Source organism: Phaenicophaeus curvirostris, chromosome 8 (genome assembly GCF_032191515.1).
Source record: "Phaenicophaeus curvirostris isolate KB17595 chromosome 8, BPBGC_Pcur_1.0, whole genome shotgun sequence".
In the NCBI taxonomy this organism is placed as follows: Eukaryota; Metazoa; Chordata; class Aves; order Cuculiformes; family Cuculidae; genus Phaenicophaeus; species Phaenicophaeus curvirostris.
Window position 1 is genome coordinate 19,996,202 of NC_091399.1, and position 69,169 is coordinate 20,065,370.

At 47.2% G+C, this 69,169-nt stretch overlaps 4 protein-coding genes across 5 annotated transcripts; 2 read left to right on the top strand and 2 right to left on the bottom strand.

The window, feature by feature from the left end:
* Positions 1-472: 472 nt before the first annotated feature.
* ALDH9A1 (aldehyde dehydrogenase 9 family member A1) lies at positions 473-8,780 on the top strand. The gene is made up of 11 exons (XM_069862717.1): positions 473-635; positions 2,347-2,492; positions 3,502-3,631; positions 3,941-4,075; positions 4,533-4,729; positions 5,520-5,660; positions 6,354-6,542; positions 7,220-7,307; positions 7,688-7,829; positions 8,375-8,487; positions 8,588-8,780. The coding sequence occupies exons 1-11, from the start codon at positions 521-523 to the stop codon at positions 8,680-8,682; spliced, it is 1,491 nt and encodes a 496-aa protein (XP_069718818.1). The 5' UTR covers positions 473-520; the 3' UTR covers positions 8,683-8,780.
* Positions 8,781-9,418: 638 nt separating this feature from the next.
* Positions 9,419-16,572, bottom strand: MGST3 (microsomal glutathione S-transferase 3). Of its 2 annotated transcripts, none has more exons than XM_069862729.1 (6): positions 16,462-16,572; positions 13,383-13,506; positions 12,052-12,125; positions 11,329-11,386; positions 10,285-10,357; positions 9,419-9,664 (listed from the first exon to the last, which is right to left on the bottom strand). In XM_069862729.1, exons 2-6 carry the CDS (start codon positions 13,497-13,499, stop codon positions 9,555-9,557), a joined length of 432 nt encoding a protein of 143 aa, XP_069718830.1. In that variant the 5' UTR covers positions 13,500-13,506; positions 16,462-16,572; the 3' UTR covers positions 9,419-9,554. The 2 variants fall into 2 exon arrangements, with proteins under 2 accessions (XP_069718830.1, XP_069718831.1); XM_069862730.1 differs by lacking the exon at positions 16,462-16,572 and adding an exon at positions 15,593-15,734.
* A 2,855-nt stretch (positions 16,573-19,427) lies between these two features.
* LRRC52 (leucine rich repeat containing 52) lies at positions 19,428-23,610 on the bottom strand. The gene is made up of 2 exons (XM_069862731.1): positions 22,986-23,610; positions 19,428-19,681 (listed from the first exon to the last, which is right to left on the bottom strand). Exons 1-2 carry the CDS (start codon positions 23,608-23,610, stop codon positions 19,428-19,430), a joined length of 879 nt encoding a protein of 292 aa, XP_069718832.1.
* Positions 23,611-25,124: 1,514 nt separating this feature from the next.
* NUF2 (NUF2 component of NDC80 kinetochore complex) lies at positions 25,125-39,866 on the top strand. Its single transcript, XM_069862718.1, has 13 exons — positions 25,125-25,283; positions 26,337-26,411; positions 27,974-28,050; positions 28,701-28,762; positions 29,690-29,787; positions 30,391-30,464; positions 32,552-32,648; positions 33,594-33,656; positions 34,384-34,521; positions 35,434-35,574; positions 36,379-36,554; positions 38,105-38,240; positions 39,177-39,866. Exons 1-13 carry the CDS (start codon positions 25,161-25,163, stop codon positions 39,324-39,326), a joined length of 1,410 nt encoding a protein of 469 aa, XP_069718819.1. The 5' UTR covers positions 25,125-25,160; the 3' UTR covers positions 39,327-39,866.
* Positions 39,867-69,169: the final 29,303 nt, after the last annotated feature.

Below are 69,169 nucleotides of genomic sequence, written 5' to 3' on the forward strand. Positions count from 1 at the left end.
AATCCTGGGGTCAGTTCTAGGATGTTGAGGCTCTGGAGCGAGTCCAGAGAAGAGCCTCAAAGCTGGGGAAGGGGCTGGAGAACAAGAGGAGCGGCTGAGAGAGCTGGGGGTGTTTGTCCTGGAGAAGAGGAGGCTGAGGGGAGACCTCATTGCTCTCTCCAACTCCCTGAAAGGAGGCTGTGGAGAGGAGGGAGCTGGGCTCTTCTCCCAGGTGACAGGACGAGAGGGAACGGCCTGTGGGTCTCTCCCAACCTGGTGGTTCTGTGATTCAATGGGAATGAATGGGCCGTTGGCGGCGTTGCTGGGAGCCCTCCGGGGGCGCAGGGGGCGCTGTGGGGCGCGCGGGGGACGCGGGCTCCGCTCTGGCCCCGCGTGCACGCGGACGCGTGCACGCGGGGCCAGAGCGGAACCCGCGTCAGAGGCCACCCGCCATCTTGCTCCTCCCCTCAGATCGATGCTGTGGCGGCCGCTCTTAGCTCCCGCACTCCCCGGGCTCCGTTCTTGCCTTCCCAGCCTCACCATGAGCAGCGCTACCGGGACTTTCAGCCTGCAGAAGCCGCTCAACTACCGGGCGGGCGCCCGCGTGCAGCCCGCGGACGGCGGGCAGGTCGAGGAGGTCTATGAACCGGCCACAGGTACCCAGCCCTGCTGCCTGGTTTGGGAGGTGGGGGCTTCTCCCACCTTTTGAATCATTCCCTTTGGCGGTCATCATGTCCTTTTTCTGTTTTGTGGATCGGTGGCTGAGGTTCGTAGGATCGGGGAATGGTTTGGGTTGGAAGGAACCTTAAAGATCATCCAGTTCCAATCCCCTGTCATAGGCAGGGATCCCTCCCACAGGATCAGGGGCTCCAAGCCCCATCCAACCTGGCCTTGAACACCTCCAGGGATGGGGCAGCCACAACTTCGCTGGGCAACCCATGCCAGCACCTCCTCGCCCTCACTGTGAAGAATTTCTTCCTAATATCTAATCCAGATCTTCCCCCTCCAATTTAAAGCCGTTACATCTCATCCTGTCACTCCCATGTCCTTGTAAAAAGTCCCTCCCCAGCTTCCCTGGAGCCCCTTCCCCTTCAAGTACCTGAATGTCGCTATAACATTTCCTCGAAGCTTTCCCTTCACCAAGCTGAACAACCCCAACCCTCTCAACCTCTCCTCGTAGCTCTGGGCAACCTGGGCCAGAGCCTCCTCACCTGCACAGGAAAACATTTGTTCCTAATATTGTAGTATTGTGTCCAGTTCTGGAATCCCCAGCATCAGAAGGGTATGGAGCTGTTGGAACGGGTCCAGAGGAGGCTATGAATATGATCTGAGGGCTGGAGCAGCTCTGCTGTGAGGACAGGCTGAAAGAGTTGGGGCTGTTCAGCCTGGAGAAGAGAAGGCTCCAAGGAGACCTTAGAGCAGCTTCTAGTAACTGAAGGGGCCACAGGAAAGCTGGTTGGAACTGGATGGGCTTTGAGGTCCCTTCCAAACCAAACTATTCTATGATTCTAATTCTCACCTCAATCTCCCTTTTTTTAGTTTAAAACCCTTCACCCTTGTCCTATTGCTACAGGTCCTGCTAAAAATCTTTTCCTTATCTTTCTTGAAAGCCCTCTTTAAGTATTGAAAGGCAACAGTAAGGTCTTGCCTTCTCTTCTCTAGGCTGAACAGTCCCAGCTCTCGGGCTTTCTTCAAAGGGGAGGTGTTCCAGGCCTCTGATCATTTTTCTAGCCTCCTCTAGACCCCCTCCAATAGGTCCATGTCTTTGCTGCGCTGACGGCTCTAAAGCTGGATGCAGTATTCCAGAATGCTGGATGCATTTGGCCTCTCCTGGCTGCCCGAGGCTTCTCCCAGCTGCCCGTGTTGATTGCAGCCGTAGCGTTTCAGTGGCTGTGTTTTCCCTCCTGCACCGCAGGTCTGTTATCAGACACTCTAGGAGAAATCAGCTCTGACTCTCAGTCAAACAGAAAAATCAAACGGTGTGTGATTTTTGGCCAAGGATGCGATTTAAGCATTTCTAAAACTACTTTTTTTTTAAAAAATTGGAGATACTTAGTTTTCGGTAGAATCTCTTCAAGAAAGAATGTGTTTAACTATGCTGAGGAATGTGTAACAGTATTCTGAGGCTGGTAGTAGAAGTATAACAAACTTCAATGGGAAAGAGAGGGATTTTGTAATGATTAGAGCTAATTGGTAACTAGAACACAACTGGAGAATGGCAGATCTTTTAATTCAGATCAGTTGAATTCCTTCTGTACAGGTAGCTGGACTGAAGTCTTTGGGGTTTGATGCAAGATAAAACGTATGCTTTTGTGCCTCCTTTCTGAATTTTCCATTTTATTTATTTTCCGTTTAAAATGTGCCCAGGTCGTGTGATAACGAAGCTGCTCTGTTCTGGGGAGAAGGAGGTTGATCTGGCTGTGCAGAGCGCAAAGGCCGCCTTTCAAATATGGAGTCAGATGTCTGGCATGGAGCGGAGCAGGGTGCTGCTGGAGGCTGCCAGAATTATTCGGGTATGTTGTGGGAGCTTGCCTCCCCTTTTGGAGATGGGTGGTTCTGTCTCTGAGTATTCTTGTGGGTTATTGTGACTGTTGGGGGCTTACAGCAGGACTTCCAGAGCTCCGAGAGGAACGCAGGAGTTAAAACACACCTTTGACCAGTAGAGACAGTTGGTTGCCTTGGGCAGGGCCTTGATCTTTTCATAACTCCAAAGATTAAGCTTCACTGCACATGAATTCAAAGCTCAGGTTGTGTAACCCTCTCATTGTTTAACTTCTGGCTGTGGGATGCTGTTGTCATGTGACTGGAGTGTGTCTTGTTTTAGCAATAAAAAAAAATGTGGGAATGCTGTTTTTTATCTTAGGCAACAGACAATAAATACGCTTGGGAGAGGATACCAACAACCTAGCTTTATTGCAAACTGCTTTGAGAGATAACGTGTTCTTAGATAACAAAGTTAATCCCCACCAGGATCCGTGAGAAACCAGACTTTCTTTCCCCACTGTGTGTGTGCGTGCTGAAAAAAACACTTTTCTCTCTGCCAGACTTCTCCTTTTGCCATACTTCTGCAGCAGGGTGATATCTCTGCCTGGGAGCTGGTCTGTTAAAAGATGCTTCCCAGCTGCATTGCTTTGTCTGTCTCCCTAAGTCCTCTGGTTCCATTTTGATCTTGCTGTTTGCTGTTCCTCCTAGTTTAGTTCTCAGAATTCTAATCGCTGTTTACCATCCAGCTTCTCAGTTCAAGTTTGCTCATCTTTTAAATAAATAAGGATGTTAAGCAAGACTGGACTAGCGGTGAACCCCAGTGGCTGGCTGTTTGACCTTCTTCTGGGATCGGTTGCCACTGGGAAATTGATAAATAACAATTTATTAACCTTGTAGAGATGACAGTTTCTCATGTCAGCACCTGGCTTAGTGATTGCAGAGCCTTGTTTGGGGCTTGCGTGCTTGAGAAGCTCTCTCCTTGTGGAGTTTGACTACAGGCTTCTCTAACATGCTGCCAATGTGCTCTGCCTCTCACAGGAGCAGAGGGAAGAAATTGCTACCTTGGAAACCATCAACAATGGGAAATCCATCTTTGAAGCCAGGGTGGACATTGACATATCCTGGCAGTGCCTGGAGTATTATGCAGGACTGGCAGGATCTCTCGCTGGTGAGAACGTTACTGGAGTTTGCTCTCTTGTCCTGCTGCTTCTGTTCCCTGGTAACTTCCACAGCACGAGACGTCTTTGCTGTGAATTTCTCTAAGACATGGACTGTTCCTTTTTCTGGATGGATTTTCAGAGTTCTCTATTTAACGCTGCCATGCTCTGTGGGCACTTGCGCACGTTCTCTGAGCTTGCTGGGGTAAAAGCCATCTGTCTCTGTCTCCAGTCAAAGTGAGATGTGGCTCCTGAGGCTTTGATAAGACAGGACGGGGCTTTGCTCTTTTCTTCCTTCTAAGTGCTTTTCTTCTTTGCAGGTGAACACATCCAGCTTCCTGGGGGATCCTTTGGGTACACTCGGAGAGAGCCCCTTGGAGTGTGCGCTGGGATCGGAGCCTGGAACTACCCTTTCCAAACTGCCTGCTGGAAGTCTGCCCCGGCCTTGGCTTGCGGTAATGGAGTCTCTCTGCCCACAGAAGCTCCTCTTTGAAACCAAATGATCTTGAGGGGAGGAGTGATTTGGAGGATGAAGTCTAGGATTACCTTGAAGGAGGTGTTAAAGGATTAGCAGAACCTTTGGGGTGTTGCTCTGTCAGGAAGGGAAAGGAAATGGAAGTGAGAACACGGCTGATGCTAAGAGAGCAGTGAAAAAGACCGATTGCTTGGCTTCGTACCAGATGAGGAAGGACTCTGGAAACACCTGCAATGCAGGACCAGCAGCCCCATCCTGCATAGCCTTTTCCAGCAGGGAGATGCAGTTCCTCCCTTTCCCTGGTTGCAGCGTTCAGCTGAAGCTATTCTCTCCTCTTGTGGGGGTATCTTTTGGGATCTATTGAGACAAACTCATTGTGTGGGGTGTATATCTTGTTGGGTTTTAACCCCACCTTGCCTCTGTCTGGGTTCCTCTAGGCAATGCGATGGTCTACAAGCCCTCTCCCTTCACCCCCATTTCGGTGGTGAGGTTGGCAGAGATCTTCACTGAGGCCGGTGTGCCGAAGGGGCTCTTCAACGTGGTGCAGGGTGGAGCGGCCACGGGCCAGTTCCTCTGTCATCACCCAGATGTGGCCAAAATCTCCTTCACTGGCAGTGTTCCAACTGGCAGCAAGGTAACGGCGCCCACGCGCTTGGGGACATGGGGTGTCTGCAGGGCCAGCGCTTCTGGGGCGTTGCAGACGTCGATACCTCCTTAAGCTCTTTTTGCATGAAGCTTTGTAGAGACGGGCTGCGAGATGGCATTTCTGGCTTTGAGCAAGGAGCTTGCATGCGCAGGGTTGCTCTGGGGCTCCGTTAGCCTGCTGGGTGTGGGCTCGCGCCCTTGGTCCTGGCGGAGGAGCCCCTTGGTTGTCCACACTCGCTTCGCCCTTGGCTGCAGTGAAGTCTGAGATGCTGAAGTGGGTATCTGTGTGGGAAGGAGGGTGCATAAAACACAACAGCACTGGGAAAATATGTGAGCGTTTGTCAGTAATAGTTCGGTTTAGCTGCATACAACCTACTGTTTTTAAGCAGGAGGTAAGTTTCTGCGTTTCTAAACCTCAAGTTATTCTTCAAAAAGTTAGAAGACTCTAAAAAGACTTGTAAAAATAAATTCTGATTTGTAAGATGTGAGAGATTGCCTCTTGAACTCCCCTTATCTGTGTGCACCAGCATCACAGGTGCAGTTACAGCTGTCCTCTGGGCTAACGCTGAGCACGAGAGTTCCCACAAATGACTTCTCAGGTTTTGTTACTTTTATCTTTAAGAAGACAAACCCCAAACCCTCTGAGATTTGTCTTCAATCTGATGTAAACAATCTAGGAAACCCACCTTGCCCTCCGTGCTGCCTCTGTATGAAGGACCCTGTCTCTTGCCTCCCATTTACCAGTGGGTTTTGTTCTCCTCTGTCCTTGTTTCCCTCAGATCATGGAGATGGCATCAAAAGGGATCAAACCAGTCACCCTGGAGCTGGGGGGCAAATCTCCCCTTATCATCTTTTCAGACTGTGCCTTGGAGAACGCTGTGAAAGGAGCCCTCATGGCCAACTTCCTCACGCAGGGCGAGGTGTGTGTCCCCAGCGTGGTGGGGTGGTTTGAGAACTGGGCAGCAGAGCCAGCTCGTGACCTTGCGTAGTGAGGGACACCCCAAAGCTCCCGTCTTGCCACACATTTCCCTGTGCGGTGTCGCAGGGGATCAGAAGGGATTCTGGTGCGAGGACTCCCGGCAGAATGTGCCTTAGCTGATACCCTGTCCTCGCAGAGGCTGAGCCTCTCAAGCACCCGGTACCCAGTCAGCAGCTGCCCCTGTGCCCTGGGCGCCAGTCTGGCACGCCGAGGTGGGAAGAGGCTGTGCTGGTGTTCTGTGGAGGGGCAGGAGGTTCCAGTCCAGTGTGCTGAGGCACAGCCCCGTGGGCATCTGTTTCTCCCAAATTTGGGATCTCCACACGTGCTGCAGGTTTTGTGTAATCTTGCTGGCAAAGTGGCTCACCAGGGGCATCTCTGGGAACTGAAAAGGCTGCAGAAGTTCTCTCCTGCTGGTGACTTGATGCATTTTTGCCACCTGGTGGCATCAATACCACAATGTCCAGCTTGGCCTGTTCGGTGCAGTCATTAGCAGCAAAGTGACCTCGTCTTCTTTGTCCCTGAGACAAGTTAGCTATGGTGGGGCTTTTCTTAGAGCCTGTGTAGCTGAAACCAGACTGGGTAGGACTGTGGATTGCTGTGTTTCGTCTTCTGAGCAGTCTGTCCTGATCTCCAGGTATGCTGCAACGGCACACGGGTGTTTGTGGAGAGGAAAATATTGGACGTCTTCACAAAGGAGGTGGTGAAACGCACTCAGAAAATAAAAATTGGGGATCCACTTCTGGAAGACACGCGGATGGGAGCCCTTATCAACCGGCCCCACCTGGATCGTGTCCAGGGCTTTATCAAGCAGGCGAAGGAGCAGGTGAGATTGTGATGCTGCCTTGTGACTGCCCTGAAATGTGTGTCTCGTGAGACAAACAGACCGGCAGCTGCTTTCCTGCCCCATGCCTTCCCAATGAAGCTGGTTGGGGTTTTTCCTGTTACAGTTGAATTACTTAATAGGTGTCTTGGACCACTAGATTAAAAGTGACACAGTGCCCATTTCTGAACCAGCATTGAAGGTGACATGGCTTTTCATATCCTGATGTTGCCAAGTTTTAGTGGTTGAGACATCTACCACATCAGTGTGTAAAATCATAGAATCCATACATGTGGGCTATTTTTTCTTCTGTAAGTTGTAGTGACACCTTGCACACTTGGCTGTTACCTCATTTGGGTTCCAGTTTTGGTTGCAGAAAGAGCTTACTAAGGATCAGAGGCCAAATTTACAGGCTCCTGGAAACAGCCTCTGTAAGAGCAATAAGATCTGTCCAGGCTTTTTTTGTTTTTTTTTTTTCTTCAGGTTTTATTGTAAAGATGTTTTAAATGTCAGCACTGGGTGTAGGGATAGCCAATTTGGGCTATACCAGGGTAGGTGCTGGCACGGTTTGTCCAACAGGGCTGTAATCCTAGCAGGAATTATCGGCCGGCTAGAGCTGTGGCAGCTGGGCAGGATGCTCCTGGATGTACCTGCCTACCTTCTGCTTGGCTTTCTTTCAGGGGGCACAGGTGCTGTGTGGTGGGGATCTGTACGTGCCAGATGATCCAAAGCTGAAGAATGGCTACTACATGCGACCCTGTGTGTTAGGTATGCTCCTTCCTATTCGTGATACTCAGTCTCTGCGTGGATGGTGCTGAGTTTCTTCTAGAGAAAGCTGTGTTCTGTGTAACCCGTGTCTGTGTGCATCCAAAGTGTGGACAGGCATTGGTGTGAGTGTACCAGAGAGAGCTAAAGCACCTAGGAACCACATCCAGAGAAACTGGTGCTCTTGGACATTCTGAAAGGGCATATGCAGTTAGTATCTTTGCTGCCTTGAGATGCAGGATGGTGCTTGCTCCTCTGCTGGCGAAGGCTGGGGGGTGCTGTGCAGTGCCAAGTGCTGTCTTGAAGGCTGTGTGGGTTGCTGATGCACAGGCTGTTCTGCTAACTCATCCTCCTGAAGCACATGTGCTCTGCCATGCTTCCAGGGAACTGCACGGATGACATGACATGTGTGAAGGAAGAGATCTTTGGGCCTGTCATGTCCATTCTGCCGTTTGACACAGAGGAGGAGGTGGTGGAGAGAGCCAACGCCACCAAATTTGGCCTGGCAGGTGGTGTCTTCACCAGGTATAGCTGGGTGGCACGGCTGGTATGGGAGGGGAGGAGAAAGAAAATACTGCAGCAACTCGATGTCCCCCTTGTGGTGCCTGGCATGGGCACAGATATCCTCTTCCAGAAAAGCTGGAGCAAGGGATTGCCAAAAGAGAACTTTGTACATGACTGCACATCTCCTCCTATTTTTTTCTGAGGGGTTAGGTGGGCCCAGCTGTCCCTCAGACTCCTTCCAGCCTGCGCTTGGCCTGCTGCCTGCCTTCCTGCATCTCCAGGAGCTGTGCACCCAGGAGCCTGCCACGCTGCTGAAAGCGCACAGACGGCTGTTGGCAGCCTGCCACCGTCTGCTTTGCTGCTGTCCTTGTCCTGTCCTCTCAAATGAAATGCGGGTTTGACTGTCCTTGGGAATAGGTGCTACGCCTTTGAGCAGGCAGACAGAGTAGGGAAGGTCAAGCTCCAAAACTCGCTGACCTGTCGGCCTTTCTCTAGTGAGACGTCAGCTGGCTGGGGACAGGGAACGAATGGGAAAGGGATCCAGCTGAATTGCCCTTTTCCTGCAGGGATATCCAGAAGGCTCACAGGGTAGTGGCTGCTCTCAAGGCTGGGATGTGCTTCATTAACAACTACAATCTCAGTCCTGTGGAGCTGCCTTTCGGAGGATACAAGTCATCAGGTGAGCTCTGTTTGACCTTTCCTGCTATGACTAGGTGCCCCTTCCAGGGAGTGTGAATGGCACCTGGAGCTGTGCTCTCACTTGTACCTTGTCCCTTCAGGATTTGGCAGAGAGAATGGGCGGGCAGCCATCGAGCACTACTCGCAGCTGAAGACTGTCTGTGTGGAGATGGGTGATGTGGAATCTGTGTTCTAGTGGCTCGGGGACCTGCTCAAGGGAGCATCAGCCAGTTCCTGCCTGGCAGCCAGAGATGTGGATCATTTACACAGCAATAAAGCGCACTGAAATTTTAAGTGCCTGGGGGGTGGGGTGGGAAGTGTAGCTGAAGCAGCACTTAAGCCACCGTGGGGGGAATGTTCATGCAGGGCTCAGCCTGTGGGCTTGCTCTGTCCTGTCTGGTGGAAGATGAGAACCACAGAGGAGGTAGCACTATGGCTTTCAGCAGCTGCACAGGACTTACAAGAGCCTTGTCGGTGGCAGAGGCCCAGCCCAGGCTTCTTCACTGCTGTGTGCCTTGCACTCCGTTACCTTCCACCCTCCGTCAGCTTCAGTTTTAGCATCTTAACAAGTATGACCCTACTCAATGCCAGATATAAGCTCTTGGACACATTCGTATCATAAGCTCTCTCTCTTTTCTCACTACATAAAAGCCATAAGGGCTAGGACTGTTTATTCCCTCTAGCGCCTTGTAAACACAATATTTGATTTTTCTATCTGTATCTCACTTCCACGGGGGGACAAAGTATTGTGGGGATGGTGAGCTGATGCTGCATGGGTTAAACAGGTTGCAAGATGTTTTTTCAGTCACTAAAATCATACAGGCTTGGACATTTCTGCCTACTAGGCAGACTTCTGTGGTCCTTACAAAACCAGAGCCATTCTAGCATTCTGCAAAACTTTGTAAGAAAACCCTCTATAACTTTAGAGAAAATAGTTTTGACAACTTCATTTTATTGAATGAGGAGAAAAGGGGAAAAAAAACCCAAAACAAACATAAAATGAAATGTACTCAAAGAAAAGAAAACAAAAATCATTTTAGTCTCCCTGGCAGTCATCGTGGTGATCAGTTAGTTCTGGCAGATCCAGCCGAGGTGCTTGCACGCTGAACACACACCTGTGCCCACCAGCCCAATGAGCGCAAATGAACTGATGGCGCCTCTCATTCGTTTTTTTGGATCTGGGGAAAAAGACAGGGCGTTCATAGAATCACTAGGCTGGAAAAGGCCTTTGAGAGCATCAAGTCCAACTGTGCCTGTCCACTACTAAATCATATCCTTAAGCACTTCCTCCACCCATCTTTTAAATACCTGCAGGGATGGGAACTCAACCTCCTCCCTGGGCAGCCTCTGCCAGTGCCTGAGAAACCTCTCGGTGAAGAAATTGTTCCTAACCTGAACCTCCCCTGGCACAACTTGAGGCCGCTCCCTCTCATCCTGTCACCTGTCACGTGGGAGAAGAGACCCACACGCACCTCTCCACAACCTCCTTTCAGGTAGTTGTGTCACTCCAGCAGCCTGTCACTGAAAGACCAGCCCTTCCTCAAAATTATAGGGAGCAGGAACTAGAGCTGTATCTCGAGGGGAAATGGCAGGCACCAGCTCAGGCCCTGTACCCACCCTCTGTCTGTGCTACTATTGGATTAGTGCTCTTCCTGTCAGGAGAAAAAGCGTTATGCAGAGTTAGCAGCCTCAGGATCTGCAGCTGTCTCCATGATGTGAGCTGGAGGAAAAAGCCCCAGGGCTACTGTAGAAGACCTGAGTTTCCAAGCACTTCCTGTGCTGCAGGGTGTAGACCTACCCCCAGTGTAGTAGCCGTAGGCATAGAGGATTCTCCCAAGGATCCAGGTGATGCCAAGTCCTGTGGCAGCCCGCTAGAGAGAAAGCAGAAGCGTTAAAGGTTTTGGAGACTTGTGCTTGCGTGTGCTTCACTGTTCGAGCAGCTCTGCTTCAAAGAGGCAACCACCAACTGCAGTGTTGGTCCTGACCTTGCTAGGACAACTGGGAACCAGCCTGGGGAGAGTCATCTTCATAAAACCTATGAGGAGGCAGCATGTGATGCGCTGCAGAGCCTTGCTGTTTTGCTGCACAGCTCTGGTTAGGTCATACAGGCAGCAGGTGCTGAATCTCCTTTCACCACTGCCCAGTTACTGAGCCTGACCACGCGCCAGGATCTTGGAGGCAGCTGTTGCCCCCAGCCCTGCTCCCCTGCCTTCTGCAGGTGTCAGAGATTCCCATCTTGCCTCTTAATTTAGAGCTTGCTGCCAGCATGGCTTCGTTTGCCAGATTGGCCCATGCTGCTTCCTTCCCTCTCTGAAAAGGAAGAGAATATTGAACAATGACCCCATTTGTCTGTTGGGTGGCAGAGAAAGAGCTACTCCTTCTGGCCTCTCCCACATGCCTGCCTGTTCACGAGTTGTCTACGTCTTTCAGTTAAAAATAATCCAGGCTTTTTTTGAGCCTTTGTGCACCTACTTTTGGTGGTGGAACTGAGTGGGAAGATCACTGTTTCCCCCATCTATTTCTATCAGATAAACTCTTTGTGAAAGCTTAGAAGAAGGGGAAAAGGTTCCTGTCCTCCACACAACCGGGTGCTCAGTAGCACCTGCAGGGCATGGTAGAACCAGGCAGGTTTGGAGGGACCCTACCCACTCGTGGACTGGAGGCTGTGAATGCTTCAGTTTGTCCAACAAGGGTAAGGAAAGGGGCTGTGAGGTGTGATGGGGCTAGGGACGCAGCCTCCTGCTTCCAGAAGGCTCATTTGGCCTCCTGTCCCCACCTTCTCCAAGTCAGGGAAGCAAGAACAGAGTTCAGTCATGCAGACCTGCACCGTGGAGTCACTTACCGGGTGGTAGATTCCTCCGGTGCCCAGGAAGAACAGGAAGGCAGGGTAGACTTCCAATCTGAAAATAAAACCAAGGAGATGGTGTTTGTGCTCAAGTTGCTTGCGAAGAGGCAGGTCTAGAAAGACAGAAGCTGTGAGTATCCCCTTCCAAGCTCTCTGTTGAGTCTGACTGATCGAAGTCTCCGTGCTCAGGAGAGCTGTGAACAGTGCTGTGCCATGGTAAGGGAAGAGGGAATCGGAACATGCAGAGACTTCTAGATACTTCCCCCCATCTGTGCCTCTCTCCAAGGTCACCCACCCACTCTTTCCATTTCGTGCTCTAAGCCACTGCTAAACACTACTTGCCCCCAACTAACCTAGGAGTTGTTCCTCCCAGCACCTCCCTGAGGTGTGGCAGCCTGGGCCGGACTAGCCTCTCCTCGGGGAGGTCTGGGCAAGCGGCCCCTACACACGCTGTTCTGCAAACAAGACTAACAGCATCTTAAGATCCACCCACGGAGGCAGAAAGCGAGGTACTGGGGAAGAGGAGGCTGCTTCACAGCCCTGTGTCATTGTTTAAGGCAGGGTAAGGAGCCAGCACAGCCTTACTGCTGAGCACGACGTGCTCACGTGTTTTCGTCCGGTGTAGAGCCTTAACCCAAGCGCTTGGCAGCAGCGAGTCTCAAGCTGCAGGCCCTGCTCCACAGCCCTGCGTGGTTTGTGCACTCATACGTCGTTACTCACGTGTTCTGGTGTGCGCGCTGGATACAGTTGAACATATGCCCGTGTTCAGGGTCTGTGCTGTACATGGTCGGGTACTGCCAAAACAATAAACCAGCAGCAAAGCATAAGCTAGCGCAGTCTGGGTTTGAGAGCCTGCTTCTCAGCAGCGAGGAGCGTGCCCTGCAGCCCCGCTCCCAGGGAGCCCAGTGCTGCCCCAGTGGCTGCGAGACTGCCTCGCATTGGCCACTTGGAGCCCGTCTCCTGTCCCACAGCCCACAACCGCTTGGCTGAAACCTGCTGCTTTGCTTCAGCCCACTTCTTAAACTCACCAAGCAACCCGAGTACCACAGAGGTGGCCCTGCTTCAAAGAGAAGAGAGCCAGGTGCTGGCTGACCTCCCCGTTTCAATCTCATTCCTCTGGAGGGGTGAGCAAAGCAGCAGTGCGGACGTGCCCCTGTGTGTCCTCTGGGGAGGTGGCAGCAAGCATCACTGGGAACAGGTTGGGAGGACACTGCCTTCCGCACCGCTGTGGGGCTGAGCAGCCAGCTGAGCTGCAGACGCGGCTCCTGTCATATGCACTGGGCAGGTTTCCTATAATCCTCGCTGCGTGCGCTGTGTTTGATAGGAGTGGTTGGACTCGATGATCCGGTGGGTCTCTTCCAACCTGGTTATTCTGTGATTCTGATTCTATAGGAGTGGGGTCACCCCGACGTGCACCCACAGCCTGCAGCACACGCCTGGGGCTGTCCTTGCTCCCACCCCTCCCTGCCACTTCCCCGAGTGACCTGGGCAAAGGGCAAAGGAGCGTTTGGACTCTGGAGCCGGGTGGCACCACAGCCTCCACGTGCCATCGCCCTGACTCATGGACAGGATCGGCTGCCCCCACCCAGCCCTTCTCCGTGGACACGAGGAGAGGTCACCTTGAAACGCTGCCTGTGAAAGGGCCCATGTGCTCCTTCTGAGCTTGGGAGACGCCCCTGTCACTTGTGTTCCACCACACCCAGTGCTGCCCTGGCCCTTTTTTTGCAGGAAAATAGGCTGCGCGGTTTCTCATTTCTGAGCTCGTTTCTCATTTCTGAGCTCATTTCTCAGTGTTTCTGAGCTCACAGCCTTGTGCTTTCAGCCGTCTCAGCTCAGTGCCAAGCGCCCAGTCTGCCACACCCTAAGCTCTGTCGTGCCGCCTGCTCCAGTCTGGAGAGCCAGAAGAGCCGCTCCATCCCTCCTGCATCCGTGTGGTGGGGCAGAAAATGTCAGCAGGTCACCCCAAAATAAGCAAGGTGTCACCTAGCTTGTCTGCAACATCCCCTGCAGCCCGGCTCTGACCTTCCCCTTCCCTCAGCTTGGCTGCTCACCTCCACTTTGTACTTCTTGCGAGCCTTGCCCACTTTTATTGCGAGGTGCGTGACCAAGAAGAAGCTGGCAGCCCCCGTCAGGATGACGTAGCCGTACTCCTTCGAGAGAACAGCCATCTCGGTGCTGTGACAGACAGAAAGAGCGCGTTATTGTTGCAGGGTGCGACTGGAGGAGCGGTGGCTCTACTTGCTGAGCGTGGACCCAAGCCCTCCCAGCAGCAGCACTGGCTGAAGGAAGCGGCGAATGGTGAGCTGGGGAACTTTCACCTCGTGGTGACTGTGCAAACCAAGGGCTCTCTGCATAGTTCCTGTCAAGCAAGTCTTAAAATACTTCAAGTGTTTGTGGAAGGCATTGCCTGGAGGACCCGAGTCCAGCCTCCAGCTCAGAGCAGGATTGTGGGAATGTATGCTGGTCTAACGATGTCGTTTGGGTTGGAAGGGACTTTAAGTATCATCCAGTCCCACCCCTCTGCCATGGGCAGGGACACCTTCCACTGGATCAGGGGCTCCAAGCCCCATCCAACCTGGCCTTGAACCCCTCCAGGGATGGGGCAGCCACAGCTTCCCTGGGCAACCTGGGCCAGGGCCTCCCCACCCTCATGGTGAAGAAATTCCTCATTACGTCTAGTCTAAATCTGCCCCTCTCCAGTTTATACCTGTTTCCCCTCATCCTATCGCCACAAGCCTTTGCAAACAGCCCCTCCCCAGCTTTCTTGTTGCCCCTTCAGGTACTGGAAGGTCACTAGAAGTTCTCCTTGGAGCCTTCTCCAGGCTGAACAAGCCCAACTCTCAGCCTGTCCTCATATGGGAGGTGCTGCAGCCCTCTGATCATCTTTGTAGCCTCCTCTGGGCCCGTTCCAACAGTTCCATATCCCTCTTATGTTGAGGGTTCCAGAACTGGACACAGCACTCCAGAGGAGGTCTCACAAGAGAGGAACAGAGGGGCAGAATCCCCTCCCTCGCCCTGCTGGCCACGCTGCTTCTGATGCAGCCCAGGACACAGTTGGCTTTCTGGGCTGTGCGCACACTGCTGGCTCGTGTCGAGCTTCTCATCGACCAGCACCCCCAAGCCCTTCTCTGCAGGGCAGCTCTCCATCACATCATCCCCCATCCTCTATTGAAACCGAGGATTGCCCTGACGCAGGCGTAGGACCTTGCACTTGGCCTTGTTGAACCTCATGAAGTTCTCCAGGGAACATCATATAAAATAATAATAAACCCCACCACGACCATTGCAATAGTAACCTTTCCAGCAGAGGCCCTGGCAAGACACATGACGCTCCACCCCCTTGAAAAGGAACCATCTCGGAGCCACAACTTGCTGAGCAGCCCCAGCGACACGTGGCTGCTGGCATTGACCAACGTCTACACAAGCGAGTTTGCGCAACAGGAGACACCAGGGCCTGCGGGGTTTGCATTGAAGGCTTCTGCGCTTCCCCCTGAGATGGAAGCACGGAGCACAAAGTGCACTCAGCAGCCTCTGCCACGCTGCCCCCCAGCAAGGCCACCACGCATGCTTCTCCCTCTTTCCTGCTGCCCACCTGCTTGACCTGCTGGCATCCTGCACGGCCGTGAGGTGCTCAACCCTGGGTGCTCCCTCTCCCTCAGCCTCCCTGGCTGCGAGTGAGCCCGCGAGCGCTTCCCCACCATCATCTGGTGCTGGTTCTCCTGCACAATCCCAAACCTCAGACGCTGTCTGTGTGACCCCAGTCGGTGCCGAGACCAGCACTGAGGGGGTTCTCCCTGCAAACCCAACCCCACCTGGTGCCCACAGGACGTAGCCAGGTTCTGGTGCCTCCTGCTCTGTCCCCCAACACAATCTGTGTTGGGGAAAACAGGCCACGTGAAAGGACCGGTGCAAACCTTCCTGCTCCAGCACCCTTCGCAAGGGATCTTCAGAACCAGAGGCTTTTATTTCTCCTTTGCAAAGGGACTGTTACTGATGGAGCAAGGACAGCTGGCTTGGTCCACATCGAGTCTGGTAAACAATTATCAGTAAGAACATTAAAACCCTCCAGTAACTGCCAGCTGCACGCCCCTGGAATGGAGGTTAGTGCCTGACAGATGACACACTGAGCGCGTTCCCACTCGTCGGAGCAGCCTGAAGGTCCCCTTTCCCCTTCGAATTGCAAGGTTGGTGGAGAACCCTGGCTGCCAGCAAGGGCGAGGCATTTTATCTTTGCCCTGATAAGCGATAAGCTGGGTTTTACCTTAGCAGCAAAGAGCACCAGTTGTTCACACCGAGGCACTGAAGCCAGTGCCGGTGTAAAACTGTCCTGCGAGCCTTTGCTCCAGTAATCCGGATCCGCACAGAGTCCGGCCAAGTCCACCAGCTTCGGGCCTCTCACCCAGCGCGTTGCGGCTGTTCCGGGTCCTGGTGACTCGAGCGTTTCAGCAACCTTTGTCCTGCTGCAAGGACTTCCCTGACAAGCGCTGGCACCGCGCGCCAGCCAGAATTTCTGCCTCCCACGCAGCCAGAGCCGCCCCAGCAGCGGATGCCGGAGCGTGACCCAGCACGGCTGGAGCAGAGAAGCTCCCGGGGCACTTTTACTCAGGAATAAGGCTCCATATGAGTTTGAAGTAGCCGTTATCATAGAATCGTGGAGCAGTTCTGGTCGCAAGTGTGAGAAACTTGATGATCCGGTGGGTCTCTCCCAACCTGGTTATTCTATGATTCTATGATAAACATTCGCTGGTAAAATATTGAAAAGGACGATGTCTTTGCAGCAAAGGAAATAATATTTTTATTTTACAGCTCAGCGCTGAACTGGACGCCCTTCTAAAAAAGGCATCGCACCTTACAAAAGCAGTGGGTATATAGTTTTAGACAAAGAATTATATAAATATTCAAAGAAAGCTCATTATTTTTTGGATTATCCAGACCTGAAGGGAGACTCCGGACACGGTATCTCCTACAACAGCCGCATCATACAGGATAGAATCATAGAATCATAGAATCACCAGGTTGGGAGAGACCCGCCGGATCATCGAGTCCAACCCTTCCCATCAAACTCATCCGTTAATTCCCATCCAAAGGAGCCCAGAGCCCCCCCAGCCCCCGGGGCTCAGCCCCACTCACCGCGGGGAGGCAGCGGGCTCGGCTCGGCTCGGCTCGGCTCGGCTCGGCTCGGCTCGGCTCGGCTCGGCTCGGCTCGGCTCGGCTCGGCTCGGCTCGGCTCGGCTCGGCTCGGCTCTCGGGGCGCTGCGGGCGGAGCCGGGGGGCGGGTAGATGCAGCCTCCCCGCCTCCCCCAGCGCGCAGACAGCCCCGGACACGCGTCCTCAGAGCGTATCTAGCCCTATACAGACAGCCCCAGCACGTATTATCCCTCTATATATGTCCTTACTGCATATATACGCATCCCCAGTGCATATATATCCCTATATATGTCCTTAGTGCATATATATACATCCCCGGTGCATACATAATCCCTATATATATGTCCCTGGTGCATATATCTACATCCCCAGTGCATATATATCCCTATATATGGCTTTAGCGTGTATCTATCCCTATATATGCATCCCCAGCACATATTATCCCTCTATATATGTCCTTAGTGCATATATATATACATCCCTAGTGCATATATATCCCTATATATATATCCCCAGTGCATATATATCCCTATATATATATCCCCAGTGCATATATATCCCTATATATATGTCCCCGGTGCATATATCTACATCCCCAGTGCATATATATCCCTATATATATATCCCCAGTGCATATATATCCCTATATATATGTCCCCGGTGCATATATCTACATCCCCAGTGCATATATATCCCTATATATATATCCCCAGTGCATATATATCCCTATATATATGTCCCCAGTGCATATATCTACATCCCCAGTGCATATATATCCCTATATATGGCTTCAGCATGTATATATTGCTATATATGCATCCCCAGCACATATTATCCCTCTATATATGTCCTTAGTGCATATATCTACATCCCCAGTGCATATATATACCTATCTATATATCCCCATCTATATATCCTCAGTGCATACATATCCCTATATATATGTCCCCAGCGCATATATATCCCTATATATGGCCTCAGCGTGTATATATCCCTATACATGCATCCCCAGCACATATTTTCCCTCTATATATGCCCTTAGTGCATATATTCACATCCCCAGTGCATATATATCCCTATATATATGTCCCCAGTGCATCTATGTCCTCAGTGCACACATGTCCCTATATGTATCTCCCCACTGCATCTACGTCTGAAATGCATATATATATCCCTATATATATGTCCTCAGTGCATCTATGTACGTCCCCAATGCATATATATCCCTATATATGTCCTTAGTGCATATATATACATCCCCGGTGCATGCATATCCCTATATATATGTCCCCAGTGCATATATCTACATCCCCAGTGCATATATATTTAGATATATATGTCCCCGGTGCATATATCTACATCCCCAGTGCGCATATATCCCTATATATGGCTTCAGCGTGTACATATCCCTATATATGCATCCCCAGCACATATTATCCCTCTACACATGTCCTTAGTGCATATATGTACATCCCCAGTGCATATATATCCCTATATATATGTCCCCAGTGCATATATATCCCTATCTATATATATCCCCAGTGCATATATATCCCTATATATAGATCCTCAGTGCATATATATCCCTATATATGGCTTCAGCGTGTATATATCCCTATATATGCATCCCCAGTGCATACATATCCCTATATATATGTCCCCAATGCATATATATCCCTATATATATGTCCCTGGTGCATATATCTACATCCTCAGTGCATATATATCCCTATATATGGCTTCAGCGTGTATATATCCCTATATATGCATCCCCAGCACATATTATCCCTCTATATATGTCCTTAGTGCATATATATATATCCCCAGTGCATATATATCCCTATATATATATCCCCAGTGCACATATATCCCTCTATATATGTCCTTAGTGCATATACATACATCCCCAGTGCATATATATCCCTATATATATATCCCCAGTGCACATATATCCCTCTATATATGTCCTTAGTGCATATACATACATCCCCAGTGCATATATATCCCTATATATAGATCCCCAGTGCATACGTATCCCTATATATATGTCCCCAGTGCATATATATCCCTATATATATGTCCCCAGTGCATATATATCCCTGTACATATGTCCCCAGCACATATATATCCTTACATAAATGTAAGGATCACCAGATCCTGCTAGTGTTGGATGCAGAAGCCCGTGTTCCACACACGGAATTGGTGCCTGTGAGCAGACGCTTGTCAATTACCAGCATTAATGATATAAAGGATCCTATTTACAGCTCCCTTTATCCTGCGCTGTTTATAGAACCCTGAGACTCTGGCATCTAGAACAAGCCATTTCCAAGAATACCTGGAGTGTGTGTAAGTAGTATATTTTACATGTAAAAAATAAAAATAAATCCAGTTTTAGGGATATGTGATACAAACCGGGGCTGGAATTTGCTGCTCTGTAAATGTGTGTAAACTGGTGGAGGCACAGGGGGTCTGGGGGAGGCACAGGGGGTCTGGGGGAGGCACAGGGGGTCTGGCTGCAGTGGGACAGATGGTTTCTAGCATCATGGGGAAGAAAGGAAGACCCAGCAACATCCCAGGCCCCTAAAAGTCCTGGCTTTAATCTCTTTGCTCAGCTACCTCCCTTTCCACAGTGCTACAGCAGTGCTGGGGCCCTTCCCGTATTTCAGATTGCAGCTCTTCAAGCCAGACCCCATCACCCTGCTTTTCTGTGTCTCGTGGTAAAGCAGGAGTGGAAATGCCTGGCACTGAATATTTTGCCAATACCCTGAGTCCTAGTGGAAGAAGACGAGTGGGGGTAGCACAGTGAGTGAAACTGGAGCACAGAGATCTTGTTCTCTTTTGGTTTTATTCCACTTCAAAACAAAGAGCATCTAGAGTCGGACATCATGTAGGAAATCAGGCAGCAAGGGCCCCACAGCGGGAATTCAGAAGGATTTGTCGGGCTGTTCCTAAGTGACTGTGTCTTCCTCTTCTTCCTCCTCCTCTCCCTTTGAAGTGTGGACTTCGTAGATGACGGCGCAGATGCCAGACAGCCAGGCTGCCACGGTGCCAGCGAAGAAGATGCAAAAGCCGACGAGGCACAGGAAGATGTAGTCCTGCTTGTGCAGCTGGGCCAGGCAGCTGAAGCGCAGCTCTGCCTCCACCGCGGGCATCTGCAGGGCACGCAGACCTTCAGGGGTATAGCAGGTGATATTGTCAGCATCTGAGGGAAAAGCAGAAAAACTCTCTCGCCTGTGTCTTAAGCATTAATGGACGAGATTCCCGATAGAAAAATGATGGAAGAATTTTGCTAAACTCTTGAAAAATGTGTACAGGCTTCACACCGCTCTCCCTCCATGGCTGAGGTAAAATCAGGAGGCAAACCCTTGCCAAATCACAGCTACCAGGTTTCCAGAATGTGATGTTGCCTCCGCAGGAAAATGCTGCCCGTCGGATTACGACACTGCGCAAACTGCTGTCCCTGCAGTGTTCATCTCTGCACTTTTATTTTAATATAAGAGAACTTGTCTTTGTTTGTTTCTGTTTTTTTGTTTGTTTTTTAATCTCAAACACCTTCTGAAGCGACACAGCCTAAATTATGCTGGAATAATGAGGCTTGTGCGCAGGGAGTCAAGTTTGATGACTGGAGTGGTTTGTGGTTAGGCACAGCCTCACCCGCTCTGTGAGAGAGGAAGAGGCAACTCATCAATGATTCAGTTGCCTGTACCCTGTCATACTGTAATACACGCGGTGATAAAACGTATGCTGGCTTTTCCCTCTGAAGTTAGTGAAGGCTGAGCGTGTTGAAAAGCACCATCTCCCTTTGGGACCTGCAGAAGCACAGCGAGCCCTCAAACACAGCTCTCTCCTTCCCTGCAGGCTTTGAACTCTCCGGACCAGGCACTGTTCCTGTGCCAGACACAGCCTGGTCACTACCGGAGGCACTGGATGGAGAGGCCTGAGGGAAAGGCAGCAGCAGAGAGGAAGGAGATACAGGGGATTTATGATCTTAGAATCGTGGAATCATTTAGGTTGGAAAAGAACTTTAAGCTCATCCGGTCCAACTGCGAGCCCAACATCACTGTGCCTACGAAACCATGACCCAAAGTGCCACCGCTACACGTTTTTTGAACCCCTCCAGGGATGGAGACTCCACCACCTCCCTGGACACCCTATTCCAATATCTGACCACTCTTCTGGCGAAGGAATTCTTCCTATTATCCAATCTAACCCTCCCCTGGTGCAACTTAAAGCCATTCCCTCTCATCCTATCATTTCCTACTTAGGAGAAGAGACCAGCACCCACCTCACCTCAACCTCCTTTCTGGGAGCTGCAAAGAGCAGTGAGGTCTCCCTTCAGCATCCTTTTCTCCAGCCTAAACAATCGGCCACCTGCGGATTCACCCACAGCGACTCGCCAGCACGCAGCAAAGCCGAGCAGGGAAGTGGAGCGGCCTCTGCGGGCTTTCTGATTTCTTTGGCTTTCCGATTTCTTTGGCTTTCCCAATTTCCACAGCACGGCACAGGAAGCCATATTCACACTCCTAGACTTGGTTGCCACATCCTTTTCTACTCCTGCCCTCTCAAATTGCCCACAGTGAGCCTTACTCTCCCATTCCAGGGTTCAGTGTGTTATCTCCAGTCTCTCTGATAAGAACAGTAATTTTTATACCGTTCCACAACTGCCTGTAACATACATAAGAAACATAAAGAACTTTATTGTCTATAGGCAGCTTACTACACCTAATAAAACACAGAAATGTCCTCAATTCAGCTCCCCCAGGGCTCTTTTGTGCCCCTTATTTGACAGATAGCCTTTCTGAAATGATTCCTCTTTCACAGCTCACTCTCACCGTTGTGTTGTTCATTACTGACAATCAGGCTTTCTGCATTAATACGTGCTGGGCTCCTTTTCAGACTGGAAACTCAAGTCCCGTGGCTGCAGGACAAGGCTTTGCCCTTGGGAGCAGTGTTTTTTAGGGAAAGAGAAGTGATCAACCTGCCTCATGAACACTGTGTGTCCATGGGCCACTTGTAGAACCTCTCCATATAACATCACCTGGGATGCCAAAATCAGCTGTTTCCCATTGGGAAACAGCTGATTTTGGCGTCCCAGATGATGTAAGGAAAGACGTCTTGGAGACCCCGTTTGCAAGAAATGGCTTTTGTTCAGAAGCAAGCTGTGCTGTGGTGCTGCAGCCAGCGGGACTCGACGCTCACCTGCATCGCATGTCATATGTTTTTTTAATTTGGAAAACTTAGAGTAACACAGAACTGATCTGCTGTGGGTTGGGAACACATGGATCCTCCCATCCATACGGACATAGACGCTTTTCTGAGCACAACCTGGGTTCTGTCATTCAGATTTCACCCGGAACCCAATGCAGAATTCCCATGGGAACAGCAGCTTTGCTGAGTTCTGACCATATGATAATCAGCTGGATGAAACCCGCTCTGGGGAATAGGAGCACCGGGACAGCTCAAAGTTGGAGGATTTGTCATTTTTATCTGTCCTAGCACAACAGCTCCCGTGCCCTCTTATGCACAGGGCATTGTGTACACTCTTCACGTACGGCAACGGGTTGTCGGGGAGCAGACTGTGATCACAGCCCTACAGAAGTCAACAGCTAAATTCTTGCTGCTTTCCAGGACTCAAACTTTGCCCAGAAACCTTGTCAGCGAGACAGGAGAGCAGAAGAGGAGCCAATTGGCTTTCAACCTGCTTTTTTTTTCTCAGCATTGAGCAGAATTGCTGCTGCAAAGGTTGCACCAATGAGGTCTGCCTGGCAGGCACATTGTGCAGGAAGAATGGCTGCTCCATCCCTGGAGGGGTTCAAGGCCAGGTTGGATGGGGCTCTGAGCCCCTGATCCAGTGGGAGGTGTCCCTGCCCATGACAGGGAGGTGGAACTGGATGGGCTCTGAGGTCCCTTCCAACACAAACCATGGTTCTATGATTCTATTGAAGAGGCTAGAAGGAGGTGTTCAAAATGAAGGGGATGCTGGCTGAACTGTGGAGAGCTCAGGGCTGGAAAGGCTGCTCTGAGCAGGTCAGAACAGTGGCAGGAGAGTGTTTACACAGAGCATGGGGGGGTTAACTGATCATCATCGACACACTGGTACTGCAGCAGGAAACTGAGAGCAGCATCTTTCCCCATTCGGATCTCCCCAAAGTCACGTTGGGCTCCTCATTCTTGGCACTGCAGCCACAGAGTGCTGTGATTTGCGGGCACAGAGACACCTCCTGAGGCTGGAGGCAGGTGTTTTAGAGCAGCAGCAATGTCCTAGCTACGGGCTACGCTTCCCTGACTGTCCTAGGATGTGAGTGAGTGTGACTCGCTGTGGGTGGAGCGCCTGTAATCCAGTTGCTCCGATTTGTGTTTTGTGCAACACCAGCAGATGGGACGCACGGTCGACATGCAGTGGCACAGCCCCAGGAGCTGAAGGTTTGGGAAAGAGAACAGAGGGCCCTCTCCGTTCCACACAGATCTCCAGGGGTAGGGAGAAGTCCGGCTCACACGGCCCTCACCTGGAAAATAGATGTTGCTCTCTGTCATCCAGGTGATGAAGTCCAAAAAGGAACAGTTGCAGTGCCACAGGTTGTCACTGAGACCCAGAAACCTCAGGTCGGGCAGGTCTCGGACAGTGCTGGTGTCCAGGAAGGTTAAGCCTGTCCGGCTCAAATCCAGGTGCCTCAGCCAGGTGTTGTTGGCAAAAGCATCCTTCTCAATGGACACAAGGTTGGGGTTGTCAGAGATCTTCAGCACCACCAGGCTGAGGAGGTGCGAGAAGGTGCTAAAGGTGACCTGCGTGAGGTTGTTGAAGCTGAGGTCCAGATAGACCAGCTTGGACACACCAATGAAAGTGAAATCCAGGTCATCCCCCAAGAGGTTCTTCCTGCAGTCCAGGTAGACCAAATCGGCCAAGAAGCTCAACTCAACTGCCGGCAGGTACGAGACGTTGTTTGCCGCCAGAATCAGCTGCCTGGTGTCCAGCGGGATGGCCGCAGGGAACTCCTGCAGCTGCTGCCCTGTGCAGTTCACTTCCAGGTACTGACAGCTACACCCGCTTGGGCAGCTGATCCTCTCCGACGCCATCCCCACCCCTAGAAGAAAGACAAGGCTCAGGGGCTGTGGTCTACCTGAAGGAGACATGCTCTAACACCTCCCAGGCCACCGAGCCCTTTGGGAACTGCAAGCAGCCCTATGGAAGCTGCGTTACTGCCACAGCCATGCCGGGGAGACGTCTGGCTGTGAGGCTGCGGGGAAGCACTTTGTGTCCGTGACTGACCTGAGTCCTTGGCAGGGCGCCTGGCTGCAAACCGAGCCCGCTTTCTACCTGCAGAACGGTGGCTGCAGCGTCTCCATGTCACACCTGGTGCCAGATGACACCTCCGTGATGTCAGTGGCCTCGGGGACAGTGTGATGACCTTGCTGGCTGAGGTGCATCGCGTGGCAGCACCAGAAAGGCGCAGGGTGGGTGGGAACAGTGGCATCCGTGAACCAGTGCTTGCAGGACTGATGGGGAGGTGAAGCAAGGAAGCCAATGTAAGAATTAATTGATAAGTTTCGTGGCAGCTGGTTTGTATTTTTAATTATCTCATCATATAAATCTGTCTCGTAAGATGTAGCTGGTTTAGGTCAAGAGATAGCCTGTCTTAGGGCTGCAAGAATTTATTGATATGCTTAGTTGTCTTTTAAGTTATAGCTGGTTTAGGTCAGGAGATAACCTGAAGAAGTCTCCAGACACGGTTGGGTAACCTAAAAAAACCCCAAACCAAACATTCTCTGAGGATTTACACTTTTTTTTTGTCTAAAACTAGAACAGGCTGCCCAGGGAGGGGGTTGAGTCCCCTTCCCTGGAGGGGTTTAAGGGACGGGTGGGCGAGGTGCTGAGGGACATGGGTTAGTGATTGATGGGAATGGTTGGACTCGATGATCCGGTGGGTCTCTTCCAACCTGGTGATTCTGGGATTCTGTGATATACCCACTGCTTTTGTAAGATGTTATGCCTGTTTTAGAAGGGCATCCAATTCAGCGCTAAATTGTAAAATAAAAGTATTATTGCCTTTGCTTTGAGGACTTTGTCCTTTTCAATATTTTACCAGTGAATGAGTGTTTCTCACACCAGGAACCAAGGAAGCCAGGAACCAAGAAAACAGGAAAACAAGGAACCAAGGAAGCAAGGAATCAAGGAAACAGGAAAACGAGGAACCAAGGAAGCCAGGAATCAAGGAAACAGGAAAACGAGGAACCAAGGCAGCCAGGAACCAAGGAAGCCAGAAAGGCAGGAAGCCAGTAAGTCGTGGGCAGCGTGTGGGACTAGCTTTGTCTCCTTAAGGAGACAGGAGAACGGACCTAAGAAGTTTCTCTCAGAGCCATTTTAGGCCCCCTCGGGTGTGGCTCCCCCCCCACCCGCAACTATTGAGGGCGGAAGCCCCGCCCCTCCGCGCGAGCGGGGTCTAACCCTACGGGGTGAGTGGGCGGGGCCCCTTAAAGCCCCGCCCCCTCCTCGGCTGCGAGGGCGCTGATTGGCCGGCGGCGGGAGGGGCGTGCGTTGATTGGTTGCAGCGGAAGCGGGGGCGGGAGCTGATTGGCCGGCGGCGGGAGAGCCGTGCGCTGATTGGCCGGCGTGGCGCGCGGGGGCGGGCGCAGCGCGCGCCCGGCACATTCGAGCTGCGGCCGTTGCCGCCGCCGCCGCCGCGATGGAGACCATGACGTTCCCCCGCTACAGCCCCGACGACATCATCAGCTACCTCCGCAGCCACGTCCTCACCGGCGCCGAGGCGCGCGGCCTCACCAAGGCGGACGTGTTCGGGAACCCCAAGGTATGGGACGCGGAATGGGAACCCCTCTTGCCCCCCTTTCTTGTCCCCCCCCCCCCTTTCCTGTTCCCCCCCTCCTTTCCTGTTCCCCCCCCCCCTTTCTTGGTTCCCCCCCCCCCCCCCTTTTCTTGGCCGCCCCCCCCTTTTCTTGGCCGCCTCCGCCTTCTTGGCCCCCCCCCCCTCCTTCTTGGCCCCCCCTCCTTCTTGCCCCCCCCCGAGCTGCCTCTCCTCCTTCTTGCCCCCACCCCGAGCTGCCTCTCCTCCTTCTTGCCCCCCCCCCGAGCTGCCTCTCCTCCTTCTTGCCCCCCCCCCGAGCTGCCTCTCCTCCTTCTTGCCCCCCCCCCGAGCTGCCTCTCCTCCTTCTTGCCCCCCCCCCGAGCTGCCTCTCCTCCTTCTTGCCCCCCCCCCGAGCTGCCTCTCCTCCTTCTTGCCCCCCCCCAGCTGCCTCTCCTCCTTCTTGCCCCCCCCCCGAGCTGCCTCTCCTCCTTCTTGCCCCCCCCCGAGCTGCTTCTCCTCCTTCTTGCCCCCCCCCGAGCTGCCCCCCCTCCTTCTTGCCCCCCCCGAGCTGCCCCCCCTCCTTCTTGCCCCCCTAAGCTGCCACCCCCCCCCTTCTTGCCCCCCGAGCTGTGCGAGTCCTGGACCCTGCTGAAGCAGGAGGCTGATCGTGGATTTAACATTGTAGATTAATAACTTGTAGTTGTCTTTTCCCCCTCCATTTAAATAACATGGTGAAGGATTCTCTTTGCTGTGGAGTTACAGTTACTGGGACTTGTTTTTTTTAAGATTGTTGGTGTTTGAAGACTGCTCAGCGAGCAGTGATGTGAAAAACAATGTGTTGCGGTCTCGGGGCTGTAGTTGTGTGACGTGGTTGCTGTCTTATAATTGTGTTTTGAGATGGTAATGCTTAAACTGCAAACTATTGGAAAGTAAAACTTGTTAGTCTTGGTGGCGCAGTGAAATCAGCTTTCATATGTTAAAGGCAGAACTACTTTTATGGCCTAAGTCTAGGAATAATCAATCTGATAAAATACCGATTCTCGTCCTTTCTTTTTGCAGCCTGAAGTTTTACACATGATTTACATGAGAATCCTGCAGAAGGTGTATGCGATCCGCCTGGAGCATTTCTACATGGTACGTCTGTGGTGGGAGGTGTGGAAGGTGACAGGAAAAAATATTGTACTTAAATTCAATGTTGAATCATCTCTGCTTCTGATTAGCAAATGGCAGGTAGCTCATCGCTGTGTTTGTTGTAACTGCGCTTATCGGAGTTTAGAAATTCTGCCTCTGTGGCAGAAAACTTGTGTGGGACGTGCTTTATACCCAAGGGCATTTGTGTTCAGGCAGGCAAGTGGTGTGTTCACTCAGACAGCAGTGAGCTCAGGGCTGCAGTGCAGCTGTCAGCGTGGGTTCTTTACCAGAGCTGAATGAACCTGGGAGCATTGTCTGTGTGCTGGGGCTGAGGCCTTGCTGATGGCATCTGAGAAGTTGTTTTGGTCATTGCTCCTAATCTGGAAAGTAGGTTGAGCTCAAGATACTTGTAGAAATAATGGTTTTGTGGGTGCCCTGCCTCTGGGTTTCAACAGGGTTTTTTTTTGTTCCCATGGAGAGGAGAGTCCCTTCCCAAGTACAGGTTGAGGTGCTCGGGGACATGGTTTAGTGGCAGATAGGAATGGTTGGACTCGATGATCTAAGAGGTCTTTTCCAACCTAGTGATTCTATGATTCTCCAGTAACAGTTCACTATAGTGGGCACAAAGAAAAGCTCAGTTACTACTCTAAGCCTCAAGGAAAAGTTCTGTGGAGACTCCTCTCCTTCTGTGGTTAAACTGTGAAGTCTTTTCTTTGCAATGCTGCGGGTGCCAGAAGTGCCTGGATGCTCTAGGAGGGATTGGAGAAGCCTATGACAAGGCACTGGCCTCGAAAATACATAATGCCATACTGGGCATTGGCCTTTGGCTGTGGCTGGAGAGGAGAGTCTCTGCTTAGATGTTAGACTGGTCCAGAAGGAATACAAATGTTGCTCTTAATGTTTGATCACCTCTACTTATCAATTGACTTAGCGGAAAGTAAGGAGAAATGCAGCCAGAGGTTAGCTGATGCCTTGTTGATTAAAGCTTAATTTATCTTCTGTGTCTGTCTCAAGAACTGATTTGTGAAAGTGAGAATAAATAGTATTGTCTCATGCCAATTTTGGATAAACTGAAAGGGAAGATCACACGTGTACAAGCTAACTTTACAGGCAATGATGTTAGCTGGGATACTAGATTATGAGGTTTAAAAGATCAAGAAAGGTGACAGTGTTACCACTACCATCTTCTCCTGACATCCTCATAGAACAGTTGAGTGTGTGAATTTCAGGGTGTTTAAAGAAAGAGCTTCTTTTTGTTAGGTACGTGATGCAGAGACTGTCCTTCTGCACCAGCTTTGGAAAAATTAAAAGCACAGTTTTAGATTGAATTCCAGAGTTCACCGTTAGTATTTTAGTTATTATTGTTTTTTTTATATTTTGACCAGGAACTGACACTGCTGATTAACTTGATGACATTCTTAGGCTTTTAATGTGTGTTCCCTGCAGATGAGGAGACCATTCTCAGTGCATTTAACCTATTTCAGTTATCTAATCCTGTGGAAACAAACCTGTGTACTTTTGTTTAATTATTCTCTACTTATGCATTGACTCTCTTTACTTTTTAGATGCCAGTCAACGCTGACATAATGTATCCACAGATATTTGAAGGCTTTCTACCTGTTTGTAATTTGTACAGTCACATGTAAGTAGAAGCTGCTGCATATATTCAGTTGCTATTCCTTTTAAAGGTCCATTTTACTAGGAGCAGTGGGGCTTTACGCCTTCTTGCTGATGATTGTTCTGCTGCTTTGTTGGTTCTGAGCAAAGTGAAATTTGCAGATGAACAGGGGACAGTAATGTGTAACAGAATAAAAATCTCAGCAGGCAGCTGTCTTGTCAGAGTGCATGTGTCACCTAAATAATGCAGCCTCACCAAGACGGAGCACGAATCTGTACTTCGAATGGCTAGAGGGTCATCATAACACCTAAAAGAGGAATCTGAAGTACCTGTTGTGTAAATTTGCTGTCTAAATCCTATGTAGATATCTTTGTTGGAATGAGGTGAGTGTTAGATTTTAAGCTTCGTTTCAGTTGTAAGGGGAAAACTGACTAACAATTAAGTGTAAGAGTTCCCTAACTAAGCTGAAAAGTTGCTTTACAGGCAAGTATTTTGTCTATAGAAATTTGTATGACACTGTAAGTATTCAGATTTTTAATGCTGATCTACATATGGAGTCCCACTGTGTTATTCTCCTGAGACTTGCTGTACGTATACTGTGGGATGAGGGGACAAGATCTGTTTTTCAGTAAGTGGATATGGCTCAAAAAGTGTTTTTTTGTTTCTCCTTGCAGGGAGCGCTTACTTCCAGCATGCCGGATTAATGATTTTCAAATTGCTGATGTTTTAAACCCAAGTAAGCAAGTGCATTGTAGTTCTTGTGCTTTCTGGGTGGTGGGTGTCACTTGATATCCAGGTGCTTTTTGTCCTTTGGTGTTGCCAGATGGGCATCTAATATAGAGAACTGTCTCTGGCCTCCTGCTGCTCCCCTGACCCTCGCTGCGTTCCTTATGCCAGCGAGCTCTGTGGGGCAGTGCCTTGTTCCTTATGTAGGCTAATCCGGTTAAATAACTCAGGGGAGATTTGAATGCTACGAGTCTGAGCTGCTGCTCTGGAGAGTGGACTGCGACCTGCCTGAATAGTGTAAGAATAGATGGTAATGAAAATTATCCCGGTATCCCTGGAATGCTATAGGATTTCTTATGCTGATGCCTATTGAATTTTTGCGATTGAATTTTTGCCTCATCCTTTTCAATACACAATTTCTGTGATGGTGGTACAACCAAAACAACTTAGAAAAAGCTATTCTGAAAAACGCTTTCACTTCAGGTTCTGTCTTGTTTAAGACAGTTGAGGCCTCTGTAATTGTGTTTCACGAAGTTTGCTTGAAATGGATCCAAAAAGTCCCTGCTGTTCAAACTGCTCTCCCCAGCTAGCCCTGCAGTCCTTGTGAGGCTCTGTCTTCAGAGCTGTAGTTGAAGACTGATAGGCTTTCTCCCTGGCTTCTGTTTTAATAGGAGGCTGTATTTTAATAGCCTTTCTCATAGGTGCCTTTTTCATTTGTTAAATCGCGTAGAATTGCGAAGCCATTGTAGGTACATAGCTTGGTGCTGGTTTGTATAGTCTGTGGAATCTTTGCAAGGTGAGCAGGGGAAAAACTAATTTGGATTCTAGTGTTTTGTAATTTTTGTCTCTTCTCTGAATTATGTTTTGCCCAACTTATCAATGCAATTGCAATGTGAGTGGACATCAGAATAGTGATGGCTTGCAATTCCTATTTCAGAAACAAAGAGGACAGCTCGCTTCTTGAGTGGCCTTCTTAACTTTGTGAATTTCAGAGAAATCCGACGTGAAGTTTACTTGGAGTTACAACTGAACTATGTAAGACTGGATGCCGTGTTACTCCAGATACCTGCTTAATTATACTTTACTCTCCTATTTCTAGGTTAACATTAAGGTTGTGGGTTTTTTTTAACTGCATGCTTAAATGACACATTGGAATCAGAAAAGCAGTGAAGTAATACAGAAAGGTAACACTTTAATATGTAATATAGCTGTATGACTTCTACGTGATGTTATAAGCATGCGCAACTACTGTTAATGGTTTCAGAAAAACCTTCACAAAGTCCTTAAGGAGACATGTCAGTTAAGAAGAGCGGATGAGCTTGTCAATATCGTAAAGATTTCTGTATGACCATGGCCAAGTTATTACTTAGGCTTTTATCTGAAGTGTTTTTCCAGTAATGTATTTGATAGTTCAGCCTGGTAAGCAAAGGGTTGACACCTCATATCATTTTGAGAAAAGTCGCGTAACGCTCAAGCTGAAGCCAGAATTGCAGGTGCCTTCTCTTCTGAGTATCTCAGTCGGTCAGAGCTGGTGTGTTTCCTGTGAAATAATGATAAGTATGGGTTTAACGGAAGACCAGAGAGAAACCATATTTCTCTAAAATAATAACTCTCCCTCTCTGAATATTTAATTTGCAGAAATCTGCTATGGAGAAACACCAACAACTGGAGACTGCAAATCGGGAGGCATCATTGAAGCTGGAGAAACTGAAGTGAGTGTGAGGAGTAAGCGCTGAGAGATGCATTACTTGACTTTTGTGTTCAGTGGACATGGTTTGGACAGGCTGGATCAGTGAGCTGAGGCCAATTGTATGAGGTTCAACAAGGCCAAGTGCCAGGACCTGCACTTCTCTTGTCCACTCATGGGCCTTCCCAAAACAGTGTTTTGTGGTTTTGGTGTTGGAGGCAGAAACCTGGATGAGATGGGCCATTGGCCTAAGGGCATTTCTTATGCCCACTGTATGAATAGACCTGGAGTTGCTGAATACATCTCGGATATTTGGATTGCTTTACATTTTGTTAGTAGTCTATCCAACAGTCTGTGAACAGGATACTGTAGCAATAAACAGAAGATAAATATCATTAGGGGTCTTGGGAAGCAAAGTACAGCCAGGCACAAAAATAACCATTTGAAATACATACTGAGGAAGAGATTACTCTTTCATGGCCCAGCATTTTTGGTATCAAATAATAGAATTTGTGCTAAAGAGAGAATAACCCCATGCAATGCTTCAGGCATAGTAGGAGAGTGACTGTCAAGCTGCACAGCAGAAAAGGAGCTGGGGATGCTGGTTGACAGCTGGCTGAACATGAGCTCACATGGCCACAGGTGGCCAAGAAGGCGGATGGCGTCGTGGCTTGTATCAGCACTGGTGTGGCCAGCAGGAGAAGGGAAGTGATTGTGCCCTGTACTTGGCATTGATGAGGCTGCACCTTGAACCCTGTGTTCAGTTTTGGGCCCCTCTCCCTAGGAAAGTAATTGAGCTGCTGGAGCGTGTTCAGAGAAGGGTAACAAAGTTGGTAAAGGGTCTGGAGCACAGGGGTTACGAGAAGCAGCTGAGGGATCTGGGACGGTTTAGTCCACATAAAAGGAGACTGAGGGGAGACCTTATCCCTGTCTACAGCTCCCTGAAAGGAGGTTGTGGTAAGGTGGGCTTTGGTCTCTTCTCCCAAGTAACGAGTGATAGGAAAGGAGGAAATAGCCTCAAGTTGTGCCATGAGCAATTTAGATTGGATATTAGGAAAAATATCTTCCCCAAACTGTGTGTCAATCATTGGAAGAGGCTGCCGGGGGAGATATTGGACTCACCATCCCTGGAGGGATTTAGAAGATGTGTAGATGTGGTGCTTAGAGAAGGGGTTCAGTTGAGGCTTAGCAGTGTTATGCTGATGGTTGGACTCGATCGTAAGGGTCTTTTCCAACCTAAATAATTCTATGATTCTATGTGGGCTGCCTAAATAGGAGCTGAGTAGTTGAGCTGTGTGATTTGACAGAATTGTTTGATAACTACTGTAGGAACCTTTAATTTGAGCAGGCTTGAATTCTCCTTTGACTTTTGTCTGTCTTTGATGATTAGCCTCCCTGGAAATAAAATAATAAATATAGAGATTTTACTGCTGGGTCGTACTCTGAGTTACAGAAGTAGCTCTACTGGCATTAGGCTAGAAGAGTTGCCATCAGAAAATAAAAATGTGACTTTGGATGTATGTGTTTTACTTTGAGAGGATATTGTATTTTGTACGTTGGAGAGTACGGTGAAACTTTTCGCTGTTTAGTTAGGTTCTAGTGGTATGTCTTTATCTCTTCAATAATTGTAGGAATCCCATCTTTAACTTAATAGATGGGTAATTTTGCCTTCCTTAGTTGACATGTTTGCCCCATTCTCCGTTTTGGGCCGTTTAGTCCTACTGCCTGTGTCTTTGGACCATTAAGTTTTGTTTTTGCTTGCGGATAATAGGATGAAGAGATGGCTAGTTTCCAAGAGAGCTTTCAAAGCAGAGAGTTTTTTCTCTGATAGTTCCACAAAAGTTTTCTTTTGTGCTTTGCTTGATGTGATCTTTAAACTTTGTTCTCTGTAATGCTTCTGCCACTTCTTGCCAAAACAGCTTTTTAGATTATGCTTTTACTACAAGATCTTACAAACACAGGAAAATAAGATGTATTAATTTGAGACTGTCTTGCCCTGATCACTAAAGTTACTGTTTGTAAACTCTTTCGAGAGAGTGATTGTTTTATCTACTATACTCTGACCTGAGTATAATGATGCTGAAACTGTCCAATATCTTTATATTTGCTTAGCACCATTCCAGCTGAACATCAAGAAGAGGTCAAGAAGCTGACTGAGAATATTCGAGAACTGGAGCAACTACTAAGGCAAGAGTATCGTCGGAAACAGGTGTGATCTTGTTATATATTTCTTGGAAATGCTGCTATGGCTTCTGATCATGAGTGTTTCTTATTTCTGTCGGTTTAGTTCCCTACTTCTACAAAGGATAAGGGGGTTGCTCTGATTTAAAACAAAGGTCATTGCAACACAATATCTTGTGTAACCCCTAGCACCAACCCTTCATTCCACTGTAAGGAATGTAAAATGTACTTGAAATCAGACTTAGGGAATGAAAAAGTGTATTCAGCCCTTTCCTTTTGAAATGCACTCCTGTAACGATTTGGGAGATACCTGTGTTATTGTTTAGGAGTGTGATGTGCATGTTTCCCTCTGCTTTCCACCTGACTTTGAAGAATTAGATCTGGAGGTAAGCCAGGGCAGGAAATGAGCCTAAGAAGGGTCACCCGAGGGAATGCCAGGCAAAAAGAGCAGGATTGATTGCAGGGGTGACTTTCCAGCAATGGCAACTTGCCTTTGAGGTCTCATAGGTAACCTTTGGAAAAAAAAAATAAAAATCTTTGGTTACGTTTGGGGTTTTTTGTTACATTAACTCACGTCTCTACTATTAATATTAGTAACCACGTGCTTGACTTCTCTATTATTGTGGACTTAACTTATTTTCTCAAGAGCAGTGCCTCTGGTGAAGAAGGTTGTGTGTGTATAACTCTGCCAGGGCCAGTAAGAATAGAGGTAGTCCATCTCTTATTCCTGTTTCTAGTTAACTACTGCTGGCTCCATCCCTAGTGCTCCCAGTTTTCCTTCAGTGTCTTTTCAAATTCAGTTGTTCGGTTTTTTTTTTTTTTTTAAATCAGTAAATTGTATAGATTGTGATTTTTGTCTGCTAGTAATGACACTGCAAAGAAACCATAAATGGGATTTCTCTTGCAGACATACTTATAACAAAGGAGGCATCAGTTGTAGAGATGCTTATTTAAAGTTTGTTGCTTTCTTTAGACAGCTTTGCAAGAAGTGATTGCGCAAAAGAAGACTGAGATCTCGGAGAAGACGCGGAAACTGGTAAGTATCCTCAGTGCAGGTGTAGGCTGTACCTTGCATCTCAGATCAACCTATAGATTATCTTTCTTTCTAGGATCAAATTATTCTTGGAGCTAGGTAATGTTCAGCTGGTGGTTATTAATTTTTTAAAAATGATTTAGCCTAATGTTTTCCCCCATGAAAGCTTTGCTACAGTACTTCTTTTAACTTTAAACACGTCTCTGCAGTGTGAAACTCCTTCTGTGTTCAGGAAGCTGATCTGTTAAAGGGCAAGAAATGTGGACTTCTCAGAAGCTATTTGGCTTACCTGAAGTGCATAGAATGGGTAATGAGGCAGTCACTGAACTGATGGGGACAAACCAGGAGGTTTTTGAGAGGCTGCACAGGAAGCTTGTTGCTCTTGTACCTGGCTGATACAGCTGGCTGTGAAACCCAGTTGCCCTAGGTGAGGTGCTTGAAGGAGAGAGCTGCTAGTAATGTGGATTAGCTGGCAGGCATTTTGGGGGTACTAGTTAAATGCTGTCCTTGTGACTTTGTGTGCATGTTCAGGGAGCAAAGTGAGCTGTTAGCTAATTTGATTTGGAATGTTAATGCTGTTTAGAGGAATTTATCTTTAAAACAAACTTCCTAATGAGGAATGCCTTACGACAGAGAAGAGTCCTCTTCATAGGATCCTGGCAAACCATGCCTCACAATTCTTGGTTCACCTAATTGCTAATATTGAAAGTGTGTTTGTGTTGTTTACTAGAATGAGCTTAAAGTGACAATGACCACTTTGAAAGAAGAACAAGAGCAGCTGAAATCAAAAATCGTGGAAAGTCCAGAGGAACTGAAGAACTACAAAGAGCTGATGAAGGAGACTGTTAAGAAACTCAAGAAATCAAAGGTGGGCTTTTCCTCTGTCTGCATAAGGAGGTATTCTATTAGAAAAAGCACATTTTATTGACTTGTCATCATCTAGAAGTGCTTCTGAATGACATCTTGTCAAAAATAGATAGAAAAGTGGTTAGTCTGAAAGGAAGTCATGACTTTGGAGGAAACTGAAAGTTCTTGGGGCGTAGTTTTGGAGGGTTTTTTTTGTTGGTGATGCGGCTTTGTTGTTTTTTGAAAAGTGGGTTTGCAGTCACTGCTGCTCTGTCCTCGCTGAGTATCCGTCTATTTGTGAAACTAGGTGTAGAATTCTTGAATCTTATCTATGCTTTATATACCTGTCTGGCTGTTTGCTCTCAGAAGATGACAATATCTTGGCAGGTCACAAATGTCCTTGGATTTAGAACGTGCTTCTTGGTACCCCTGTTACCATCTACTGTTTCTGGAGAGGATGGCTCTCTCCATTACCATGCTGGACACTGAGTTCCCTTCCCAGCTTTTGAGGCTTTTTTATAGTAATGTTCAGTCTTTAAATGTTTATAGTTCATGATCGCTCTTACATTAGTGGAGCTTGCATAACTTTGTCTTTCAGGTATTTTGGTTTCAAAGGTATAAACTTTGCTGCTGTAATTAGAGACATCTGGTTTTTTGGTGCTTTACTTAACTCCTGTTTTACCAGTAGAGAATTTCTTCACTGTACAGCTTTTTTTCTGTCCTGGAAGCTCTTCTAGCAAGCTGGTTAGTTCAGTGTAGAACACTTGCATATCACTTCCCTGTGCTTTCCAAACCGAAGATCTTTCTTCAGTAACTGTTAAGTATTAATTCTGGTGTGTATTAAACAATGGATATGAAGGTCAATATGTTAATACTGTACAAAATAACTGCTGAACTCCAAAATTGTTATATTAATACTTTTTTCTCTTTATAGCAAGAAGTTATTGAGAAGTATGAAGTTTATAGAGACCTAGTTGAGGTTCTACCATCATGCCTGATGGAGGTGCAGTTATATCAAAAGAAGATGGAAAGACAGGGGGCCAACGTGGAGACACTAGCCAGTGTATTATCAGAGGTTTGTATTATCCAAATTGTATCTGCTTAGGGAGAATTTAATGGCTAAACGAGATAGGTGTTCATCAGTAAATGTCTGTATTTTGAAAGTTCCTATATCTTCTCCTCCCCCAAAAGAAAGAATTTGGATAACTTCAAAACCTCATTCTGAAAAACATCAGTAAAATATAGCGGCTGCTTTGCTGTGTGCCACTAGCTAATGTACTATTGACCACTTTAATAGTCAAAGCCTTTGTTGCCATAGAAACCTGACCTAAAATAGTTTGAACTGTCGTGGGGTTGTTAGTAGGAAATAAATGATAGAAAAAGAAAAGTGAGATTCAGTTTCTTCTGCCTAGAGTGCAGAAACTAAGAGCAAAAAAATTACTACTTCAAGAAGAGTCATGTCTTCAGTGCCTTTAACTTTATTGATATTACTAAGCCAGCCTTTCCCCTGTGAAATGTTTGTCACAATACGGTACCTTACTCTACAGTACTTGGTTTTGGGAGAATGCAGTTGTTAGGAGTGTCTGAAAAGTGATATGTGCTCTTTTGGGGTCTTTGTACAGCATATGTTCAGAATACCCTTGACTAAGAGCTATCGCAGAACTTGTAGGAACTTCTGGAAATCATTGTAAGTGATGGGATCTTGTCCATTTGGACGTATTTAAAATCAAGTAAAGTTTAGGGAACAGGGATTTAACTGGGAGAATTAGTTAGCAATCTGATCCTAAAAAGCAGGAAGCTAGTTCAAATCTTAGTAAACCAGTGAGGTTTTGATTATTTTTCCCCCATTTAATTTATTTCAATACTTTATGCACTCTAGGCCAGAAATCTGGAGGACCAGCTTGAGAGTGCTCAGACAGATCTGAAAAAGTTGAAGACAGATGAAATGTCCTTGAAGAGACTGGTCACTGCAAAACATGAGAAGCTGTCTACGGCTGAAATAAGGATAAAAAAGAAGCGTGAAGATGTCGAGCAATATAAGCAAACCGTATTTGAGTATGGATGAGTTGATGTTTCTGCCTGATGCTACTTTATGTCTTCCTTGTGTTACCACAGTTTGCATCTGGTGCAAGCATGTAGCTTGGCAGTGAGAAGAAAATGAGCGATGTGGGATAGCTTTGTATGAAGACCAGTGATGCTGCAGGCAGGGACTTGGGGTCTCAAATCAATAATTGCAATGTGACTTGACAGGAATTCTTTTATTGGAGCACTAATTTAATTTATAATGCTTATTCTTGATTCTTTTATCTTCTTAAAGAGAATGTCACATTGGGATAATTTTCCAACTTATCAGACTTCAACAAAGCCCCATTTGCCTTTCATGAATTTTTCATAATTTCCCTTGCCACTTTTGCTCATTATCAAAGATGTTCAAGACCCATGGGGAAATGGGGCTCGTATCTCAGAGGAGTATTATCCTGACATGATGCTTCTAAAACAAAAGGAAAAGTGTCATATGATCAAAGCCTCTCAGCCCATCTTCCTTCCTCCTGTACACTAAAGGCAAGTTGCAAGGCAGCGTTCACAGCGCAGCGGTTGCTTCTGCAGCAGCAAACTGCAGTGTTGTAAGGCTGTGACTTCACTGTGAGATTAGAAGTGCTGAACTCTTATAGAGAAAGCTTATTATATAACATTTGACATGGATAAGAAAGGAAATACGGAAAATTGTCGTCTGGGTAGATTAACTATGATGGAAGAGAGCTTTTTCTACATAGCTGAGAGAGTCAGCTAAGGCTTAGTCATGCTGAAAGGCTTGTATGGTGTGTAGAATATCAGCAAGATTCCCAGGCTTCCTTTGCTCCTCATTTAGTGTATTGTACCAGCAAAATGAGATTAATGAAAAACAATTTTTCCTTCCAAATAAATAATGAAAAAAATATATAATTTAATGCTCCTTTATGCTAAAAGTTGCTGCTGATTGATCTGATTTTAATGTGTTGGATATTTCCCTTTAGTGATAAAATTAGATTCTTTGATAAGCAAGAGGGGAAGGGAGGTAACCTTGGTTTGAGAACAAAAGTTTTTACTGGTGAATGAGAGAATGTGTCCTGACTATTCCCCTGAGGTAGGAAGCTGTAAGTTGGCTCTCGTTAAGCGTGACTTAGCGAGTGGATGCCATTCTGTAGAGAAGGCAGTTGCTACGCTTCCAACTGTAATTATTGTACAAATGTTTATAAAGTGGTAGGCGGTTTTTGCACTTGAAGTCAGAGCAGATCTGTTCCCACACTAACCCTTTGCTTATTGCACGGCAGCTCACAGCCAGAGCTATCTGAATTTACCTGGGAGATGGGGAAATATGATTTGGTCTTTTTTTGGGATGCAGTGAAATGATGGGTTGGAAGCTGCAGATGTGTGGGATTAGAGCTCTTGCTTGGTGGGAAGGGGTCTGAGGCTAAGGAAAATGTGTGAGATTTAGTTATGCTGAAACATGCTCCTAGAAGCTGTTAGTTTCACACTCCTAAAACGCAAACTTTCCTTGTGGTGGGGTTAGGTTTAATCTGGAATTAGTCAAATGTTTCCGTATTAACTTTTTCTCCCACTTTTAGGTATTGTAACAAAATTCAGGAAAAGAGGGGTGCAGTATATGACAAAGTGACAGCCATTCACAAGGAAATCCAACTGACAAGGTTCAAAATTCAGCAGCTGAAAGAGAACGCTGAAAAAGAAGAAACGAAAGCCAAGGTGAGTTGTTTGGTTTTGGGTTTGTTTCATAAAAAAATCCTGTTTGGTATACTCAAAACTGATTTTTTACTTCGTGTATGTAGAAGAAAGCATTTATTAGCCCTAAAAATGAGTAGGGAGGGATAGCACTTCCTCTTGGTGGTTCCACAGGGTTGCTAGGGCTTGTGTTCATCTCCGCAGGCTGTAGGTGGCCCACAGGAGAAGTGGGCTTTGCAGAGGAGACTCTGGAATGGTGTGTGTGCTTTGGGAGGTGAAATTAAACTTGTCTTCCCACCTGTGACTTTAGCAGGCGCTATACTAGTTCCGTGGTGTCTATTTTTGTATCATTGGCTCTAATCAGTCAAATGTTTTTCTTTTTTTCGTTTGGCCCCCAGGACCTGTCCTGTGAGGTCTTACGTTAGTGTTGTAGTGATGGACAGTACTGTAATCTTCTCAACAGTCTCCCTCAAATACAGGACCACAAATCCTATCTTCTCAGGGTTTCAGGAAGGTGACTGTCCAGCTTAGCTTTGGAAAGAGGCAGGAATCCTAGTGGCTTGGGAGTGAGGAATCACATTCTGCCTATAGCACCTTATCCTGTCTCTTCGTTACTGAAGTGCTCTGCGTGCTTGGGGACAGTGGTAGCAGTCAGAGTGGCAGGTGGTACAGATTTACACAGAATGGGGCAGTAGCACTGGGTATACTGGGCTAGTGCTGGTTATTTGACTGTTTTAGTATTGTGGCCACTGGAGTTATAACAGAAACATATCAGAATAAGAGCCGAAGCCCCAATATTGTTTTGTAACTTTCCTGTGTTCTGTGAATGCTGCTTTTTAAGACTGGGACAAGGTACTTTTGAAATCACTTAAGATCATCAAACTACTCTGTTGCATCCTTGTAAACTACAAACGTTAACTTTGCTGATGAGTTTTCCCCTCCTTTATCTCTTCTTTCTAGGAAATATATCAAAATCTGAAGGCTGCATTGGAGAAGAATCACGACTCTCTCATTAAGATAGCAAAGAGTTACGCAGCCTCAAGAGAAGAAAAAATTGCTGAACTGAACAAGTGGCTGCTTAGAGTTCAGAATCCTGAAAGTAGTTCTTAGACCTGTCTTTGCTTGTATTCCACTTTCATTATGCCCGTCCTCGTTTCTGAACTCCAGAGCTTGTGCTTTCTGTGGGATGGGTAACTATACCAGGAGGAAGCCAGCTTTCTCAAAGAACAAGTTGGAGCACATTTGGCTTTCTAGGCAGATCATGATGTCATGAGCTTGCTAATGTGGATGAGCTCCACACTCTGTCTAGCCTGTTCGTATTGTTTCAGTCAGTGTCTGATTTTAGTGGTAATAACGCAGGTCTCGCTGACACCAAATTGCTTGATGTTTAAACAAAATCCTGCTTTTTATAGAAACTGTGCTGCGAGCTTTGATCTGGGGACACCTGGTGCTTTGGTCTGGCCTGAGTGGATGGTTCAAGATAAGTCAGTAGCAGGTGATATTCCACTACCATTATTCAACTAGGTTTAAATCCTCTTGTAACAGTAGCATATGTGTAAATGCCAGCTTACTGTCCTGTAAACACTCAAAAGTATCATTTTGGTTTAACAGCGCAGTACCTCTAGATACTCAAACTCGTTGTTCCTATTCTGTGAAATATTAAACCGTAATTTGTGTTTATTAAAAAGTCTGGTTTTGAGTGCTTCGTCCTATTAAAAAAAGACATAACTGATTATTTTGTGCCCTAACTTGTAATGGCACTCATTTTGCCATGGTGTTTTTAATTAATTCCAGGAATAAGATGTTAATTTAGAAAATAGTTGATGTAAGAATATTTAACCCTACTTCTTTTATGTCTTTACCCTCCTCACTCTCCTGACTGACTTTGAGTACAGTTCCAACTTTGGCGTGCATGTTTGTAGGAACGTGTAGTACTGGAACTCTTCTTATAGTGAAGGGAGGAAGGTTCAAGCCTATACAAATAATCTTTCTGGTTTTGTTTTATTCTTCACTTTCTGTTACTAGCTAGAGGTGCTGGCAAGTCAGCTGGGAACAGCAGATGATCGTTGCTTCTAAAGGTTTTCTGAGACATCAGGCCCTTCTCATATTTTGCTTTCAGGTTTTTTCTTGCACTGTAGCATGTGGGGCATTTCAGTGAAAGTCTGTGTTAATATCTTAACCTTGTACAAAGCTTCTTGTAAAATTTTCCCATTTACACCAAATACAATCTGATAGGGATGTGTGTAACACAACTTTGTATTTACAAGTGAGTGAACTTATCCCAGCAGTCCTGCGGTGTTGTGCAGCTGCATCTGGTGTGAGACTCATGAAGGTCTAATTGCTGAGGTTGATGATTTTTTCCAAGACCTAAAGATGTTATACACATGCAAGGCTCAGAAAAGTTCTTTATGGATTTCATGCTCTAGGCCACACGTGGAATAATGAGTGATATAATATTATGGGTATTGTGCTTTGAAAGTGAGTTTTTTAATGAGTCTCTCCTTTTGTGCTGTATGTTAATGGATGAAGTTCTCCATGTGCAGGAGTGCTCCACTCCCTTTGCTCTGTATCAGATGCTAGTGTGATGCAGATACGATCTACAGGAAGATGTTTCTTCCCATTGGCAGTATGTGCAAATGAACTTGATCCCTGTGCAAAACTCTGATAATTTTTAGGCATTTCTGGACTTAGAATACTATTAAGTTCTTGAATACAGATGGCAAGGCTTGTCTAGAGTTTTCTCTGAGTGTGCATGAGGTATCTGTGCTTCTCATGTCTGTCTAGCTTATATTCCAGCTTGACGAGACATTGGAAGCCAAACATTCCTCCTTTTAAATTCATTGAGAATTTTTGGGTGTGTTTATATTTTTTTTTTCTTTTTTTTGGTAATGCAATAAGGATTCAAAGTAAACTCATGTGACTTGGTACTTCCTAAATATGGCAGTGATATCTGCTTTCTCATAAGGGCTGGTTTGGGGTTGTGCTCCACAGCCTGGCTATTGGAACGGCTTTCAGGAAAGATTCCCAAAACTTCTAAGAGATGCTGCAAGAGATTACTCCAGCTCTGAGTTTGACTGGATAAGCTTCCCATCCTTCAGGAAACTGCATAGTAAAGGTCAAGATTCTTTAGGTTAGAGAGATCGTACTTGTGTAGCCCAGTGTTTAGGAATTTGCAGGACAAGAAAAATAATGGATTCTGGCTCCTGCTCTTGGGTTTCGCAGCAGTAGTTGTTGGATAAAATAAAAGGCTGCAATTCATGAGGAAACTAAACTTCTCGTTTCCAGGACGGGTTTTTTTATTTCCCATAGGCTCTTGTGCCTTCAGAGTGGCCTCTCTCTTTGTACCTAGAATACCTATAAATAAAATACAACCAAAGCTATATTTTATCTAGAGATAATTGGTGTGAGTCCAGTGCTGCTTCTCAAGAATTTCTTCTCGCCTTGAGCTGTATGGCAGGGTAGTGGGGTGAGTTTTAGTGTGACCTGACTAGCAGTGCAGGTAGGATGCCTCAGCTAAGGCGAGGGCAGCGTTATTAAAAATTTCCTTTTTTTTTGGTTAGTACTTCTAGCTAAATGCTTGGAGCCTTCTGCCAAGGCCTAAATCAAAGAAAACTGCAGGGCTCCTTTATCTTGAGGCGCTGCAGTGAATTACAGATGGACATCTATCATGAAGCTGATGGAGGAGAATAGCCAGGCTGGGCTTAATGGAGTAAGCCCTTCACAGCCTTCCCTGTGGTCTATCTGCGAGAATAATTGGATGTTGGTAGCTGCTATATAGCTGGGCATAACACAGTTTAAATCAGGTTTAAATGTGGGGTTTATTTTCCCATGTGCTTCAGTACTTCATGTCCTACATAAAGCCTGTAGCAAATCTGCATAGAGCTGCTTGGGCTGCGAGGCTTTCTGGTCTCACTTGTTTAAAATGTGTTTAATATTCCGTAAGGAATGAAGAAGCTGGTCCTTGAAAATAGTAGCCGTGCTACAGACTTCTGAAAAGGTTACTCTCAGCTCTGTACATTCTTCCCTTAGGCATAAATGATGCTCTCAGTGTCTGAGTCGCATTGAATGTATGTGAATTTAATTCCTCGATAGCTCCTGTTAGTTTCCCACCAATATTTGTTTATGTGGTAAATGAGAGAGCTTTTCTTAGGATTATGGGAAGAACGTTCCCAGGGCTCTAATCTAATGTGTGTGGTTCAGTTTAGCTTTGCCTTGGAGAATTCCACGCTTATCTCTTTCGTGCTGCTCCCCCGGCTTCTCTCTGTGCCTGCTGGTTGGTGGCACCGTGGCACCTTCCTGCTCTCCAAGGCCAAGTGCCATCTCTGATCTGGTTTCTAGCCAAGCTGTGTCTACACTGCCTGTAGTATCTGGGTCAAATGGTGTTTGTGAGGAGTCTTTACAAGAATCAAAACCTCACAAAAAGCCTACACTGATAGCAGTGGTGTTTACGACCACCTCTCATACCCATACCCATGCGTTAATTCAGGGTGAAATCTTTAGCAGTACAAAAGTACAAACTGCATGCATGTTTGCAGCTGGATTGTGGATTTAAAGATTAATATGAAAAGTATTCTTAGCTCCTAATCCTGTAAGCAAACATGTAATTTCTACTGAGGTGAGAGCGCTCCATATGAATGTATTAGTCTAGTAATAACGTATAGTGTCTCTCCTTCAGTATTTCTCCTTCTAGCACAACTCGTATGTGGAGAAAAGATACCTTGTTTTCCTCTGGCCATAAAAGCCTATTGCTGCCTACGAACCCTTCTACTTGAAAAAAAGAAAATGCTAATATTATAAGTGCTGTGTATGTGAGGGAATGTGCCAGCTTGTGTATTGCTGAACTGAAAAATAATTATTCTTATAGATGTGTCTGCTAGGTTTTTAAGCTAAAAGCCTGAAGGGAAGCAGGAATTTTTTCCAGTGATGTGAGCTGATCTTGGTTATTCGCTCAGTCTGGGAAACCTCCATATCAGCCTTCATGCCTACAACTGGCTATGCTTCCACTTCTGACCTTAAACTTCATCTTGTGGTGGTGCTAGTGTCTGGTTTTGGGTAGATTAGCAATGCTGCTTCACCTCTTCCAGCACACAAGGTCCAACAGTTCATGTGTGCTATTAATGTAGCTTTATACCGTACCTGTATTCAAAACATCCAGGGTGTACTGGCAAGTCCTTGCTCTGAATTTCTGTAGCTATTCTAGTATCTGCAAGATCTTTGCTTTGTTTAGGTATCACCTAGATCCAGTTACAACTGCTTATCTTTTGCTTGGGCTACTGATAGCATCAACCTGAAGATAGCGTGCCTCTTCAGAAGAAATTTAGCTCCCTTATAGTCACGTGTAGATTATATGTTGCTTATTCCTTCTGTATAGCAAACAATTATTGTAGCTATATGTAATGATCTAGGATATCTTTTTAAGCACTTTCCCTGTGATGCTAACAATTGTTCAGCTCTGCTGCTCAAAGATGGGCTTGTTCACTATCGGGCTTGTTCACAATCCTTTTGTAGATCCCTATTTGTGTGTCTCCTGTGTGTGGAAGGCTGGATGTGGAATGCTTCTGGTGATCTTTGGGAAACCGGGGCAGGATGTAACCCTGATCTGAACTCGCTAATCTATGTGGGAGACTTAATGTCTACTCTGTCTTTGTTCACATATCCTGTAAACTTGGCTTTGTACCTCTGCTTGTGTGCTTGAGTTTGATACAGAGCAGAGCCCAGGCACTTGCTCTGTGCTGTGGTTTAGCATGGTCTAGATCTCACTAGAGCTGTTCTTTAGGGAACCCACATAGATGAGGCAGTAGTTTAGATCACCCAGAAAGTCACTTCCCAGGAGCAGGAAGTTTAAGATGGATCATCTATCAGCTTGTCCGTAGCCTGCCCCAAACCTCCTTCCTTAGAGCTGAACAGTTTTAGCTAAGAATTTAGAAGTAAGTGTGTGTGTGTACTGGAAGGTTGTAATAAGGTGTCCCTGGAGCCTTCTCTAGGCTGAAGAGCCCCAACTCCTGCAGTCTCTCCTCATATGGGAGGTGCTCCAGCCCTCTGATAATCTTCATGGACTCCTCTGGACTTGCTCCAACACATCTGTGTCCCAGAGCTGAACACTCAGGTGGCGTCTCAGGAGAGCGGAGTAGAAGAGGAGAATCACCATCACAATCCACTGAGTGACCCACCTGTCACACGCCTGTCTCCAATTTAGAGATAAGGATGTCGAGTGGGACACTGTCCGATGCTTTGCACCAGGTAGGTAACTTCGGTTGCTCTTCCCTTCTCCACCAAAGCACTAACCTCACTGTTGAAGGCCACCAAATTTCTTGGGTATTTATCTCTAGTGAAGCTGTGTTGTTGCATGCAGCTGCTGTACGGTGAAAATACTGCTGTACACTAACACTGAGATGAAAATATCTCCTCTTACAAGTTCAAACATATGAATATCCAGAATATATGCATGGAGCGCACAGCTTGAAGTTCCTCTTCTTTTGTGAGTATCCTTCCTTTGCACAGACTCCACACACCATGAATTATTCAAAAGGAAGGTGTCTCCTGCCCATGAGGATGTACTGTCTCGGGGAGAACAGGGTTTTGTTGCAATTTTTTAAATAATTTAAAGCAGCTTTGGTATCTTTGCAAGCGGAAGAGGTAGCGATGGGTGAGATGGGAAATGGGCTGGGAGCTTGGACTACGGCTTTGCACACAGTATGTGAATCCAAACACAGTTTTAAGAGGCTGTGTGATGCCTCCTTCCCTGGTTGTACGTCTTGCTGCTCCTTTCCTTGTGAGGGAAGGATGCCTTTTCCACTCCCCTCTTGCCTTTTCTCATAAGCCTTGCTGGAAGGAAGGTCTTCATCACTTCGGTCCATAAGCTAACTTTCTGTTGGGCCTGGGACTAAGCAGATAGGGCTGAGTTAGGTGAGCAGGTTCTGTGTTTTCCAGCAGTGCTTGGTGGCACCTCTGTGCTCTGGCTGTGGGATGAGCTGAAGAGGAGCTGTAGGGATGTGTGGCCACTTGGTGGGGCCGTTGGCACAAGCTGTGTGGGAATCCGCTTTTTTCCTTTGCAGCCAGACATTCCTATATTCTAGGACTGTCCAGGAGCAGCTAAATTAAAAGTTAAAACTATTTAATATTTGATATAAAGCCTTCAGAAAACTGACGGTGAGTTTTGTGCCAGGACTGCCCAAACAGCTGCAAAAAGCCGCTGTGTCCTTCTTGGTGTCTTGCAACTGGAGGATATAAAAGGTGTTTTGAGGTTGCTGGTGCCCTTGAAATCATTTTTGTGTTATAAAGCAGTGGGACTTGGCTTTGAAGTGCCTGCTTTTCTTGATCAGGCACTGAAGCCCCTTTAGCTGGCACCGAGTCCCCAGAGGTTATTCCGAGATGTTTCGCTGCTGAGGGAAGAGCTAGTCTGGGGAACGGAGATAACGGAGCCTGCGCTTGGTACCCACCTCCCTGTAGTTTGTGCAGGTCGTTATTTTTGGAGTGAATGCGAAACACTCACGCGCGTGGAGCCGGGTGTTGATGCTGAGGTGAAGCGTGTGTTAATTATGAGGCTGTGAGGTGCGGAACAAACAAAAGGAATCTGGTAGATAAATAAATGCTCCTGTGCACGTGGAGCCTTGTATCAGAAAGAACATCTTCCTTTTGGAAAGATTCTCTTGATCACATTAGGTAAGGGGAATCTTTCTTATTGCAGTAAAGTAGATGGCTAGAGATACCTGGGAATAAAAACAAGGAAAACTTTGAGCTGAATATCCAAATTTGCCTGCAAAATGCCTCGTTTTCCAAAGGCAAAAAGGGAACATTCCATTTCTTGAGGCCTAAATGGGGACAACTCTATGTGACAAGATGACTCTTCACACTTAGCTGCTCTCTCTTCCGTGGCGTTCAACGGGCTCTCTTAATTTGTGGTATTTTTAGTGCTAGCATTTCCATGAAAATGCTTGCAGAATATTGATTATGGTGGACTACTTTGAAGGCAGTGGATGTACGAAAACAAGAGGTAGGTATGTATCAGCACTGCTGCAATATGCTTCTGTTTCTTCAGCCTTAAAAAGCTTAGGTCCTCTCTTGCTGCTCTGCAGTCCATGGCTTGAACACAGCAGGGAGACTCCAGAGCAGCAAAACCCAGCATCAGGTTTTACAATAGAAACCACACTGATGTCCTGCAACCCAGACAGCAAGTTTCTTCGTTTATTCATGACATGATGGGGTTGGGTTTGTTCCTCTTGGTGTTTATCATCTTGTGTCATTTTTGTTTTTGTCGTACCAATGGGGCAGAATCGGGTTTGGCTCTTGCCAAACAGGTTGTAGAACGGTCCTTGGTGGCCTTTGCCCTGCAGAGGTGACAATTGGAAAGAGGCAGCGTGACAGGTAAGGGGAAACGACCCTTCCAGGCTGCTGCCAGTGTCACCGCCTGTTTGTGTTTCTGCTCCAGTTTGCAGAGATATTGATAGACTCTCATCTGGCATCCCAAGCTGTACACACGTAGTCACTGATGAGACCCTGGCAGTCCAGCAGGGAAGAATCCACAGGACCTTACTTTCTTCCTTCGCTGTGTTTCTTGCTTTGTGGCTGTCTGGCCCATTTCTAGGGGTTTTAGGTTGCTTTTTAGGTTTGGCCTCGCTTTAAACACGGAAAGTTCGTGGTTAGGGCTGATGCAATTTGAGAGTAAGAACCTGTAACGCTGAGAATGAGACGAGTCCTTCTTTAGCATCAAACCATAATCACTAGTGGTGCATGTTGCTGCCCCTGGGTGCAGGGAGGATTTATTACCATGAGCTTTTTCACCCTTTTCCCCTGGCAGAAAGAGAACGACGTGCCTAGGAGCGGAGTTTCCAAATTGTACCGTATGTATTGCAAAAGAAAAGTTTGGAGGCTGCGGCAGCGGCGTTGTGAAAGGCAAAGCACTGACAAACACCCTCACACAGAGAAGTGGACATTAGGAAAAAAATAAATTGGTTTTGTGAGGTGCAAGCCCCCCCGGAGGGGGAGAGGCCAGTGTTTGTAGAAAATGAACAAACAAAAGGAGGGAAAACCCAGGTTATGTTGAGGTTTCCATAGCAACACAATAATTTTCCTGGAAATATCAAATGATGAGATGTAATCTATCTGCTATTTAACTCTTGTGTGCAAAGCCCTCTCCTTTCTGAGCTTACCCGTCATCCTCAGCATCCAGTGATGAGCGTCCTGTCACTGTGCCAGGGGGGTCTTCATGGGAATGACATTCTTGGGATGAGGCTGTTCCCCTTCTGTTCCCCATGTTCCAAAGCACATGGAAAAGGAAGAGCTGATGAGGCAGAGGCAGCATGATGGGCTGTGGGTTCCTGGCTGTAAGGAATGATTTACCGCTTGCACTGACCCTGGGAAGCTTCTGGGATCTGCAGAACGATGCAGCTCAGCACCTGGCTGAGGCACGCAGAAAACTTTCTGTGCATGTTTGAGAGTTCATCAAAGTAGCCTTAAATTCATAACTTTGTTTGAAGAGCACCAGATCTGGAAATCCTTGATGGCAGGGGAAGCCTCTTGTGGGGAGAGAGATGGAAGGGTGGCAGATTTACCTGATTAAAAGGACAATCAAGAGAGTGGGCAGCATGACAACAAGTCCATGAAATTAATAATGGTCTCAAAAAAAGTAGAAAGGAGTATCTGCCCTTCCTTTCTTGTAGGGGAAAGCCTGGAGTGGGTATGAAACACCTCTGCCAGCCTTGCCCCTCTCTGACAGTGCGGTGTTTGTAGCTCAATTGAAGTGTTTGTGATGCTTTCCTGGCCAGGGAAAGGGCCTGGGGCTGCTTCAGCAGAAGCTGAGTGCAGCCCATTTAGCTGTTCAGGTCATTTAGCCTTTCCTTACCTTTCTCCTGCTTTTTAGCTTGTTTGGCTGTTAATAGAAGATGAGAAGTTTTTGGTTGGTGTGTTGCTCTGTTTTGTTTTGTTTTTTCTCCTCCCTACCATCTCCTGAACGGTAGCCAGATAGAAGGAGAGCGTGGTAACGGTGGAAGAAGACTCGTCCCCCAGGTGATGCTGTGGGTATGTTATGTACATACCTTTAACTATGTTTGGGGCTGAAGAGCTCTTAACCTTCGAAGGAATGAATTCTGGAAACGAGCTTGCAATCTGCCCAGTGCAGGCTCCTGGATAATATAATTGAAGGAATCTTAATAGGTGAAGAGGAGACTCTTCTAGGAGGAAGCTCAGTCTGGTGAGGAGAGGTTTAGAAGGAACTTATCTTTCTGCTCATACCTCCAGTTCTGTGGTGGAGGGTTTCTCCTGGTCATCTCTGGTGTATGGAGAAGTCCCTTCCCACCCTGCCAACTTCTATCTATTAACTAAGCTTCCGAGGTTTCCTTCTTCCGCAGAATCCATAGGAACGGGGCATGACCCAGTATGGACTTTTAGTATTTCCCCATTAGCATGAGGTTATTTTGAGGATCAGCCGGTGCATCCTGCTTGCAAACTCAGGGGTAAACTGATCATTCAATCTCAGAGTTCCCATCAGACGATGACAGACAGTGTTTTATTTCTTTCTAACAGGGCGTATGAAGATTTGGGAAGATTCCTCTATTTCTAGGAACAATTCTACTTATCTTTCCTATATTTATGTTGATGAAGGCTGGAGTGTTGGTGATGCTTTGTCGCATGTTATGGCCTTTGTTTTTACTGCAGATCTTAAATTTTTGGGGCAGTGCTGTGGCCTGTGATGTGCAAACAGCACAGGCTATTTCTGGTCTTTTCTGCTCAAGACATGCTGCCTGGCCGGCTCTAAGTGCAGACGAGGGATGATCTCCCTAGGTCTGTGATCTTTTGTGGCTTTGTGAGGGGAAAGTAGAGCTAAAAAGTGTAGTGTGCCCTGTGCCAGGGGCACGGCCACAGGATTTTGATGTGTACGTGCACTTTGTTAAGAGCCTGACTGTGACCAGCCCCTGGAATATTCAGAAAAAACAATATTCTGTTTTAATAGGTGGGCTTCATGGCTTGTTTTTTTTGCTCTGACTGTTGTTCAGTTATTAACCTGTTGATGCTTATTGAGCCCTGAAGATTTCTGGGCAGCAAACCACCATCGTTACAATATTTAGAAGGAAATCAGTTCAGAGGAGTTGAAAGAGGAGCAGTCCAGGTACGTGCCGATGAATAGGAAGCAGTACTCTAATATCTCTTAACAACTCACCCTCCATCTTTGAGCATTTATTATATTCCCTCATATTTCTCCTGACAGCCACCTGTTCAACTTCTGACCTGTTTGTAAAACTCCGCACACCATCTACCAGAGGGATCCGCGCACTTGCAAACTTCTGTTCTGTGGGCATTAAGTAAATTATTTCTTTAAGATCATATGGCAGATCTATAATTAATTAAACCCTCCATGATATTAGTGCAAAATAATTTAGCCTTTCTAAAAAGGTAAATGTAATTTGCCGATCTGGTATTTGGAAGAATGCTTTCCCCAAAATCAATTCCTTTACTTTCCAGAGAATAGAAATGAGAAGCAATCTCATTTTAATTATATCTCTTTATTGCTAACAAAGGAATGATTTATGCAATTAAATTAACTGGCTAGAAAATTATTCTCAGCTGGGCTGTCCTAATTCTTTGCTTTCTGAATTGCAGGCTCTTACACTTCGCTATGTAGATTAATTTTTCTGATATGCAAACAATGCTCCTTGTGTTCATTTTTAACATTTTTTATTCACAGCTCCCCTTTTCTTAGTGTCAACGACATGAGTAATATTTGTGCACTGCTAGGCTCTGATTCAGGCCTTTTTTATGTAGAAAAATTGGAAAAAAATCTTTTCTTTTGAATCTCATTATTGCTGGTGCAGAGCAAGGTTTTGAAGTTTTCTTATCTATTGCTGAGAAACAGCAGCAGGAACACGGAAGGATTGCAAAGATGTCAAAGGATGCAAATTTTGGAAGGAAAATACATCAGCATTGAGGAGACGGGTGAATTTGCAGCTAGTGTTAAGAAAGCATTTTTTTATCTGTTCCTCCTAAATCCCATTCTCCTTTCAAAAAAATGAAATGCAAGGAGGAAAAAAAAAAAAAACAAACCCAAACATCTGTCTCATGTTGTACACAGACTTTATAGTGGAAGAATTTTGGATTTTCTTTCAGCCTGGAATTACCTTGCAGTAGCTGGCCAGAACGTTAGCGAGTGATATTTGGGCTGAGGGGAAAATTACCGTGTAACAACACATTGTGACCATGTGCCAGCACAGCCTGACATCTCCTGAATGGGGCATCGGTGTAATCTCCCGTTTTCAAACAGCAGCGAACATATTGCGGAGCACGTGTTCGCTCTGTCTGAGCTGTCCTGCCTGCTCTCAGCAGAGATGTGTCAGCTGGTCAGTGGTTGCTGCCTTGGCTCTCGGGTGCTGCTGTCAGATGGTTTTGAAATGGAAAAAAAACCCAAAAAACCCTAGAGTTTGGTCTGGGTTGGCATGTGGCGTTTTGAGCGTGGAATGGTCTGTGATGCTGGGATTCAGTGGGGTTTCTGAGGGCTTTTGAACTGCTGGATAGGAAGGATCGAGCTACAATGGTTTGGATGGGACAAGAAAGCACTCTGAGCCTGCTTCCCATAGAATCATAGAATCACCAGGTTGGAAGAGACCCACCGGATCATTGAGTCCAACCATTCCCATCAATCACTAACCCATGTCCCTCAGCACCTCGTCCACCCGTCCCTTAAACCCCTCCAGGGAAGGGGACTCAACCCCCTCCCTGGGCAGCCTCTGCCAGTGCCCAGTGACCCTTTCCGTGAAAAATTCTTTCCTAATGTCCAGCCTAAACCTCCCCTGGTGGAGTTTGAGGCCATAGGCAGTACTACAGGAAAGGATTTGAGTTCATAGGGAATCACAGCCAAGTGAGTCAGGGATGCTCCTTGTTCCTGGAAGCATTAATAGGAGCATCGTGAACAAGTTGTGGGGGTCAGGGAGACGTGGCTAGAGTGCTGCTTGGTGAAGTTTAGGCTGGTAAAATGTATCTTGCTCTCCGTGCTGCATTTCTAAAGCCAGAACTGAGAAATAACTGGGAAATTGTGACCTGTGGGATAAGTAGTGACAAGTGTTACAGAGGGAAAAGAACAAACTTCATTTACAGCAAGAGAGAATGATGCTGATGCCGTGAAAACCTTAACAATGAGCTGTAACACTCAACTCTCCCATATCAGACCCACTGGATGTGTCCTGTGGTCCCTCAACTCCACCTGCTTCTATTCCTAACTCTGCAAAACTGAGGTTTCTCCCACCCTGCAGTTACCCCGTGTTCCTACAGCCTGTTTGGATAGATGGTTTCATACCTCTTCCTCATCTTCACTTTGCTACCTGTTCCCTTTTGCTTTACCAGCAAATTCCAGTTGGGGCTGGTACTGAAAGCTGTTTCTGGTGCTGGCTAAGGGAAAGGTTTCACTTCTGAATGCCAGATACCCTCCATTCCTTTTGAGAAAAGCAGCACATGTGAACATACAAGGAAGAGAGCGAGCAAAACGCGGTGCTCGCAGCAATAGTGCTCGTGGGAATGGTTCAAAGCGGTGCCAAGGGACAGTTAGACTGGATGTTAGGAAGCATTTCTTTATAGAGAGGTACTGAACACTCTAGCTGATAGCGGAAGGGAATGAAAGATGCAGAAGGGAAACCGAAAACCAAAACCAAACCACCCACAAACCCAACCAAACCAAAAAACAGCTCCTTTCCTACAGTTGATAAGCAGCAAGGTGGCTTCACTGGCATCTCGGATCAGCCCTCTTAGGAAGGGCACCCTCAGACTGCTAGAAAGGTTTTAACGAGAGGCAGTGTAAGCTGCAAACCCCTTTGTTTTATCCTATTGAAATAAGGGAGGAGAATGCCACAGTACCAGGACGTGTCCAGCTGCAGGTGCATCTTCATGGAGCCGCTACGGGAGGGGAGGGAGAGCCAGAGCATCAAAATGGTAGGAAATAGAGTTCAGCGGACACTTCTTCCAATCCCAGCCGCATCAGAGTAACCCTGTCGATGACAGCGACAATTTCAAGGCTCAGGTCCAGAAGAAACTCCGAATGGCTGAGTTCTGGACTTCTTTTCTGCTCCTTAACAAAGGAAATAAGAGTAAGTACCCTCCAGATCATCTAATAGAATTAATCATCTCTCTACGGACCATTTCCCAAATGCTCAAGGATTTAATTTCGCACCGAGCGACATCCAGATGAAAAGCTGCCTTTGGTGATAGAGGCAAACTCTCCTTCTGTCAGGTAGATCTCTGTTAGGGGTGGCTGTGTCATGGTGAGAAGATCCCTGTCCCTGCGCCTCCCTTCTTGGCTGATCCTACGGAGATGGCAGCCTGGCAGTGATTTTCCTCTCTCAGAGAAGATTTAATGTTTTGTGAAGCTACTCTAGATGTTCTCTCTGTACGCACGTCTCTTCCAAATCAGATGCTGCTGAGATATTAGTAAAACAACCCGGGGGTTGGGGTGAGAAAGGCGCATGAACCCAGGAGATTTGTGGTTGGGACTTTGTGCTCTTTGGAAAACTGGGTGGAATTTGAGGTTCTTGTCCATTTTTCCACTCTTTCCTTAAAAGAGGAGCAAAATCACTGGGAAGACCCATTTTGCTCTTGCTTCATTCTTTAGCCTTTGTTGTTAGGTTTTGCTGTGATGTTTTGCACAGAAATTTTTAAAAAAGCTTCATGTCTTCCACTTTTGTTTCTGCTCAGGTTCTTTCTGTGATTCTTGTGAAGCAGGACCCGGCTAGGTGGAGTTTAGGCTTGTTTGTATCAGAGCGCTATTGGAATAAAACCAGTTATCATAGTTTTTATAATTTTATTCCATTGAATAACATAAAAAATTAATTCTTATTTTAATAAATATTAAATGGATGAGATTTAATTTTAAATAATAGTGATAATTTTGTTTGTATCAGATTCAGATGTTAGCACTTGGAAATCTAGAAGTGAAAATAATCCACCTCACTACATGGAGAGAGATGTGAGTACTGGAAAGCTTTATGCTGGCTTTGTATCTTCATTTCTTGTGACTTTTCATTCCTCCTGCTAAATTACTGAGAGGTAGCTCCTAGCTATATCTTATGAGCAGCGGAAGAAATGGAGCCATGTAAACTATAGATAATATGTACTGAACAGTACTTTATGTAATTAGACTGTAGTTGGCGCACGTATGTGCTCTGTATCTCATATTTCAGAGAAAAACACTGCCTGACAATAGGCTTAGGGGTTTGGGATCTTTATTATTCTTCTCTTCTTGGAATAAGGTCTAGTTTGGAGCTGGGTGATCTCCTTAATGTCCTTTCCAACCTGGGTTACTTTATGTTTCTGCAAAGGTTTGTATGACGGTTGTGTCCAAGTTGGCAGGGGCTGCGTTGCTGGTGGGAAGCTTTGAGCTGAAAGGCAGCTAGAAAGTAGAACAGCTTGGTGAAGGGATTTGCCTCTGGATGTCCTGAGGTTCCTGCTGGACCCTCTCTGCTCTGGCCCACGATCTAGGTTGTCAATAAGACAATGAGACAATAGTGGTCCCATTGTCCATCCCTTAGGGATGCTACTGGCCACCAGTCGGACTCGGTTCTTCTGAACTCCAGGTCCAGCCAGGTTTCTGCCCACCTTATTTCTGATTTCTAACCACAATGAGCTTTCCCTCCACCCCCCCCAACCTTTTTTCATTGAAATGAAGTCTTTCTACAGGAGTCTTAGTGTCTAGAGCTGTCTTGGCAAAGAAGGGGCCGCCCCTTTGACTCTAAAGGGCTTTTGCAAAATTTTAAATGTGCAAACAATAATAATAATAATTGCTGATAATAATGGGACAGCATAGGATTTCTTTATTTTTTTTTAGATTTCTGTCCTCTGCAGATGCCACTTTAATGCAAATCAAACTTTGTGGATTGTGTTACCTATTGAAAAATAGTTTCAATTAGAAATTCAATTACACTGTCTTGGGGGGGATGGAACTGACAGTTTCTTTGAATTTTGCACATTATAGAGGGCTCTGAAGTGCCATAAATCTGCTAATTGATTTCTGTACCTGTAATGTTTGATTAGGTGTATTTTATTGTCTTCTTCATTTTAATTAACCTCAGGCTTGTCAAAATGCTTCCACTGACAAAGGATATATGATGAACTGAGATAAACTCTATTAACAGAGACTGACTTTTGTCAGTAATTGCTATCATGCATAGGAGTTATTAGAAATTATCACACACAAAAAGAAACTGTACTTTAGGTAACAACTTTTATGGGCTGCTATAAATCTGTTGATTGCCCCCTACACGCAGGAGATAAGCAAGTGTGAATGACAAGGGGTCTGAAGGAAAATCAATCATTTGCTGGATGTCTTATAAATATTAAGAGTGACAAAATGGGAAGACTTATGAAGTCTGAGTGCTGAAAATTGAATGGATGCTAATGTGCCTAAACTTGTTCCCATTAGAGATTGCGAGGGCTGTTGAGACAAGGGCACAACTACCTCTGGAAGCTCTCAGTTTCAGTGGAGCAGGACACGTTACCTTGGCTGTAGAGCTGTGGAGACCAAAGTGATGCTGAGCCTTTTGCTTCCTAGGTCCTCGATGGGTATCCAAGACTGGGCTGGCGCTGCCTGGAGGCTGTCCTCTGGATTAATATTCTCATTTTTGCTAATTTTTCCACCTGTAAGGACTTGGTTTATGTGAGATCTTTAGATAGTAGCATATATAAACACGTGGAAGCCTGTGAATTAGTTTTTTTGGCTGAACTGCAACTTCATCTGTTGCTGATCCGTGCCCTTGTTTGGTCTCTGGACTCTGTGTTTGCCTGGAGCTCTGTCTGAACGGAGGGTTGGTTCAGGGATAGTCCTGTGAACACAACTGAAATAATATTGTGAGTATCACCAGAGCAGTAATTAAGCCATAAAAAGATGTAAAAGTATGAGACAAACTTTCCTGAATGCAGTTGTTAAAGATGTATAAACTTGTTTTGTATAAGTAAAGCAAAGTTGGTTAATTCTCTTCTCAAGACCATGTGAGGAAAGCACATAAAATCCCCTGGAGCTGCCAAGACCTGCTCTTTGCTTTCTGCCAAATAAACTTTGGACACTGTTGGCTGCAGCAGTTTTGCAGTTGCTTAACAGATCTTCTGTCTTACTCAGAAAGGTTAATTTTAGTTTGATGCTTCTCTGTAGCTGAGAGGGTATTTTTAAACTGACTTTCATTGTCTTTGCTGCACAATGACTTAGGAGTACGGTTTATCTGAGTGTGTGTGGAGAGGGAGGGACAGAGGGGAGCCCTTCCCATGCAGAGCTCATCTGCAGTCCTAGAGGCTGTTTGATCTAATAGTATTTGGATGTTAAGCTTATTATTAATATTTTGGGGAAGCTTTAAAATGTCTCTGGAGCTTGTGAGTGGCGAGAGTCTCATTTTGCTGTCTTAGTTTAGCCCAAAATGGATCTCAGAGCTTTTTGGAGCAGTTCTTTTCCTTCCTGGGCACAAGGCTCTAGAGTATTTGAGTGGGAGGAGTAGCTGGAGTAGATCTGCTGGCACCAGGGCAGGGCTGCTGTGGGCACATCCCTTATTTCCAGCAAAGGAAAAACCCTTGGCCTGCTGATGCTCATGCATGAAGTGAAAAAATCCTATCGTGCCTGAATCCCAGTTTCCTGTGGCTCATCCCCATGCAGGACACCCAGGAAAAGTATTTTGCATCATGCCGTTTTCCTAAGGACCATGTGTTTGAGTGCTAGAGCGAGACCCACATTGCTAGTTTCTGGCTTGATGGTTTGTGGGTTATCAGAAGTCCTAGACATCTCGTAACTTGTGGAAATGTTAGTTGAAACCAGCAAAGGAGGGGGGTTCAGAGAGATCCTGTTTTTAAGGGGGTGAGATGGACCTTTTGGTCTTGGTATACTGGAATGGTTCTGCAGGTTGGATGGTTTAGACGCAGAAACGGCGTGGCCAGCAGGTCCAGGGAGGTTCTTCTCCCTCTGGACTCGGCCCTGGTGAGACCGCTCCTCGAATCCTGTGTTCAGTTCTGGGCCCCTCACCACAAGGATGTTGAGGCTCTGGAGTGAGTCCAGAGAAGAGCAACGAAGCTGGGGAAGGGGCTGGAGAACAAGAGGAGCAGCTGAGAGAGCTGGGGGTGTTTATCCTGGAGAAGAGGAGGCTGAGGGGAGACCTCATTGCTCTCTGCAACTCCCTGAGAGGAGGTTGTGGAGAGGAGGGAGCTGGGCTCTTCTCCCAAGGGACAGGGGACAGGACGAGAGGGAATGGCCTCAAGCTCCACCAGGGGAGGTTCAGGCTGGACATTAGGGAAAAATGTTTCCCAGAAAGGGTCACTGGGCACTGTCAGAGGCTGCCCAGGGAGGGGGTTGAGTCCCCTTCCCTGGAGGGGTTTAAGGGACGGGTGGACGAGGTGCTGAGGGACATGGGTTAGTGATTGATGGGAATGGTTGGACTCGATGATCCAGTGGGTCTCTTCCAACCTGGTGATTCTAGGATTCTATGACTCGCTTGCTGGGTGTTATCAGAGCTGCATCACGGTATCGCAGCTCTCCTACTGTGCTTGTTAGTTCCTCAGCCTTTGGGGGGTGGTTGGTGTGTTTAATAGCTGCACTGCTCTTTTTGTTTGTCTTACTTTCATAGCTCCATTTAAGAGTTGCCTTGCCAGTCTCATGAGCGTGTGAGAGTGCACATACATCTATATTCCCTCTTGGGGTATGCTGAAAACAATCCATTTAGAAACCAGGTGTCCTTGTCTCTCCTGACATCTGGTTAAATATCATCCAAACAGGAGAAGGTAAATCCTAGGATGCTTTAACAACTGCTGGCGCTGTGAAGCCCTCGGCTCCGTCTGATGGGATTTGAAGGTCACGGTGGTTACCCACATGTGAAAGATGCGTTCTTATTCCCCATAGATAAAACAGACCCAAATGATGCATCTGAAGGTGTTCCTAAGCGGAGCTGGCGAGAGATAATGTGTGTTTCGGAGTGCTAAGAGCAGAGGTCGCTGTTGAACTGGGAATGGAGCCCCCCTCGCTTCTCCAGAGCCACCTGCTCTCTATTGTGTCCAGCTCTTAACCTGCTCTATAACATCTCAACCCTCTTTGGCCTTACAAACAGACTGTTTTCTCAAAAGCACAACAGGCTTCTGCAAAGGAGGGGCTGAGGGATGCAGCTAGAGGAGAAGGTAGAGCAGCACGGCTGAGCTCTTTTCCTCTGCAGTTAACACTTGCCCAGTGCACCTAACACGTCATAGAATCATAGAACAACCAGGTTGGAAGAGACCCACCGGATCATCGAGTCCAACCATCCCCATCAAACACTAACCCATGTCCCTCAGCACCTCGTCCACCCGTCCCTTAAACCCCTCCAGGGAAGGTGACCTCCAGGGAAGATGTCCTGCAAATATCCCTCAGTCTTAATCTGCACCTCCTCCATTTCATTCATTCCTGCTCTCTGGCTGCCTAGGAAAGGAGGAATGTGTTATTTTTGAGGAGCACAGGAGCAGCTGAGGCAGCATAATGGCTCAGGGATGAGAGGGGCACGGACCTGTGATGCCATCCCCCTCCTGCCTTCGAGTCTAGGGGACTGAGATAGGATGGAACGAGATGTGGTTTTGGGTACCGTGGCTCTTCTGAAAGAGATGCTATAGGAGGGGAGCACACGCAGGAGCAACACCCACTATTTGTGCCTAGGTGGGCTGTGCAGGGCATGGGAGCTGTGTGCCACCGCCCCTCCTCACCACACAACTGAACTGGACTGACTCGATGATCCTGATTTGGACTCGATGATCCGGTGGATCTTTTCCAACCTGGTGATTCTCTGATTCTCTGACTGTGCATTAGCAGGAGTTTTGGTCCGGCTCAAACTTCCTTGCGTGCGGGCGCTGCAGGTGAGTGTCTCTGCTGGAAGGGCTGTGTGTCAGGCACGTGGACAAGTGGCAGTTGTGTGGGACCTGAGCAGCAGCGCTGCCAGGAAAATGTATTTTGAACCTCATCGAGTCCCTTCTGGGTGTACTGGAGGTTAAAATAGCGCTCTGCACCCCTGTAGATGGGTATCATCCTCTCCTGGGCAAGCAGGAGGCATAAAGCTGCACTACTGTAGCTCCAAGGCTGAACCACTGAGCGCAGCCCATCCTGACCTGGCTGTGAGCATCCCTGCACCAAGCCCATTCCCAGACAAGGGATGCTGGCTGAAAATGCTCAGTTCATTCTATGAATGTCCACAAAAATCACATAGGTCACGATACGCTGCAAGCTGCACAGGTGAATTAGTATCTTATGCCACCAACCCTTACTGCATAAAAACACTGGCTCTTAATTTTGTTGTTTTTCTCTAGAGGAAAAATTGAATGAGGGCTTCCAGCATGGACAACGGACACTTGTGCCTTTCTTCAGAACGGTCAGGAATGCACAGGCTTGACAAGGTGGGTCATCCATGGCAACAGCTTGGGAAGCGAGCAAACTGTGCTTCACATCGCTCCTCTCATTCCGTATTCACAGTGGAGTGAGATCCAGCAGTATGTTCTCAATTGGTTTATTATAGTCAATACTTATTATTAATAGATACGAAACAGACAAGATCTGAGCCTTTTGATGTTGTAAATCGATACAAGTCTGCTCACTCCCCGAAACTGCAGCCTCGTCTCAGCAGAGCCACAAACCCTTAGTTAAAACTTCAGTCTTTTCGCCTAAACCTGTAAACTTATTCTGGATGCCTTTGTCTGGGCAGAAACAGAAGCATCGGTCCTGCTATTCCAGTAGATGTGAGGAATAAGCTATCCAGAAGAAGGCACTGTTTGGCTAGCAAGATTAGCACGGTGTGGTTATGTTGGCAAAAGCTGCTAGCCAAGAGAGTCACAGCAGCACAGGTGTCACATCGAGCCTTACCTGTATTTGGGTGGCCTCGAGTTGTGCCCCTTTCCTTGGCAGCAGAACGCTGCCGTCAATGCAGTGGGAGTGTGGGAAGCACTGGTGTCTAAATAACTTGCAACATCCTGTAATGTTACTGCACAAAAGGTCTGAGTTAATGATCCAGTTGATTTACAAGTCAACCGCGTGACAACAGAAATTAATATTCACTGATGAGACAAACTGAGAAGCCGTGAATTTTTTTTTTTCCCTCTAATGGTTTTGTGTCAAATCTGTGGGTGAGTTCATATACCTGTGTATGGATCGGAGGGTATCTAGGGACAAGCAGGGTTTGATTAACTCTCGGGCTGTCCTGGAAAATGGAGTGCAAGAAATTTTGTGTGAAACTGCTGAAGTGCGGTGCTGTTGTGAAAATATCTCCTAGTACCTGTGCGTAACTAGATGGAAGAGGAGATTCCTGATCAAATGTGGCTTTGTTTAGGGGACAAAATGTGAGCAGCTGAGGCCAGATTCTGCTCGCCTTTTCTGATTTACACCCAGTTGAGCCATTGTTTAATAATAGTAAGAGGAAAACCTGTAGTTATTAAGGAAAGAAGGTGGCACTTTTCCTTAAGTTAGCTGATTTGTTAAAAATAGGCTTGCTGAGTGCAAGCTGCTGGTTGTGGCAAGTGGCTGCATGGAGGGGATGCCTGTCGAGCGTTCTGGTAGTCAGAAGTGGCTACTTAGACTCTGTGTTTAATCCAAAGAACCATAGTGTCAATCACCTGCCCAGCAGGTGTTTTCTGGCTGAGAACAGTTCCTTGACACCTGCAAGAATGGCTTTGAACATCTCTTCTTTAAAGGTTTTTCTCCTTCCTGAGGCTGGACTAAGCTGGATTGACTGAAGTCCTGTCCTGTGCACGAGACAAGAGGTTGCATGAACCCTTCATCATCAACCCTGGACCGCGTGGGAGATAAGGACCTGCCAGGGTGCACCATCCTTCCTCCCTCCTCACACCCAACATGCCTTTTTCTCAGAGAAAACGAGGAGATGAACTTGTCTGATCCCTTTGCTCCTCCGCTCAGCATTAGCAGGGACTGGGTGCGGAGAAGCTGTAAAAGGGGCATGTGATACAGAGCTCCTGGCCCTGATTTCTGCTCTCCGAGGCCCAGTAAGGTCTGTAACATCCTCAGGCTCTCCCTTTTCTGTAGCTTCTCTCTTGCAAAGCCGGTACTCAGCAAAACTCCTCTAATAGCCTTTATGGTCTTAACCCAATTTCCTTCAAAACTGCCATATGCTGTGAGCTTTGGGAGGGATTAAGAACATGAGAAGGCTGCTCTTTTAAATCCCGTGGAAAGAAGGAAATGTGACATTTCGAGTGCCTGCAGGCAAGGAATAGAGGAATCTCATCAATTCTGTTTTGGGGCAGAAAAAAAGCCTCATACTCTTACCAAACTTAAGACTGCTTCCTCCAGCAAGCTTTTTTTCCTAATCATAGGAAACGTGAGGGAAGTCTCACTTGCTGTTTTTTGTTGTTGTATTGGGTGATGCTCTGAGATGGCTCTAAAACTTGTGAAGAAATGAAACCACGTGGAGGATGATGAACTTTAAAGAAGAGCCAGATGCTGTAGAGATGGAGCTCAGCCTCCTGCTGAGTAACTTCTTCCCTCCCTATGAGCATGAGATCTGTTCCAGGTCTTAGGAAGACCTCTGTAGGGTAGTGAGCCATCCAGATGCTGTCTTCTGGCTCTCTCCTGTGGTATGGGATGGGAGGTGATATTTCATGTGGGGTTAAGACACCTGATACTAGGGATGGCCTTACAGACTGGAGAAGATAATTACAGATTTCAGATGCTGGATAAGAAACAACCTCTTGGCAACCTCTGTCTCTCTAGCTATGAGTAGACTTCATGCAATGAAGCTGAAATACCAGAAGGTGGGTGCTTCTTAAGTATCTGTAAAGGATCTGAGCACAGGGCATAAACAGATTAAAGCTGGAAGGATTTTTTCTTCTGGAACACCTGATCTTTGGTCCTGTGTTTTTTGTAACCTTGTACACATGGTGTTTCATCACACACTGGCTTAATGAGTGAGATGAATCCTTTCTCCTGCTTTGGAGGGCTGCAACATGAGTTTATTCTGCGTTAGAGAGTGCCTGAGAACCTCTGTTGCAAGGTGTGGTTGAAGGACAAAATGCAGTGATGGAAACGTTTCTCTGAAGCAGAATCCAGAGGTCAATTAGTGAATGAGCAGGGATAAGAAAATGGAGGTTGAAAAAGAGTCAAAGATATTTACAGCCTGTGTGGCCTTCCCTCTGCTGGTGCTTTATTTTTAATGGCTTGCTGCTTTTACCTCTCTTTGTTTAATGAATATGTTGCTGAGTTATTGGAAGCGCAAACTGCATCCAAAAGCAGGACACTCAGGGTTTATTATATTCATATAACTCAAAACCAGCCAAATTGATTTTTTTTTTTTTTCCCCTCTCCTTCTCCACCTCATCTTTAAATCCTGCAGTGGGTTTAGTGGTAGTGACAGGTGAGAGACTGACAGCGCTGGAGACGGAGAAGCTGTGTGTAGGTAATGACCTAGGCAGCCGTGGGTAGGGAGGGCACCCGCTCCCCATCGCCTGGCGCTCGCGTCACCTCCAACACCTCTCCTTGTGGCTTGGGGCAGATGCAATCCTCTGCTGCCTGCTTGATATTCTGGTCTCCGCTGCTGCTGGAATGGCTTTGGGAAGCTGGACCTGTCCCTTCCATCCAGTTACCAGCATGGTTTCATGCCAGTATGATCACCTGCTCTTGTATGATGGGAGAGCGGGGCAGGAAACATCCTCAGTCCTTACAGCACAGCGAGAACGTGCAGCTCTGCAGAGGCTCTTCGACCCAGAGCCCCTAAGGTGACTTCAGCTCCCTTTGCTGCGGGAGTCGAGTAGCTTATGGGGGGAAAAAACCCCTTATCAAATGAATGCTCTGGGTGGTCTTTTTATCCAAGCAGCTCTGGGAGTCTCCACGGATTGTCAGGCTCAGTCCAGGTAATACTGCAGTGCTACAGACTAGGAGGAGAGGGACCTGGGGGTGTTGGTTGATGGACTGAACATGAGCCAGCAGTGGCCCAGGTGGCCAAGAAGGCCAATGGCATCTTGGCTTGGATCAGACACGGCGTGGCCAGCAGGTCCAGGGAGGTGCTTCTCCCTCTGGACTCGGCACTGGGGAGACCGCTCCTCGAATCCTGTGTTCAGTTCTGGGCCCCTCACCACAAGAAGGATGTTGAGGCTCTGGAACGAGTCCAGAGAAGAGCAACGAAGCTGGGGAAGGGGCTGAGAGAGCTGGGGGTGTTTAGGCTGGAGAAGAGGAGGCTGAGGGGAGACCTCATTGCTCTCTCCAACTACCTGAAAGGAGGTTGTGGAGAGGACGGAGCTGGGCTCTTCTCCCAAGGGACAGGGGACAGGACGAGAGGGAATGGCCTCAAGCTCCACCAGGGGAGGTTTAGGCTGGACATTAGGGAAATTTTTTTCCCAGAAAGGGTCATTGGTCCCTGTCAGAGGCTGCCCAGGGAGGGGGTTGAGTCCCCTTCCCTGGAGGGGTTTAAGGGACGGGTGGACGAGGTGCTGAGGGACATGGGTTAGTGATTGATGGGAATGGTTGGACTCGATGATCCGGTGGGTCTCTTCCAACCTGGTGACTCTATGATTCTATGAAATAAAAGGACCCCACCCTCAGTATGCAACAGCAAAAGGTTTTCATCTCAGCCCTGGTTAATGAGGGCGTTTTGATCTACAGTTGTTGACTGCAGAAAGAGCCTCCCTGATCAAGGGGGGAGGGCTGTCCTGGGGGAGAGGGTCGCTGAATATGCATGGCCTCGGGTCTCTTTGTTTAGCTGATATCTGACTATATTTATTCTTCTAGATTACACATTCTGACTGCGGAACAAAGGGCTGGCAGGAGCTGCTCTCTTGTGCTTAATAATTTGAGTGAATTTACATTTCAATGCAGCCCTGCGCCACTTCCCACCCCCCATGGAAAGAGCAGAATTTCCCTGTGGCAGGGAGGGGGAAAAGAAACTCCCACCCCTGTGGCCAGGCTGGGAGATTTATTGATATTCCTCTCCGAATTTATTCCTCATGATTCCTGCGTGCCCACCCTCCTGATGCAGAGATGTTTTCTTCCCTGCTCCATGACTTGCTCGGATATCCCTGTCCCACCTCCCCGCGAGCTGTGTGATTCATCGCGAAGTAATTAACCGTCAGCCGTACAGAAAGTACCTGGCTAGGCAGAAGTGTGAAAACACCTCTACGCCCAATGGGAACTGGACGGAACATTTCCAGTTTGAATGACACGCAGAGAGCAGCAAAGTGGCAAAGAGACAGTTACCCATTGCCAAAACTCCTCAGACACGCTCTAGTTTCCGTGCAACGTCCTTTCCACTCTACTTTGGGGCCTGAAAGTGCAAAAAAAAGAGAATTATTTGCTGAGTTGGAGTCAGGGAAGGGGGGGTTTAGAGGTGGCAGTTTCTCACCTGTCTGTCTGACCAAGCCTGCATCCCTGCCTGAAGCGAACGGCACGACCACGGGGCTCATGTCTTGTTTGTGGTGAATTTTCACTGTTCTGCACCTCCAAGCTTGTCTGAAAGTATGGGTTTGTGTTCCTGCATAGCATCCTGGACCTTGCCTGCGTGTGTCCTGTGTCAGCTGTCACGCAGCGCCCGCCGAGCCAGGTCCTGCAGTTTAATGGTAGGACAGTTGCACGCTGTGTCATTTGTCCACCTGATGATAACCTTGCAGGGACAGAGACTTTGTGTGCAGGTAACCCCAGCAAGCGACGCTGCATTCAGCTCTCTCACCTCTACTGCTGTGCACTAGCCCACTATAACAAACATTTGATTATTGGAGCAGATCCTAATTGCTATTTCAGAGGACTTCTCTGCTTTTCTTGAGCCCCTTAGGAGATTGATTTTGAGCCCACAAGCTCAGGACTTTGTTAGGTAGGATCTATGTGTTGAGATGTGGATCAAGTAATGCCTTTCTCCCATTTGCTCCTCTTTTCCCTAGTCCCACGTTGTCTCATACGATGCAAAATGAGATGGACCCTTGCTGTTCTTGTCACTGAAGCAGGACACGATGGAAGTAGCAGCCTCAGACACGCCTGACTCCAGCAGCAGCCTTTTCCAGAAGTTTGTTGCATCTGTATTGGCTCTTTGGGTACATGGAGAACAGGTACTTTTGTCTTCAATACTTTTTTCCCCCCCATCTTTTTCCTTCTTTTTGAATGTGTGTGAAGACCTGTGCTTAGTTCTTGAGCAGAACCTCCTTGTGCAAGGGAAGCCTGCTTCTAGCCAGGTCCAGACCTGTGGCCAGTGTAACACGTTCCATCCTGAGCTGCAGAAGGACTTGGAAATGGGTTTTACAGCCGCATTTCACCACTTCTGCCTCTGTTAGCGTGTGTCAAGCTCTCTGTGGATGTGCTTCCATATGCTGCTTAGAGCAACAGGGCTGAATTCTTGGCTTTGCCAAAAGGAGTGCAATGATCCTAACTGAGCCTGTGCTTACAAAGTAAGGGCTCGGGCATGTGCTCTTTGTTCTGCTGCCCTTTCTAGGTGTAGTTGTTCAGCATTACAGAATGCAGGATACAGTGCCCAAGGAACACGGGCAGAACCAGGATATGGAACCATGTTCCATTCAGGTGAGACAGAGGGAATTTCTTGCCCTGCGGAGCTTTGATCTAAGGAGGGCAACAGTGGGAGGTTGTCAAATTCAGCTTGAAACACTTACTAGAACAGGTAGGTAGGTCTATTTTAGCAGATAAATGTAGTTCTTTATTTTTTTCATTTGTTTTGCATTGTGTGTAGGCATAAAAGTGGAAACATACATATGTATGTTCCATATCACATATATATGTACACACAATCTGTAAGATATATGAACACAATGCAGCGTTAAATCAGGGGTTTTCACTTCTCTTAATTACCTAATTATATTGATTTTTACATTCTGTGCATCTTGGTTTTATCTGAACTCTACAGAAGGTGTAAGCAATACACATCTTGTCACATCCCATTTTCACACCAGCGCTGTTGCTGTATGAACCATTGCTAGAAATAAAACACGACTAGAATAGTCAGCCATCTGTCTGGAAAGCACATGCGGTCCCAGATGGCAGTTTCTCTCCCGCATGCTGGTAGCAAAGTCCTCTGTCTAAGGAACACAGCAGAAACGTGTAACAATTCAGCAGGGAGATGTATGATGTGCAGCCCTCCCCCAGGCTGGGGCTCAGGGCCCTCCAGCAATGGAAGAGGAGGGAAACCTTGAGTGAGCGCTGAGTCCATCCCTAAGGGGGGCAGGTGTTCTCCTGCCAAGCAGCCAGATCAGCATCCAGAGGGAGCTAACTCCACAGCAAACCCCTTTGCCGCTCGGCTCTGTATGAATGATGCTCCTCATCCTGGATGTCTCTATGTCGGACTGTTCCTTTGAGTAGCTACGAAGGGGTGCAGGCAAAAATTCAGCAGAACTTTGGCTGATAAAGCTGGGGGAGGTGAAAGCCCATGAGCTGGCATTGCAGGAGCATTTGTAGGAGAAACAAATCTGTCTCTGGGTGCTTGGTTTGCAGACAGCTCGGCCACCAAGAACTGGTTCTTGCCCACTTCAAAGGCCCCTGAACTTCCTTGACAACCTCTCTCCCTCAACCAAGGAGTTCTGTATTGTTGAGAGCAATTGCATTGCTGCCCACAATTAGTTGGTGCTTCTCGTGAAAAGATAGCATGGGAATGTCTTTCCTGCCAATAGAGGTAAATGGGAGATGAATCATAGAATCACCAGGTTGGAAAGGACCCACTGGATCATCGAGTCCAACCATTCCCATCAATCACTAACCCATGTCCCTCAGCACCTCGTCCACCCGTCCCTTAAACCCCTCCAGGGAAGGGGACTCAACCCCGTCCCTGGGCAGCCTCTGCCAGTGCCCAACGACCCTTTCCATGAAATATTTTTTCCTGATGTCAAGCCTGAAGGATGTGAAGCTAGCAAAGCAGGGTCGTTTCTGCTGGGCTCAGTCTCCAAGGGTTGCTTTCACTGATCAAAATGGGCAGAAAAAGCCCAAGAACGTGAGAATTTCTAAAGTCTAGGAGTGAGTGAGAATGCAGCTTTACCATCCTTTGAACTCTTCACCCCTTCATGCAGTTTCGAATCTGACCTGTAGGAGGGATAAAGGATAACAGAACAGGTTTCTACAGAAGTGAGAATATAGAATAAATCACATCTAAGGGAATGACAGCACTCCATGCCTTTGGAAAGATACCCAAAGCCATCAGCTATCTGGCTGTGGTTTTCACTCCTGCCTTAAGAAGAGCTGGACAGTGATCCAGTGAAAGAAATGCTGCAATTCCTTAGCCCCTGGTCATTTTGCCTTGCAAAAACATCTCCTTGTGGGTTCCAGTTTTCTAAAATGTCCTTCAAGCTTGTGTTCTAGTCCCAGAAAGGTCTTTGCACCGTCTACTGACTTTTTAACCTAATGATACCTGTACCAATCTGCTGTTTTAAGGGTTTAAGGAGCAGTGTGGTCCTCTGTTGTAGTGCTTCTCCTCCACAGAACCTCCGCAGACTGGAGCTGCTGGTTCCCAGCTATCCTCTTTGCACTCATGCGGTGAGTGTGAGTGCATCAAGAAAAGGTCTTGCCGAGGCTGGACAAAGGGTCAGATTGTTTGGGAGGCAGGAGAAAAACAACCGCTCCTTCATTCAGAAACAATTTTGTCTTAGCCAGGCTTCTGCAAAATGGAATTAGAGAGCCTTGCTTAGTACTGGGAGCTGGCGGGAGCCATCATCCAGCCAATTCATCATAATGGGAGGCTGGTATCTAATAAGCAGGTAATAAATGTGCGAAGTGCCCACCTTTAACTCGCCTGCGTGCCTCCCCGTGGAGGCAGCTCCTGGGCTGCAGCTGCTGAGGAGGAAACATCACCCTGCCTGATAAGCAGATGAAGTCTGGAATGATAGCTGAGTGGCTTTTCTCTCCTGGCCACAGGCACGGCAAGGGAGAGCACAAGCTCTGCAGGGCAAGGTGTGAGGTGGGGGAAGCAGGTTAGGGCACAAAAGCCTCATCTTGTATTAATCAGCTCCTGAAGCAGTAGGGTCTGTCTGATTTTTACAGGTCAGGCAGCAGGGACAGTCAGGGTTTCACTTTGTCATGAAAAACTTCACATCTTTGGTTGAGGGATGAAAATTGTGATCTTTCTGGTTTTAAGTGCATGAGCTGATGGACAAAGGACATGTAGAGGGGAGGATGCTTAGGAAGTACGAGATGTTGAGTAGAGGGTGATGCTCCCCCTGATGCTCTCCTCTTTACATCCTCAAAGTGAGAATCATAGAATAACTAGGTTGGAAGAGACCCACTGGACCATCGAGTCCAACCATTCCAAGAAGAACCTGCCGGGACATAAACTCTGGGAGAACCACCTGTGACTGACAACTCTGTGCACAGTCAATTCTCTATCCTTGCTGGGGCTCTTCCCAAGTCACCCAGGAGCACGTGGGGGATGCTGCTGTCCCCCGTCTCTGCTGGTCCTGCCCCTCCAAGCTCCAAGCAGACACTAGCAAGGAGGTCGTTACTGGAGGGCCCTGCTCAGCAAAGCAGGGAAGTCCGTCCCTATTTGTCACCGAGCGCGGGGGCCTTGGAGGTGAATCAGATGCACTGTATTAATAGATCTAATCATCGCAAGCCTTGGTCGTGCCGCGTGTAGCAATCTGTTTCCGGGCTGACAGCAGGCTCGCTGCTCGCAGGAGGGAGCGACGGAGGAAAGAAGCATTGCCCATTTGTGTCTCCTCGGGGCAGGACCTTGAAGGTAGCTGAATGGAGTTTCTTTTCGTGTGTTTGAGCGGGTGAAATCCTGATCTGGTGCTCATTGATGGCAAATCCACTGATGGGAGTGCATCTCAGCCACGGGGAGTTTGGTTTCTGGAGAAGTGCCCGTGCTTTCAGGCTGAGTTTCTCTCTTTCTGAATATCCTTCAAGTAGAGGACTGCTGCTCCTTTTAGCTTGCTGACAGCCCCTTATTTTGCATTTGTCTTTCTTGCTAGCACTGGTGGTTGGTGCTGCTGCTGGCCGGTGCTTCAGAGCGACCCAAGATCAATAGGGGAGCACTTGCTAGCTTCATATTAATTGAGTCATAAGCTGAGAACCCTTTGCACTATTGATTGTAACAGTAACTTCAGCTGGAATTTGGGAAGCACTTACTTGAAGTCGAAAAAATGAAAAGAAAGCAGAACACTGGGTGATTAGATTGACTTAATTTCCAGAGGATTACGCTGTGATACTTGCGTATGTCCAGTCTGCTTTCATTACTTGTCCCTGTAATAAAAGTACCAGGGATGCTTTCAAATTTCAATATGCAAGATTAAAGGGCTTGCTCGGAGCAAGCACCAGGCTAGGCTGGACAGGAGCAATGTGAGAGACTTTATCTTAATAACTGGCAGAAGATACCCACTCTCCCTGCTGTCTGTCCCATTCACATCCGTTTCTTTGCTTTCCTTCCTCTTAAAAAAAAGGAAACAAAAATGCCAATTACTGACCGAGAACATGAATTTTTCATTGACCTCCTGTAATTCCCCACAAAGCTGAGGAGCCTGGAAGGTAATGAAATGAGATTTCTTCCAAGAACAAATGAATGAGAGAAGATGACTGCCTGAACTGAAAGCCTGGTGAGATGAGGGCATCGTCAGGGGCCTGTCTTTGGGGTGAGGGGAGGACAGAGATGTTCTGGGGTCAGGATGGATTGGAAGGCAGGGCTGGGGGCTCGTGACACATCTTTGCTTTTCCTCCCAGCCCAGGGGTAGCCCTCTCTTGAAGCACCTGCTGGGATTATGGGACGGTGTGGGATGCCCTGGGGGGCTGGGGCAACCTTACTGTGAGTTTTGCTTGTTTGTTTTCCCCCCTCTCACACAGACCCTTCCACTATCACTCTTGGTGCGGGTAAATGCGTTCTGAACGCGCTCAGGCCAAGGGTGTTTTGGCTGTCAAACGTCTTGGCTTGTTTTGCAGAGCTCACGGCTCCAAGCTTGCTGGTGTCTTGCCACCTTCTCCCACACTGTGCTGGGGCTTTCTAGGACTTCTGTTGTTTTTAATATGCTGCTTTGAAATAACCCAGCAAATCCTGCTCTCAAACTCATTTATTATTTTTTATAAAGCT

Coding starts and splice junctions, on each gene's coding strand:
- ALDH9A1 (XM_069862717.1), top strand. CDS start 521: ATGAGCAGCGCTACCGGGACTTTCAGCCTGCAGAAGCCGCTCAACTAC. Junction 6,543..7,219: donor TCAAGCAGGCGAAGGAGCAG/GTGAGATTGTGA, acceptor GCTTTCTTTCAG/GGGGCACAGGTGCTGTGTGG. Junction 7,830..8,374: donor GCAGGTGGTGTCTTCACCAG/GTATAGCTGGGT, acceptor CTTTTCCTGCAG/GGATATCCAGAAGGCTCACA.
- MGST3 (XM_069862729.1), bottom strand. CDS start 13,499: ATGGCTGTTCTCTCGAAGGAGTACGGCTACGTCATCCTGACGGGGGCT. Junction 12,126..13,382: donor GCAAGAAGTACAAAGTGGAG/GTGAGCAGCCAA, acceptor TTGTTTTGGCAG/TACCCGACCATGTACAGCAC. Junction 9,665..10,284: donor CTACGGCTACTACACTGGGG/GTAGGTCTACAC, acceptor CTTTTTCCCCAG/ATCCAAAAAAACGAATGAGA.
- LRRC52 (XM_069862731.1), bottom strand. CDS start 23,610: ATGTCTCCTTCAGGTAGACCACAGCCCCTGAGCCTTGTCTTTCTTCTA. Junction 19,682..22,985: donor GAGCAACATCTATTTTCCAG/GTGAGGGCCGTG, acceptor CTTTTCCCTCAG/ATGCTGACAATATCACCTGC.
- NUF2 (XM_069862718.1), top strand. CDS start 25,161: ATGGAGACCATGACGTTCCCCCGCTACAGCCCCGACGACATCATCAGC. Junction 26,412..27,973: donor GCCTGGAGCATTTCTACATG/GTACGTCTGTGG, acceptor TTTACTTTTTAG/ATGCCAGTCAACGCTGACAT. Junction 35,575..36,378: donor TAGCCAGTGTATTATCAGAG/GTTTGTATTATC, acceptor TATGCACTCTAG/GCCAGAAATCTGGAGGACCA.